At 32.4% G+C, this 72,089-nt stretch overlaps 5 protein-coding genes and 1 long non-coding RNA gene across 8 annotated transcripts in view; 4 read left to right on the top strand and 2 right to left on the bottom strand.

The window, feature by feature from the left end:
• Window positions 1-20,392: 20,392 nt before the first annotated feature.
• LOC124366188 (cyclin-dependent kinase inhibitor 1C-like) lies at window positions 20,393-21,907 on the bottom strand. Its single transcript, XM_046822550.1, has 2 exons — window positions 21,755-21,907; window positions 20,393-20,824 (listed from the first exon to the last, which is right to left on the bottom strand). The coding sequence occupies exons 1-2, from the start codon at window positions 21,768-21,770 to the stop codon at window positions 20,484-20,486; spliced, it is 357 nt and encodes a 118-aa protein (XP_046678506.1). The 5' UTR covers window positions 21,771-21,907; the 3' UTR covers window positions 20,393-20,483.
• A 60-nt stretch (window positions 21,908-21,967) lies between these two features.
• Window positions 21,968-39,579, top strand: LOC124366190. Its single transcript, XR_006922790.1, has 2 exons — window positions 21,968-22,100; window positions 38,725-39,579. It is a non-coding gene; the product is annotated as an uncharacterized LOC124366190 (long non-coding RNA).
• Window positions 34,880-35,959, bottom strand: LOC124366187 (shematrin-like protein 1). Its single transcript, XM_046822549.1, has 2 exons — window positions 35,805-35,959; window positions 34,880-35,311 (listed from the first exon to the last, which is right to left on the bottom strand). Exons 1-2 carry the CDS (start codon window positions 35,821-35,823, stop codon window positions 34,965-34,967), a joined length of 366 nt encoding a protein of 121 aa, XP_046678505.1. The 5' UTR covers window positions 35,824-35,959; the 3' UTR covers window positions 34,880-34,964.
• A 4,486-nt stretch (window positions 39,580-44,065) lies between the features above and the next one.
• On the top strand, window positions 44,066-48,340 carry LOC124366588. Of its 2 annotated transcripts, none has more exons than XM_046823181.1 (4): window positions 44,066-44,363; window positions 44,710-44,768; window positions 47,109-47,181; window positions 48,074-48,340. In XM_046823181.1, exons 1-4 carry the CDS (start codon window positions 44,327-44,329, stop codon window positions 48,280-48,282), a joined length of 378 nt encoding a protein of 125 aa, XP_046679137.1. In that variant the 5' UTR covers window positions 44,066-44,326; the 3' UTR covers window positions 48,283-48,340. The 2 variants fall into 2 exon arrangements, with proteins under 2 accessions (XP_046679137.1, XP_046679138.1); XM_046823182.1 differs by having other exon boundaries at window positions 44,149-44,363; window positions 48,077-48,340.
• A 2,755-nt stretch (window positions 48,341-51,095) lies between these two features.
• On the top strand, window positions 51,096-56,319 carry LOC124366586 (keratin-associated protein 19-1-like). Of its 2 annotated transcripts, none has more exons than XM_046823180.1 (2): window positions 51,096-51,229; window positions 55,948-56,319. In XM_046823180.1, exons 1-2 carry the CDS (start codon window positions 51,205-51,207, stop codon window positions 56,235-56,237), a joined length of 315 nt encoding a protein of 104 aa, XP_046679136.1. In that variant the 5' UTR covers window positions 51,096-51,204; the 3' UTR covers window positions 56,238-56,319. The 2 variants fall into 2 exon arrangements, with proteins under 2 accessions (XP_046679136.1, XP_046679135.1); XM_046823179.1 differs by lacking the exon at window positions 51,096-51,229 and adding an exon at window positions 51,717-53,855.
• Window positions 56,320-72,020: 15,701 nt separating this feature from the next.
• LOC124366185 (chorion class high-cysteine HCA protein 12-like) overlaps window positions 72,021-72,089 on the top strand; it is an 8,104-nt gene continuing 8,035 nt past the window's right edge. Inside the window, exon 1 of the mRNA XM_046822548.1 lies at window positions 72,021-72,089. This exon is cut by the window's right edge and continues 65 nt beyond it. The gene's annotated coding sequence lies outside the window, so the exon portion shown is untranslated.

Raw genomic sequence — 72,089 nt, 5'->3', positions numbered from 1 at the left:
ATCAGAACATGTCTTGTGTACTGCAGTTACGTCAGATCTGACAGGGCTATTGTTCTCAAGTTGGATACGGCTTGGCCAATGAGAGAACTCCGCAAATTTCCATCAGAGTTGGGGGGAAAAGGAGCTATAAAAACTGCCAGCACATAATTTTCGACCTTCTTATGGTAATTATCGTGATTTTAGTTGATGACAGTGCACCGTGTTTCTAATTTGTTTTTGCACGAGGGATTTTGAGGTAAGCACCAAATTTATTGTACATTATATTGAAATAGTCTTCCAGATCTGATATTAAATTAATTTTGTTGTCTTGTTTATAGGAAAATTTGAATTTATAGAAATTACAGAGCAATCTGCATAACTGATTCTTGTTGAACAATAGAGCACAACAGAATCAAACAAGTTACATTTGGTTCAAACTTGCAAGAAAAGTTAATTAATTTAAAACTTTGTTATTAACTTTCATTGTATTTTGGAAATTTATTAATTTATAAATATTTAATTTGAACTGTTTTTTTGTGAATTATTAATTGGAAATTAATTGAACTTTAATAATTGTTTGAGAGAGTTGTATCTGAATTGCAAACACTTGAAAGTTAAGGTACAACAAGTGGAAAGGGAAGTTTGATTTTTTTATTTTTGAATTTTGAGTGAACTTAGAAGTGAACATTTTTATTTTAGATATTTCAAAGTGGTATTTGATTTTTATTTGAAAACTTTATTATTTTATTTCAGAAGAGAGCTCTGATTTTTAGTTTGATATATTAAACTGATATTTTTATTTCTTGCCAAAGGACCTTTTAATATTACTAAACGGTTTGTCAATTATTTGTGGAAAATAGAGTGATGAAGATTCTGAAACATTGAAATTTTTAATTTTCCAGTTTGAAATAAATTCATTATTTTTATTTACAACTGCGAGTTTTATTTTAAATAAACCAGATAATATTTAATAGTTAAAAATTTAGTAATGGATTTTAGTGAATTTCACTCGGAGCTTACTAATCAAAAAATATTATATATCGTCTTGGATGTATCATTAATAATTTAAATCTTAATATTTTGGAATATTAATATCTACTGTCCAAGTTGTTATACCAAGGAACTTACATTTAAGCTTTTCCTTGACTATTCAAAACTGAGTTGTGTGATGGCACAGATAAATTAAGTCAGCGTTTGGTGTGTTAAATATTAAGCATTCAAGGTGATGGATAACTATTTATAACAACTTAAATAAATTAAATTAAATTAAAAACTAATAAATTATATATTTGGGTTATTGTCTCCCTTTTAGGGTAAGGAAGGTTTGGATAAGTGTATGGAATAACTCGCAAACCATTAGTGTTATTTATATAATTTATTGATAAATGATATAAACTGAAATATTAAAAATAAAACAATTATCAGAGATGCAGGTGTTGCACAGGTTCATACCATCTATCCCAAATTAAAATCGGGGTTGTTTAGGAAAATGTTAATTTTGAGTACCAGTTAAGTTCCTTTACTCATTTCTTCTTATATTCCTTTTCTATGTTTTCCATAAATTAAATTCTATTTATTTTTTCATAGAGCAAGACAGCAATTAAAATCTATTGTGTTACTTTTTATAGTCCCAATATCCAGGTAGTAAATCTAGCTAGCTTTTATGTATCCTTTTTATTTCGTGCCTACATTGGGTTTAATGAATTTTGATATAAGATCATAAAATATTCACCATTTTTAAACGATGTTACTTATATATTTTTATCCGGCAGTTATTTTGTAGGGTCAATATTCTTGCAAAATTGCAATACTTAAATCTTAGAGCAAACCGTTATTTCAGAGCTATGTATTTTTCAATGATAATGTAAACAGAGAGAAATACTGTTCAATATGTAGAGTTTAATCTAAGTCAGTTAGTGAGGTTTAAACATGTTATTTCTTAATGTCCTGTATCTGTTATCACAATATACGAATACACGTAAAAAATATGATATTTTTTAATTGCCAAATGTGATATTTCTCTATGATTGTACAGGGAAAATAAAAACAAAGTTTTACCAAAACCTTATCTTTATTTTGTTGTTGTTTAAAATATTTCAGAGTTAAAGTTACAAAATTACAAATACAAAATTTTGTTCTAAATGCTCTACTGCTCATAAATTTTCTTAGTAAAAATAAAATAGATTTCAAAACCATCTTATCTCAACTTACCAACATAAACCTTAAGCATGTTTCTCAAAGACCAGTACAATATTAAAATGGAGTAAAATTCTTTACAAGTATTTTTACTTTATTTTGAGGTCTGGATAGGCTCATGTGTATAATGAGAGAAATACCATTTAAAAATAGGGATTGGGACCCTACACCCCTTTCGCACCATTACGTCTGAAATCAGCGGTCTTTTAAATATTGTCATAAATCTCATTGAGGACAAATCGCTTAAGGCGATCGGCGGATTTAATATAATGTCAGAGACAAGTTGCTTTATCATCTGGAAAATGTTGACCTTGATACGTAACTCGATATCGACTCAGTTTCAGTCACAATAGCGGCTTGCCACTGCGCAAATGTGCTGCGCAGTTCTGTATTGTCACCAGTAATAAAACTAATAGTCCTAGATTTCAACAAAAGTTATTCAAAATATTCCCCACAAGTTAAATTTAGCCTGCGATTGGCCTAAATAAGAAGACTAGAAGATGTAACAACTTCGTCGACTTACGTTTTCTGCCAATGTAAACACTAGTTCATAAAGTCCACTAAGCCATTTTTAGTGCAACACGTTAGTAGAAACGGTTTCAGAATCATGTACAACATATCTAAACTTTAGGAAAATACCAAACTACCCATCAATTGCCTTCAACGGGAAAGATACTACTTTCATCTTTGTTGACACTCTTTTGTCGTATTCTTAAAGTATAACAATTTGAACATACTTATATAAAATGTCAAATTATGAGGAGTTTTGGAAATATGACGTTTTTTGTACTGTTTTAATAAAATTTCAGACTTATTTTCTTATATATGTATATAAGTGGTAATTCTATCTATTTAAACCAAAAATGTTGTTATCCCTCACATTCAACAATTGGTTGGTATAAAATTAATCTAATTCAATTAAGTGAGAGCAACATATGGTAGGTATAATCCTTCATACAAACTGAAATACTTAAAACACCGGCACAGGTCCCTATTGCTAGGAACCAGGTATACTCGTACTTACTCATAAATCACGCAACAGCTTATTTTAATATAGCGTAATTTAATCTCAATACTGATTCATTAAGAAAATTTACTTATCCTCTGGTACTTGAAACCTGTTCTTTCATTTACTGGTCGGTATGCTAATAAAATTAGACTATTGCCATTCATATACATTTAATGGATATTAAAATATCATCACAGCTTTTAGGACCTAGGTCACTTGTTAGTTTGGTTGTTTAAAACACAGGTGTAAAAGAAACGGACAAGTGCAAAATATATATATTCTCAACGGATTGAGATATCCATGTACAACCTTCACCATACTTATTAAAATACTTCTTAATGGCAAAAAGTTTCCCTCCCTTTTAAAATGGGGAACGGGTGGGGGTAAATGTAAATTTTCTAATTGCAACCCCTATCTTATGACATATCCCTTTAATGGCGTATTTAATAGAAACACAATGACATGAATACAAAATCTCTTCAACTTTTCTACTAAAAGTTGTGGGGAAATAACCCTTTACATCTCAGAGTGTACATTAAGTCCTGATATGCCTGGATATTTTCAAATAGCAAGCTTATGACATGTTATTTTACATGTCTATTTAATAGAAACACATGACACTAAAAAAGCACCTCTACGCCGTTTCTAGTAAATTTTATGGGTAAACAATAGCAAAATAAAGATCTGAGGGATAATACATGTGTCTTGCGCATTTCAACACAATGTATGTGTGATGTGTTTTGGCAAAACTTTGAGGTGCCCAGCTTATCCCTTTACGTAATAGTAATGTTAATGTTTTTGGTAATGTTAATAGTTGGTGTGCATAGTTTTGGTTCTTTGGTTCTCGCATGGTTTGGTTTTCGTGTCTTTTTCTAGGTGGCAGTACAATGTAAGGGTTTATTTGCCCATAACTTTTGTTTCGACTGAACAGACCTTTAAAATGACATTCACAAGATAGGGATTGGAATTTGAATATTTAAAGTAACCCCCTTCAGTACCCCTGTTTGAAAAGGAGGGGAAATTGTTTTATCCTTCAAAATTTTCAAAAAAGTATTCTAATGAGTATGGTGAAGGTTGTACACCGTGATCTTCATAATGTACGGGTATAAATAATTTGTGGAATATACTCTCATCAAACAGCAATACAATACTAAGGTATCTGGATACAATACTTTCCGGCCTACATGTAATCTTCACCACCCCCAGTTGCTTGCAAAACAGCAGTACACAACCCAGTACACTTACACAGTGTTTTTCCTTGTCTTCACCGTCTGCCCAACAACTTACCTAGTCATCTGGACTTCTTCAGTATCAGATGATATACCTTTTAAGTAGAGACTTTTAGCCTCTTCCGATGTATAAGATCCGCTGCTTCACTAGTCTTAGTCTTCCATTCTACTGTCGTAGTTGATCACTTTTGTCGTTCTTGTTATCCCATTGTTACTGTTCTATTTATGATCTAACTAAATAACTTTTTCCCTATATTGTTATTATTTCATATTTATTATATGTATTTAGATACATATTTGGGATGTATTTATAGATTTTAATTTGTTAGTATTTATTATTTTTTCTAGATGTTAGCAGTTAGTTGTTAATGATTACACCCTTTATCTTTTTGCTATCTTAGTGTTTAATTGATAAAATTGTTTTTTATTATTTTTAATTCATATTATTAATCTGTTATAATTTATGTGATGTTAGTAATTAGTTTTTATTAAAAATGTATATTTGTTTGTTCAGTCATTTATTATGGTTGAGCATTGATAGTGCTTATTGATATAATTTAATTTGTATTTATTTATCAATATATTTTTTCCAGTTTTGATATGTAATGGTTTTTACGTTGAACTAAATAAATAACTTCTGATGTATAGCACTTCCTGAGAAAATATATTTATTTTCGATTCATTCTATCAGACGTGTACATTTTAATCATTGAAGAAGTGCTGGTTTGCCTATTTTTGAAGAGGTATTACAGTTACTTTTTAGGGGTATTACTAAACAAAAATACTGTCAAACAGCTGCCTGAATAACAATATGATACCACACTTGTTAACGACTTTTTAGGTGTTACAGTATTAACAGCGTCACTTTTAAATATTTGTTTTTTATTATACATTTTACATATTTTATTCATTATAAATCATCACAGGTTACGTTGTCTTGAGATTCTTTAAGGTTTATTTTGTGCCATATATGTGGTATGAAAATTAATTTTAAGTATTATTAAGTATTTTAAGTGATGAGCAAAAATTTTAGGTTGGCATTATGTCGAGTAGTTCGGGAATTAACCGTAGAGAGCGTTTCTGCCGGGATAGCTGAAAGTGGGTCGTAATAATGTCTCTACTACTCCGCAACCAGGATAACCACCGAAGAACCCGCCCCTATAGAGGCCTCCCAGGTGATTGGGGTTGGCCGCTGGAGAAGGTACGGGGACTGGCTGGGGTCTCGGCTGGGGATTGGGCATAGGGTAACTGATCACTGCCGAACAGGCAATCAACACACCTGTAACCATGCATTTTATTTAGTTTATGACAGATTTGATTTCTAAAACTAGAATACAGCTGTACGCTACTTATAATGAAAAGTTAGGAGTACGCTATGCCACATGACGCTCATTTTATTAGGCTTCATGAGTTTCCACGCAACACATTATGAAATTACATATGATCATGCTCAGTTTGCTTCCAAATTTTGTATTCTGTGATTTTCTCGTTACCATTATGGTTATTCACGAGGCAAATGTAAAACATTACTCCAGTGCTCAGCCGAAACCCAGGTAGTGAAATGCACTGATATCGAACTCTAAGTTGCTTATAAAAAACTTCAAGTTCAAGTCTATAGGTAACTTCGAGTGGGAGGCTTTGCTAAAGCTTAAACAATTTTTTTGAAATTTTGCAAAGTGTGATCCTGTTAGTTTAATGATATGAGGGATAAAAAGGCGCAGTTTTGCAGTTTTCAATAAAGTTCGTAAAGATTTTTGAAAATATTTACATAAAATAAAGTTGGAAATAGTGCTTATTTTTTAACAAATGTACTATTATTAATACTGTTACATTGAAAATAACAGCTTCTAAGTAATAAGCAGTAAACATGGATGTATTTAAATTCAGAAGAATATTACTTTGTGAAGCAACTAAAAATAATAAATTTTTTATTCATGCTATCACAACTACTATTCATCTAGAGTATTTACTAAGAAGTAAATGCTCTCAATGATTAGTAACCAAACCTTGATACAAATTATAGGGAAATTTATTCTATAAAATAATTTAGCAAAACGTTTATATCTTCTTTTATTATTTTCTGTTCGTTCCAAATCGTTGGTACCAATCCCGATAGTTACGAAAAACGAACAGCATATATTAAAATACACTACAATAACACTCACCAAACGCAATAGCAAGCATGTTGAAGAGTGAAACCAATACGACGAGACGGTAGTTATCAATGATCTTTCCTGGAAGTTATATACAACCTATAAATAGGTGGCAGTATCACGAAGACAGCAGCAATTATCTTCTGCTTGTTTAGTTCCTTCGTATATTTGTGCCATTATTAAAGGTAAGTAGTGACCTTGAGTGAAACTTTTTCCAGCCCATAGTGTCCACGTATTTGCCGTACTAGAAAGTTATGCATTCACTTGAAAATCCATTTATAGGCAATATAAATATTTTAAAACAAATAAATTTTGAAAAGAAACTAAAAGAGTATGGAATTTACATTTATATATTTACCAACCCTTTTTACTGGGGTTTTATTACACCATATGTTTTAAGTAGTATATGTGGCATATAATTGTGCGCGAGATCGGAGGGTTCCAAATTTGTACAGTTATGAAAAAATATCAAGAGTGTATGCGGTGGCAATGCCGATTCTATATGTTTAGAAACCCACGCAGTTCCCCGCGCCTTGCTTTGCCACCACCTTCACTGACCAATGTCGCGGGAACAGCTACTCGCCTCCTATTGTACTTAGTTATTATTAATGTTAAATATGTATGGGTACAAAAAATCCCTAATAGCCTAAATATAATATATTTTTAGAGGGTTTTACACTAATATGGGTATCCTCTATATAGTCCGTTCCAACCACAGTACCCTCCGAAACCGCTTGGGCTGACAACAACTTCTTCGTAGCATCCTGGAATAACGATAGGTTCATCACAGTCTATAATACGTGGAGAACAAAGCTGTGGAGTGGGGGCGGCTATTGGGGCGGGTGATGGATGAGGCCTTGGCTGGGGGCGAGCCAGCGGGTGGCAGTTCACCGCTGAACAGGCAATCAGAAAACCTGCAATCACGTCAAATTATATTTCGTTTTATTAATTTTGTACATTTTTCCACAATTTAAACTTTTACTGCAGTAACACTTTTTAACTATAATTTATCTTAGTGTAATAAAAGGCTATTTTTTTTATGATCGTGGTGTCTGTGGACGCCTAGAAGATCACACAAGGTAGTGAAGATGTTTAAGATCTCGCAAATTAACTTTTAACCTAATCTTGCTGCACTTTTCGTAAACTGATTTTAACACGTAATAAAAGTTTGTTAGGAACTAAAAGCAACGATTCAATTAATTTGTCTGTATTTGGTTGAAGTACCATAGACGTACTTGCACTACTGTTATATTTTGTATAACAACTGCAACTGGATAACCAACTTTCAGGTAAAGGCCATAGGAAGGTGATGATATTGAATGGAAAGGTCTCACGAACATTACATCTGAATCCTAACAATTGCAATTTTAATATGTGGTTTTTTCCACGAAGAGACGAAGTCGGACAAGATATGGTGTTATAGCAAGGAATAGGTAATGAGTCATAGTCACTTGCAATGCTTCACTGATGTTATGTTTAGGTAGAAGAGGTTGACCTCTTTCGGAGGAGTAGCTTGAAAGCTAGCTCCCCTTATAGGATGAGACCACCACACTTCTGGCAATGTGTTCAAAGCAGTCTACTTTGGAGTCTCTCCTGTCTTGATAGATATAGTTTTAGCGGTGCCTCTAGAGGTGCAAGATGGTGATGCTAAGGAAATTTAATAGTTATCAACCACCTTTCGATGAGAATGAATGAACTTTCGCACCCTTAGGTTGAAAATTGGTTAAGCTACAGATAACTTCCATGAACAAAAATCTTCAATTTTAATCAGGAAACGATGCTGATGAGAATTACAACAAGCGCCACCACCTGGACAGTGAGACTGTAAACAATTAATTTGATGTTTCAATGGAAACAAAAAATTGGTACTAGGTCTGGCCGCGTGTAGTGGTACAGTATTTCGTCAAATTATAAAGATTGATTGCAAATTTGGTACAGCCATTCATCCTGAAACCCACGTATTTACCTCGTCGTGTATATTGGACAGCGAATTGGTTGTACATGTCACTGGACAACGAGATAGATTCAAAGTTTTTGAAAAGATAAAACGGGGAAGTGACTTTCAAATGATCAAGTTTCTTATATTTCATTTTAATTCCCGAGTTATTAGGCTGCTAAGGTTTGGGAATATTCCGAGTACTATTGAGGAATCGCGAGCACAGCAATGTCAACCATAATTTCCTTTTCTGAAGAGCTCTAGAAAAAGAAAAAAGAACATGGAATCAGTAGAATCTATTTCCATGAAAGAGCTTTTTATTTGGAGACTTTGGATTAGTGCCTTTATATGCAGAGAGAGAAAGAGAATGAAAAAGAGACAGATATGAAATAAAACTTTCGCCTACAACTTACAAAGAATTTGATGGAATAGGAGTAGTAAATACGCATTATTTTATTAAGCTATTTATGATTTATTCATAACCTATTAGGTATATATTCAGTTTCATTCAATTTTATGTCTTGTCGCCCGTTTTCATTAAATTTTAGTTTTACATTTTTTTAAGGGGGTTCGGTATGCCCTATCCTTCCCATGTTAATTTGGCCAATTTTATGTACCTTTTTCTCAGAAACCTTTAAAGCTATCATCATCAAACTTTAGGACACTACTATTTAGACCTTTTTTAACATTTAGAGCGGAAGACATTATAAAAATCTATTTTAAATTTTTATTAAAAAAATTATAATTATAAATTATTTTACAAAAAATTAATAAATCTTTTATTTACAACAAATTAAATAAAAACTTCTTTTTTTTAACTTTGTTTTGCCTCTATTTTTTAACTATTTAAGACGAAATTTTTATTTAATAAGAAAATAATAAACTAACAACAAATTTAGCTATATACTATTTTATTTTAGAAGATCATTATATATCTAGTTGTTATATAATTAAAAAAAATACATTGGAACTGTCAACTAACGTATTTTCAATAAAAACGTGTTTTAAACTTTAAACAGGACCCAAAAATACTAATTTTAAAAGCATAGTTATTTAACACAGCAAAAAAGTCATGTCTAGTTTTAAATTTCATGAGCTGAGAGCAATATAAGTAAGCTTCGTAGTCGTTACATTCATTTAAATTTGATTTCCCGGAGTAAACAAAACATTTTCAAATGAGTGTGATTCGACCTCTTATCAAAGCCGGCGTTAGTGAACCGAACGTGAATTCCACCCCGTAAGAACAATGTTGAATTTTTTAACTGTACAACCATTTTAAATCTTTTATTGATACGTATCCAAGCACTTTTTTAGTATTTCTTTTAACTTAACGCTTTTTACTCGTATTGCATTAAGAATTTTCCTTCCTTAGCCTTAATGCTCTTACTTTTTGCAACTTTAAACTTGAGTTCTAGCAACCACTAGATAATTATATCACATAGAATATGTTAGATAAAACTTGTGGTTTAAACTAAACTTGAAGCTTTTTTACTCATAGATATCAAGCTTATTATATATTTTTTTAATTCTATTCAACGTTATCAACAAAAATAAAAAAATATTTTAAAATAATTTCTAAATGGATTAACTAGGTATATCATTTTAAAGAGAATTATTATCAAAATTTGATTGGATTGGTAACACATTATTTATTCAAAATTTAATTTAATAGCTTTATGCCTGTACCCTCATCTTTCAAATGAGTAAAGTTCACCACATTCCTCTTTATATATTTTATTTAACTGATTTAGGTTCTACCTTTGACAGGGCTTGTACAATGCCATTTGGAAATATTAATACTGTGGGATTCTTATGACATTAGATTGATTAAAATGTAACGTCTAGCAACTAGGACAGCTTCATTCATAGGATAAGTTTTTTCTTAGCCTTTTTCCATGTTGGCTAACATAAAAATACAAACCTGGTACAACAGCAATATGTGTATACAGCTTGGTTGAGGTTTGTTAGGCAGACTTAAGCAACAAAACCTTTCAAGATGGCGTTCTTTCACATTTGTGCAATATTTGTACCTCGGGTATTTCTTAAGATAAGTCAAAATTGACACTTTTTTAACATTTTGAAGCAATTCAGACAACATAAATTCTTTGAGGTAGTAAAAGTTTCAAAATGGTACCCATTTAAAGTCAAAAAAGTATTGCCGTTGTAATAGAATAATATGTTTACTTACAAACATATCTGTGGATTAATTGAATCTGAATCAAGTCTATGTTATTACAAAGAAATTAATTTGTTTATGAACAATTTTACCATTCTATCAGTTTTGTGCAAATCAAAAAACTAAACTAATAACGCATGTTGACATTTTGAGATGACGGTCTCGTGTAAAATCTACTTTTGTTTCGATTGAGCTGGAAAGTATATTTAGAATATGTATGTTTTAGCTGCAATCCAAGCACCCTTTATACTCAATTTTTAAATGTTTTAAATGAGCAGCTGATTAAATTTTAAAAATTTAATAATTGTGCGCCAGCTGTCAGTTATCGAGAGTTTGGATTATTACAGTTATTCAATAATTTTCAACGAGTTTTTTGTTGTAATTTTCGAGATGTATACCGCGATACATCAGAAATATGACTGAAAAAGTTACTTCATATAGACAGAAGTCATTGCGTTGGATACTTCCTGAAGGCCATTCAATAAAATTGATACGTTTATTTTCAGTATAACAATTGCATATTAATTTGTAAAACATTTTCCTCTGTTAAGAATCGAATATTTATTTAAAATTATTCAAATTATTTTTACAATGTATACATTTTTATTTAAATCTAGGTTCAATGTAAAGAAAATATAAAATGAAATATCTATAAATTTGCAATTTTGCAAACGACTGTTATGTTTGTAGTTGTTTTTATTTTAAAAGATTTTCGGGAGGTGAAACTTTCAAATTTCTTTAAAAAAAGTACTAATATGGCAGCCTTAAAGAATCATCATAGCACTATACAGATTTACATAAACAACTATGAATTGCGTGTTTAATTTCAATATCATAGCCATACATTAAATCTTCATTTCATACAATTGTCCTGAGTAATTACGTTATCCAAGTCCTTCATCCAGTAATCGTCCTCAGTAGAATTGAATGAGAAATCGAGATAATGAAGCTGCCATAAAAGCTTAGTTGATACGTACCAAATGCAATAGCTATCATTTTGCAGAATGAAACGTAGACTACCCTGTGGTAAATGATCTCCACACTATATGACGATTCTCTATCCATGTTACTGTTATCTTCTGATTGTTTTCTTTGTACAGTTACAGCGTTACTATCGGTAAACTGTGTCCTTGAATAAACCTTTTCAAACTGAATTTTATTAACATGTGATGTATCAAAAAAGCTTAAGTTATTTGTCTAATAACTAACATACCTCAAAGCAAAGCTTTTTGTTAAATATTCCGATTTTGCTCTATAAATTATGTAACTGAAAAATTATGTAATTACTCATACTATTAAACAGTGTTTATAAGAAGAGTTTAAAACTGAATTTAAATTATATCAAAAATAGGAAACTAAAAACCCTTTTTAAAATTTTATTTTACTAAAACGTGTTTTGGCACCATATTCTGTTTACGCACTTTAATCACCTCTAAATCTAATGTACAAACAAATAAGTAAATATAAAATCTCGAACATTTAAACAGATGGACATTTTAATTTTTGTTTTTATTGGGTTTTCTTGTAGTCCATATTGATATTTAGAAAATTTCAATTACCTTTACTATAATTTGATACATATGTAAGTCTTCTTTTGTTCTCATTTTCTTCCAGTATCTCATTTCCATGTTTCCACGTTCTTTTGAATACTTTTGTAACTAGTCAGTTGGCAAACGAAATTTGATTTTAATGTTATTATTTGTTTTCCAATCCTTTTACATTGTCTTTGAAACTTTTACTAAAATTTCTACCAGTATATCCTACATAATAGATGTGACAGTCATTAAAGTTGTACTTTCCAGATTTGTTATATAACTCTTGTGTATGATTTTAATTATATTATGTCTTCTTCGGTAACTGATGGAAACTTTTGAATTTTAAAAGATTTCTTGAACAGCTTTGCTTAATTTAGTATTAAAAAGTACAAGTATATATTATTTTCTGATTTTATTTACAGTTAGAATTGGGTTGTTCAGGTTGGTTTTATTTATGTTTCTTATTTCCTCTTTTTTAACTGCAATTCTGTTCTATTCCATTCTGCTAATTTTTTCAAAGATAGTTAGAGGGTGATGGTATTAGAAGGCCTGTTCAGATTGTTTTCTATAAATTTCCAATGAGCTATTTGTAGCTATTATAGAAATGTTATGTCAAGTGTTAATTTTGTTTTTATTGGATTTTTTTGTATTGTTTAAATTTTTGGTGATATAGAACTGAGAAATATTCAAATCAATTCTGCTTGACCTCACATCTCTGTTGAAAAGACAAAAGATATCATCAACATATCTAAACCATTAAATAGTTATGTATTTGAATAGATTATGATGACTAATTATTTTCTAAATATTGCATATATATATATATATATATATATTTATTTATTTGTGTGTGTGTGTGTGTGTGTGTGTGTGTGTGTGTGTGTTTGTGTGTGTGTTCCGTCCAATTTGTACAAAAGCAGAAAATAACTTCGATCAAAAAGTCTTTGCTTTCAACCAATGTAATTTACTTCAGAGCAAAGACATTTTAGGTGTTATAAGCTTAGTTTTCTTTGTTGTCCAAATGAAGAAAATATATTTACATTTGTATGATTGAGATTTCATACATCTATGGCATTATTTTAGGTATCTTACTTTTAAGTAGACCTTATTCCATTTGAAAAAATAGGTTTTAAAAAGAATCCGCTTGAAAATTGAAGGCATTTTAATTTATTTATTAATATACTATATCAAGAAAGCCAACCAGTTTCGAGTACCTTATGTGCAAAAATTCACAGCTTTTTCACCAACGTGGATTTCATGACAGGGTTTCAGTAGTATTTTCAATGTAGCAATGCTGCGGTGTGCAAAACGAGGGTAGTATATGACTAATCCGTCAGTTAATGGTAGGTTGACAATTGAAAAATGGTACCTACTGAAAAATGATAAGAGAGTCTTTGATTGAAGAAAATTTACAGAAAAAATAATTAGATTGATTTCTCAAACACAACTGTGAAACGGATAATGAATTAAATTTCAAAATGTGTGAAAGATATCGTCTTTACCGTTTTGGAACAAAATGAATATTTATCTATATGGCTTGATGAAAGCACAGACGTGGCTGGCCAGGCCAATTTTTTTAACTTGCTGACTAACCGAATAATGATAATATTTACAAATGTCTTGGCAAATTTAAAACAAAAACTTAAGTATACCGGACCCGGTGTCTAGGCTTGACAACAAATGGTGAGTCCGGAGTTCAATTTTAAGGAGTTAAACCGTCAGAAGTTGTAAGGCTTGACAACTCCTTAGCTAGTCAGGAGTTCATACTGGTTTAGTCGCCAACGTGAAATCAGTTTCCCTTTAGTTTAATAGACAAGCTGTAGTATACATAGATAAGCTCTTGAATTAACATGAATCGGTTAGTCTCTAAAAAGTACTCTTTGAAGTTGCAGTGAAAGTTTTCAACTTTATAAAGGTAAGGCCTAAAAGTTTCTGACTTTTTATGCAATGAAATTGGCAGTAACAACAAACAATTTCCACTTCACTTTTAAAATCGTTGGTTGTCGAGAGGTAAAGTGCTGGCAAGACTGCCTGAACTGCAAGATGAACTCAGGGTCCTTATGGATGGAGATTGTCATTGAAACCTTTCAAGTCTACTTAAAAGGAAACTGTCAGTTTTCGTTCAAGTGCAACGAAAACTCTTTTTTGTGTACGTGACCATAAAGCATTACTGAAAGAGTCATTTGGACTTTCAGTCCTTCTATGCAGGTATTTCTTGAGTAGTCTTGTTTGAAAAATTTCTACAGACATGCTTTATTTTTTCAAAACTGTCAAAGAGAGTTAAAAACAATACATCCGACATAAAATTTCGACATAAAACAGTCAATGTTTCAAAAATTATTAGTTTAAGAATCAATCATTAAAAATCAACAATGTGCCAAATGACGTAGTAAAATGTACTTCAGTAGCTTACGAAAATTTAAATATATACGGATTGTATATTAAACAATTTATAAAACAATAAAGAAGAGAAAAAAAATTAAAATAACGATTTTGTTTTGTCGGACCCCTCCCCCCCCCCACTTAAACAGTGAGATCGATTAAAACCGGTTGAATGGTTGCCATATCTGATAGATATTTTTAGTGCTCTGAATGTTCTGATCATAATCCTGCAGGGAAAAGAGATCCATAAGTTATTACTAAATGATAAATATACATAGAATTTTATGGACCCAAAACGTGGAATAAAACTGCTTTGGTGCATTTACACCTCTGCATGACTTTCTAGAGACCAACGAATTCAGAATTGATTTATTAGCAACTATTATAAATGATCACCTTCATTCTTTTGTATCACACCAACAGTAAGGTAGTTTAAATCACACATTCAAATTGTTAAAATTATATAGTAATCTTATTAACACAAATAAATTGTATTACATCAAATTAAATTTGAGCAACCAAATGTGTTTACTTATTGACTAGTGTACCAGATTATATTTTCACCATTCACGTGAATTCATTTGCTTCCTGAACCGAGAATATTCATTTTTCTATTTATTTTATCGGCTGATTTATGAAAATTTCAGATGAAATCCAGTGGCTCTGATCCTTTTTGATGAAGAGAGTTTATAAATAAAGGGAAATTGTCATCGAATAAATAGAATTTGTTGGTGGAACTTTATGAAACCAGACTCTTAAATCCGTTCGCAAAATAATATGTTTGAAATTATTCCGGATAACCGTGTGACAACACTACCCAGTAGCTGCCAAACTTGCAGTTAGACATTTTTGATGGGGTTTTCTACCCCTTCCTTATATGAACTTGATACTTCAACTATATTTTTTTAATAACTGCAGGAACCGACTGAACGCCTAAAATTACTTTGGACTAAAACTAACAATTTTCAATCCTGATATTTATTCTCTAGTGCAGAACAAACCATGCCGAAATCACATTAGTTTGTTACTTTTGTGTGTATGGATTTCTTTTTTTGGATTTTCTCATAGAGTATATTTTATAATATAAGTTTAATTAAAGATTTGTATTCATTATAAGTTTATTTTTCATTAATTCTTCCAAAAACTTTACTATATTACAACCAAATACATCAACATGGTTTATATTTATAAACACCGTGCATACATGGACGCAGAAACCTGTAAAGTATATTCTGAAGTGGGCAGCACAAAAATTTGTACTAGTCCTCTCCAAGAAAACATTCCTATAAACATAAGTTGAGAAATGTGTCGTTTAGCCGTAGACTTTTCCTTTCTGTGTATGCAACTCTAGTCAGTTCAATCTGTAATTAATATTTAGGAGTATATTTAAAAAGGGAAATACGAGTATCTATACCATTCCGTGTGCAGTTTACTTGATATATTTATTTGGACTTTATCAACTTCCTCAAACAGATATGAACACCTAATATAACTAGAAAGAACACTTGAACTGTTAAATGGTAGAAACATCATACCCGTATTGTATTATCAATTAGGCAGAGCTTCAGTCAGATTTAAGTTAAATAAATCTTGCACTTAAAACAAAGAACACCAGTCTGTCTAAAACTCTAGACATCTGGTAGGGAACTGGTTGGGAACCTTGCATAGATAAGGGTTTTCTTTGGGCCGAAAGGAAATTTCATTTAGTCCTTGATTTAAATCTATTAGTTGGGTGGCAACTTTCAAAGGATGGTAGGCCTCAGGATCCGTAGGATTCTAGAAACCGGATATTCTCAGGTGCCAGGAATTATCAGACCGTATTATCAGCTTAACACCGGGAAAGGCAAAAGTCCAGGGGCTGAGACATCCTTAAATGGCAGAAGCTTCTGAAGACCGTCTCTGGGTCGGACTGAAAAGTCAAACTTTCATCTCTAATGATAACACGGCTCTGGGTTGATTTTTCCGGAATGGGACATGGACCTTAAAAAAAATTGTTTTGTCTTTTTGGGGTATTTATTGCTTATGGTAGCTTAGTTTATTACGAGTATTTTGATATTTAACACATATATTTTTATAAATAATAGGTTATTTGTACGAACTAATTTATAAACTCTTGCATAAAAATCTTCAGGTAAATTTGTCAGTAACGCGCTCGGTACCGTAAACCGTCCTGCATTTGTTATAGTACACACATCTTGATTCATTAGATTTGTTTGGCTTTGGTTTTCATGCTGTTGGACTAGCTAAATTGCAGTATGAACACAGATTTTTTCACAGCTGTTTGAAATAAACAAACATCAGTGAATTTATTTAGTAAAAAGTGTTTGTTTACTGTTTGCATTTGGTAAGGTTATTTAGTCAAGTTTTATACTGTTGTGTTTTATTCAGTTGTTTCATAATACTTATTGACAATGACTAGAAGTAGTAAACTGTTCAAGAAGAGGAAATTTACTGGTAACCAGCATAAAAAGGTCAGTGAAGATCTACAAAGTTCTGCTAAGCCTAGGCCTAGTGAAAACCAAGCTAGTACAGCTCACTCAGTCTCATTTACAAAGTTGTCCTCTAATCTAGGTGAGCCTAGTTACTCCAATACTCATCCTTGTACAAATTTAATCATTGATTTGAAGATACTAAATGAAATTCTAAGAACCTTTAGTTTATGCAGAAAATGTGGTAATGGAAATCTTTCGATAAAAGAAATTCCAAGCAAACGAATGGGCTTCCCGACAAAAATATCTATTATTTGTGACAGTTGCAATGCTAAAAGTGACTTTATGACTAGTCAAAAGACCCAATCTGGCCAATATGACATCAATCTTAGAGCTGTGTATGCACTTAGGTCAATTGGTAAGGGTCATGCTGACGCTTTGATGTTGTGCACGATTCTCGATATCCCTGGACCCCCTGCTAAATTTATGAAGTACAACAGGGCAATTTTTCCTGTTATTAAAAAGGTGGCTGAGGAATCAATGATTGAAGCTATGGAAGAAGTTGCAGATAAAACAGAAAGTAAGGATTTGACTGTAGCTATAGACGGAACGTGGCAGAAGCGGGGTTTTAGTAGCCTAAACGGAGTTGTTACTTGCACATCCGTTGAAACTGGTAAGGTTTTAGATTTACATGTTCTATCAAAATATTGCCATGGGTGCCAGCTAGCTAAAACTGATGAAATGAAAGAAAACCACAAGACAGTATGTGAATTAAACTACGAAGGAAGTTCAGGAGGAATGGAGGTTGAAGGTGCCAAAGCGATTTTCTGTCGTTCGATGTCAAACAGGGGTGTTCGCTACCTAACTTATTTAGGTGATGGTGACTCAAAGGGACATGCAGCAGTCAATGAAATTAAACCCTATGGAGCTGATGTAGAAATAGTGAAGGAAGAATGTATTGGACATATACAGAAACGTATGGGCACCCGTCTGCGTAAACTGTGTAAGACAAAAAAAAAAAAAAAACTCAGTGACGGTAAGCCTATTAGAAGCAAAGGTTGCCTAACAGACTCTGAGATTTACAGTCTTCAAGTCTACTATGGAAAGGCAATAAGGGAAAATTGCCAGGAAGTAGCCAAAATGAGACAAGCTGTTTGGACAATTTTCTATCACAAAATGTCTACAAACGATGAACCAATGCATGCTCTATGTCCGAAGGGTGGACAATCTTGGTGTGGTTATAATAGAGCCAAAGTGACAAAAGAAATATTTGATCATAAACATTCTCTTCCTAAAGCAGTGCTAGCTGAAATAAAGCCTATTTTCAAGGACCTCACAAACAACACAATCTTAGAAAAATGTTGTTTGGGAAAGACCCAAAATCCAAATGAGTCTTTTAATGCAATTATTTGGAAAAGATTGCCTAAGACAATTTTTGTTGGGATCACAACCCTGAAAGTAGGAGTATATGATGGTGTAATTTCTTTCAATAAAGGGGCACTAGGAAAATTTAGTGTGTTAAAAGCATTAGGCCTAAAAACAAACAAATGTTGTGAAGCGCGCCTACGTCAGATAGACAGAGTGCGGATTCAAGAAGCGGAGAAAAAGGTTCTTGATGTGGAAAAAATCAAGAGAAAACATAAGAGACAGGAGAAAAGGAAAAGATATGGTAAAGGAAACCACACAGACTATGGAGCTGAGATGTTTTAGTATGTGAGTAAGCATTTTTTGTAAATACAGTGAATGGTTGATCTTTTATTGCGTTTTCTGAAAATAAGTATTTTAACTCACAAAATCCCCGTTTTCTCGGAAACCATTAGAGATAGACACTTCAAATTTTTACCAAAGATAACTATCACTATTTTACACCTATAGAGGCAGAATTATAATGTTTAATCAAATAGGTTATCCATGAAAAAATATTTTGTGAGTAAAAACAGGGTTTCTTAAAACAATATTTTAAAAAAATTATATTTTGTTCCCCAAAGAGATTAAAGTTTTAATTCTGCCTCCATATCTTCATAAATACCCCCCAAGTAAGCTGTAAAAATTTCAATGTTCTACCATTAATAGTTTCAGAGGGCATGAAAACAGCAAAATTAACATGGGCGGTATAGAGTGTTCCATGTCCCCTTACAGATCGACTGACACATTTTTTTCCGTGTTTATCGCTGTTTTGGTGTGAGATGTTTGGAGCCCAATTTTGCACAAATCTTTCTCATACCAAGATCTTTAGTGAATATTAGATGAAACGTTTCTCGATTAATGTTCAGTTCTTCTGCAATCATTTTCACGGATAATTTTCGATCAGATCGTACGAGATCACGTACACTAGTCAAGTTAACGTCCGTCCGTGAGGTTGACAGTTGTTTACTGCGGTCTTCATCTTCAACATTTGTTCTGCCTCCACTAAACATTTTATGCCAACGAAATACTTGAGCTCTTGACATAAACTCCTCTCCAAAAGCCTTCTAAAGCTTACCGTAAGTGTTCGTTGGGTTTTCACCCAATAGAACGGAAAAATAAATAGCATACCGTTGCGCAATATTATGCGTTTCCATTTCCGTAACGTGAGACACAAACACATGTTAACTTATTACAGCACAACTCACGACTGAGCAGTTGCACTGATGTGCTGCTTGGAATAAAAATAGCTCATAGATCAAGGTCAAAGATATTGTGCCTACGCAAGCCAGCAGGGTTGCAACATATTAAAAAGAAAATCAGTCTCATTACTTTATTGTCACACTTCGTAGGTCAAAAGCTTCTAGAGGCGAGAAACATTCAGTAGCTTTAAAAACACTTTTGGAAATTATAGAGCTTGAGTAGACTATAATCTACTACACTTTGTCTCAGCGTACGATGCATACGATAGATACGTAAGGCTGACGTGCCTATGCCTGCGAGCTAGCCATGTTTTCAAGAAAATGTTTTAAAAATAGATAACTTGAAAACACTATGAGTAGGCTCGATTATGATTACTACCTTCCACCAACTAATAGGTTAAAGAAGCCCAAGTATTTTGAGTTTTATTTCAGTTGCGTGCAAAATCTGCTACCTTCTTAGTTTTCCAAAGATAATGATTGATAAAGAAAGCCATTATGATCACTATTTCGAGTAGAATGGTTGTTAGTAACCCAGTTATAATTCCAAACCTTTTATTATTTAACCAAAACCACTTTAAAACTTTCGAGCCAATTTTCAAATCCAATTTTGTGATGTCTGAAGTTAACCTACTTCATACTTCCTGGTTGAAATTCTTTAAAAAATAATTTCACCAGAATGACGCGAAGATCTAATAACTATTAACCATAACCAGAATCTTACCCTATACAAACTACGATATAAAGGTAGCTAAAACAAAATAGTTCGTTGATTTAATGAAATTTATTGGGTAAAGTTCTAGTAGTAAAATAAATTATAGATGAAAATAATGTAGAACTAAATATTAATGAACGGTTAATAGTATTTTAGATATGGGACTTGATAAGGGTTTGTGTAGCAAGGTTCTGCAAGTTTCGCAATAGGGGGGACAAGAGCAGTGTCCACTATGGGCGTTCCTGCGTAACGTGGGTACGGATCGCATCCATAGAGCAGATCTGGGTCAGGTCCCGCGGCAGGCTGTGCTTCGGGGTCGGGTGCTGGTGCTGGTCCTGGGCCTGGTGCTGGTGCTGGCGCAGGAGCTGGTGCTGCATTTGGAGCTGGACGGGGTATTGGGGAGGGCGCTGGAGCTGGCTTGGCATAGGGCCCGGCCCTGGGGCCTGGCAAACCAGACACTACCGAGCAGACAATTAGGAGTCCTGAAAATTAAGAAAAATATCGCATTATTTTTTTGTTTTACGACATTTAACTCTGGTTGAAATAAGTTTAACAAGTCTCACGATTAGAAGCGCTAAAATATAGATAACCTCGTCGTATATATATATATATATATATATATATATATATATATATATATATATATATACTTTTATTTAAGATTCCCAACATATGTGAATGTATGTGTGATTTTACCTCTTATAAGTTATAGAATGTACACATTGTTAAAAAAAATTTTTTAAACTAGATAGCTCGTTTTTTTTTTTTGTTTTTTTTTTTTTTTGAGCATGCACATTCCGTTTACGATGTTACTGTTACCAGTCATTCTACCTGTAGCCATATGTTGTAAACATAAGAGTTGTAACCATTTTTCGACACTAACCTAAAGGAAAATGTATTTTGTATAATAAAAATGTTTCCATTCAATTCCTAAATTTCTAAGCAAACATGTGAAATTTACTTTTACTATATTGATGTCAACATATATATATATATACTGTATATATATATATATATATATATATATATATATATATATTTGTATAAACAGTATTTGTAAATATATTAGAAGAGTTTGTTAGTTAGTCGTAACTAATGAAAATCTTATTTTTTTTCATTGTCTTGTAAGGTTTCAAGATTATGGAATTTCTAAATGTTTGAAAGTGTTCCGATTACAATTTTCGCCCCAATATAGAAATATGTATTTTTGAAATCTATTTTGTACAGTTACATTTATTGTTAACAATATACAATTTTATACACTCGTATCTCAATAATGAATTTGTTTTTTCATTCTATTGAACACCATTATATTTACCATTTTTATTACAGATACTGTACACTAAAAGCAATATTAATACATTCATATGATTTATTTATTAAGAACTAACCGATATAAATTTTCTCCTTACCTACAAAAGCAATCATTATGGTAAGACGTCCCAGTGACCACTTAGAGCACAGTATAGCGTTATATAGCTATACCGCAACCCCTGTTAATTTATATTGTGCTACACAATAAATATCTCATATTGATATCAATATATTTATCATGTGTTTGTTCACTAACAAAGTGAAGTCTTGAAATGCACGTGGATGAACCACGGGCGATCAGTGTGTTGATACATGACTGGATGACCTTGAAGAGATGTGGCATAGGTCGAGAGACGGACAGTTTTCTATGTGTTTCTACTTAGCTGAGTATGACGTCATAACACGATATGATGAGCCCACCTGTTCCCGAGTAGATCCCGCTAGGTAACATGTACATCTCGATGATGGTTTACTTGGATCGATAACATAACTATAATTTTTAATTTTCATGGTAAAATTAATAAGGCTTTGCTTACTTAATTTTTGGGTACTTTCTTAAATCCATCAAAATATTATGAAATAACTATTTGACAACATCCTTTTTTAATACAGGCTTTCATTAGTGTTTAAAATCCCTCAAAAAGATTAGGGATACATATTTTTGTTCCTAAAATGAGAATGAATTTTTAGCTCAATTTATAATCTACCTATTACAGTGATTAAACATAAACGTATATACTCGTATATCTACGTATCATCAAGATTTTTCAAGACAAGGGTGAAAGCCCTAAGATAAAATTAGTTATATTACAATTACTCTTACCTTATGGTTGAAAGGATTTTACCCAAAATATACATAAATGTTCTTCACAGCAATGAATGGAAGGAGTGTCCACAACCGGATTTAGAGCCAAGGTGTTCAAGCTCCCAAATAACGTTCGTTTTATATACACAATCCTAGATAAAGCTTGATGATGGATTTATTTTGACTGTAATATGCATGAATTTTCTATGAGGCAACCAAGCATGGCTTTACAGCATTGTTTTAAACAAAAAATCTGACTCCTAGAACCAAAGCCCTTTGCTTTCAATTTTTTTGAGTTTTATGTGATCGGATGGGTTTTAACCACAATTTATATGAACGAGTTGTGTCATAATTGTTAACACATCTATATTATGTTTATAAATATATTAAGCAGAACTCTAAAAATCTGGAGAACTAATGACTGCCTAATGCCTGGAGGTCCTGGAGGCTGAGAGCTTCCAAAGGCCGAGACCTTCAGAATGAGATACCAGAGGCTCGAACCTGCCTGAGATCAGGAGCTGCAAGAGACAAGGGGCTTCCTAAATCCACGATTTTCCAGAGACCTGAAGTATCTACAGGCTGAGAGCTCATAAGAGAAAGGAGGATCCCAAGTTTGGAACCTGCTAGAGGCCGGAAGGTTTAGAGGTATAGAATTCCCAGAGGCTGGGAGCTATCAGAAGGCGATACCTGCCAAAGGATCAAACCTGCCACGAACCAGGAGTTACTAAAGACCGGTAGCTGCTTTAGGTGGCGATCTGAAGACCAAAAGCTCAAAAAGACCAGGAATTTAAAGTGTCTGTAGCCGAGGGAGAGGGGTGTTTAAAGAGTGTTTTAAAAAGGTCGAGAGTTTGGCGGAACTGGAAGCTTCCAGAGATTGAAAATACTTATAGTTTCATAGACCAAGATCTCCCAGAGGTTGAGGGCTCCTAAAGCCTGAGAGCTCACAGAAACTGTAAACACTCATAGTTCAAATTCTTCACCATACCACCATATAATGTTTTTGGTGAATAGTTAGTAGTATTTTAGCTTTAAAGGAGGCAGGTTTTTAGTGACGTAAGTTTAAATGCGCCACTCTGTTTACTGTAACATAAAAGATTGTTAGTAAGTGAAATAATACTATGAAATTGATTTTTAAGTATATCGAAGTTTAGATATTATGTAATTATGGTGGTTGCTATTTAATTCAAGCAACATAAGTTAGCTAAGATTTTAAATAAACTTTTAAAGGTGAAAACAATAATTTAATTAAAATCAGTTATTTTGTATACTAATTGTTCAAAACCCATAGACACAAAATATTTATATTCCACTAGGATTCCATTTTCTTACTTTTTAATTTTTTTTATAGTTTAACATCTTAATTGGTTGTTAGTGATGTGCCGCTTCCGAACATTCTTTGGGTTGTCCGGATTTAAGTGACAATCAGTCTTAGCTGTAACTAGTATATGTAATATTGAAAACTGTAAACCAGACTCAAGGGAATACTTTAAGGACAGTGGTGTCCTTACTTTTTAAGATTGTTTAACTGCATTTCAACAAACAACGTTTTACAAAATTACTTCATAGCACATAAAAAGGTACCATTTAATCACATTTTCTTTATATTCTTTTCAAACTTTTTACTAATTTACTACTACTTATCGAGGTATTACTTCGTTTGGTGGCGCCATAACCAATTACCATGAATTGAATACATTTAATATATTTAATTCTCTTACATTATGCCCTTTACCATATAATTGTGAATATACGATAATAGTTTTATTTTTGCTTCAATTCACACAACCATGTTCAGTTTAAATTTCGGATGTTCCGAACTAGTGTTCAAACTAGTCTCAGTCTTGTTCCAAGTGCCATGGAATTGTGAATATACGATAATAGTTTTATTTTTGCTTCAATTCACACAACCATGTTCAGTTTAAATTTCGGATGTTCCGAACTAGTGTTCAAACTAGTCTCAGTCTTGTTCCAAGTGCCATGGAATTCATATCAAGACTCTTTTCTCTACAAGATGGTAACTACCTGGGTGTTTACTTTCTTAACTCATTACAAATTATAACTTTGACTGCTTATGTATTCGATTTCAAAGAATAAACATTCAAACTTTTATATAATCAGTCCAATCTATCACATTGGTTTTAGCACAATTGCTACAAATTTTTATGCTTTATTTACGAGATTCTTACTGAACCAATGTAATTTTTCAATTGATTATACTAAACATGTGGGAAATCTTCTAAACCCATTTATAAACCTTTTTCACCTCCCTGGAAATCAAACCCATGACCTCATGATTAGAGGTTGACATCCTTACCCCTAGACTTACGAGGAAGACTTCAATTTAACAGCCCCTAAAACCAAACACATTCATGAATGAAAAAGGTACCAAATACAGTACAATCATCGAATACGGTACTGAAAATGCAGTAGTTTTTTTAAAGTTTGCATTCGTAAAAAGCACTTCTTATAACGTACCGTTAAGAAAGAATAGGATCACGCTCTTGAAATCATTAAAATATCTGAGTAGTTAGGAACACAAATATAAGGCTTATATTTTGATTTGTTTCAACCATCATAATTTATATGTTTATTTAGTAATAAATAAACAAGGAAACCAGCGATGTTGTATTATGGAGCCCTATGATACTTTTTAATTGGAAGAAGTCATATCTAAGTTGCATATTATTTCAGTGTTTATTGACAGGTGAAACAAAATTCCAGCTGGCTTTTATTTCAGGGCTTGTGCTAGTGTCGGCATTTTTGGTACGAACGAAATATGGCATATACCATGGTCCATTTTCCTTGTTCCCACGATCGAAACAATATATACTTACGTAGGTCTGAGAAGCTCACTTTATTTTAAAAATTACTAATTTTGGCCCCTTTAGTTTACTTCAGGTCTAAGGTATTTCCGATACCAAAGTATCCTTAAATTTTTTGCGCTGATCAAGGAATATATACATACTTAGGCTTTAGAAAGTCTACTTTGGTCAAAAAGTGTCTACTTCTTTTTTAATATACTGTATGATCACAATTTCTAAAGAAATTTATCATAATAATGTTCAGTATTCATCTCTAAAATATAAACATAACAATTCATGAATTTCAAAAGAATGTATCTGTTTTTTTTTTTTTGTGAAGTTCCACTTTTATAACATCGGAAAACCAAAACTTTATACGATGTATATAGCTCTTTCTAGGGTCTGCGAAAACTTTAAAATCCCTATGGGTGATTTATTTTCATACAAAATATTTAATATGTTAGGAGCACATTACTGTCAATTTTTATCTTTTTTAGGGCATTGGGTGATTGAAAATAAAATATAGTTCTTCTACGGTTTGAATCGGTATTTCAATCCATGTTGTTTAATCTTCGTAAAAACTTTACAATAGTTAAGAGCGTATGACACATAACTAGAAACACCTATGTACGCTAATAACCAGCAACATGTTTACTTATGTTTTTCAGATACACTGGTGGGCCGATATGACTCTATGAACTACATTCAAAATCATGAATTATGACTATATAAACTTTCCGAAAATTTAATGTTTTCACTGTCTAAGTTTCAGTTGATAACTATTCGTTGGGAACCTGTCAAAGAATATATAACGTCCATACAAGGTCCATATTCATTGCTGGCACTCATACTGACCTTTGCTAACCATTTATTATAATATGTCCTATATTCTTTGTACATTACGTCACGATTAGTTAGAGTAGCCTAAACAATTGAACTATGCAGACATTAGAAATAATTATTATCCCGCTGTGCTAACACTCCCATAGGATGTGAAGTACATCGCGAAACAGTTCAATACCATAAAACCAACAGGTGTTAATTGCTTACATTTAACCATTGAAATTCAACACATTTTACTTTAACAAATACAGTACTGTCATGATTATTGGGGTATCCGGTAGATTTTCAAAAGTAATATACGAAATCAGCCTATCGCAATCGCACAATGGTAACACTTAATGAAATTTATTGCATAACTTTCTTGCTTGTAATGCAAATTGTAGAAACGATAACTGTCGCAAAAAAGCTCATATAATTTAAATATGGTACAAAAATGTATCTTGTAAATGTCTCGCCAAAGCTCGTTGGCCAGTTTAGTACGCCATTACCTTTGAATAATTTTTCAAATATACACGATTCCATTATTTATAAACCTATTTAAAATACACATTTCTGGAATTCTTATAAGATTGTCAAAACATTTTTTACAAGCAATATTTCTGTATCTGCAATGGTTTCCTATATAATGGTTATGTTTAAATTCTATAGAAGTGTTTCTCTCACCAATAATTGGTAATAGGAAAGCTTAAACAAGTTCAAACTTGGTAAAAAATTTATATTTTAGATATTTCAATTAAGTTTGATTGCTAAATTAGTACGCCGTTTCTTTCTATTGTATCGGACGTTTGAATATTTTTATAAATTTACAACTTCTTCATTTATGAACCCAAAGAACAAATAAACTGATTTTAAACTTTTCTTAAAATGTTTTTGGATTAAAATGTGTTTTTAGATACTAAGTATATGAGAATCTCATTAAAAGAAATTAATAATAATCCAGCTGTCGCAAAACCCAACTATTTCTTCTAACTGAATCGGAAGGTCGGTTAAACTAAAATACGTTATTCTCATATACGCCTAATTGTCCGAAATGCCATGCAGTTTCAGTATATGACCACCACTATAGCCATTTCCTCACCATTCTTGAGATAATTTACAAAAAATAAAATAACTACAAGGTTGAAAATCTACTTAACCTCGATAACTACTCGATAGTAAAGGGTTGTAAATTTTTCAAGTTCATTTCATATGGATATTTGAAAATTTAACACTTCCCCTCTCCCAAAATCTACTCTCTAAATGAAACTTGAAAAGTAAAACCTGTTTGGACATTTATTTTTAAATTTATTATTATATATATATATATATATATATATATATATATATATATATATATATATATATATATATATAGTCTATGTATATAGACTAGGTATCGTAATATAAACAGGTGTTTAAATCTATCCTTGTTAGACTTTTTGGCGAGTTTTATTCTTTATCACGCCAAATTACAATTCAAAATAACTCTGTTTCTCCGTTACCTCACTTTCGCTGTAATATTAAAAAATATTTAACTTATTTTCTATAAATAACTTAAGCAACATTAAGCTTAAGTGTAAACATTAACCTCATACTCGTGTTTTATGCTGTATTTAAACCTGCAACAACTTTGCTTCAACTTGCAAACAGTGCAGTTTTTATATGATTTATTTCAACTGACAGGAATAAGGTTTTAATTAATTTTTTAGTTATAAGATATAAACTTCAATCTGTTGCCAGATTCCCTGTAGGAAATGAGTTTATGAACATTTTAACATTTGAATAAAAATGTTTGGATTATAGACATCTAAAATAAAGCCCATGGTAACTAATACCAATTTTCCTGTTGATTTTGTTGACCTACATAATACAAATAGGTAAAGTGTTACGAGTAGAAATGTCTTAATTAGCTATAGACTCGAGATTTTCCATGCGGTCTCAGTGAAGCCTATCGCTTCAGGGGATAAAAAATACCCGATTATGTATGTCTGTCTGTTCCCACGATCCTCCAGAACCGATTCTTCTATAGACGTTAAAGAATGTTCTTGAAGCTGCATTTTTATACAAGCAACATCAGATTCAATTATAGTGCATATCATTCCATGTTATTTAGTTGAACGTTAGCAAATATTTTTTGCATTGGTGTTACTGGTAACCAAGATGATAAACAGAATATTGCAGAGTAAATAGATTTTGAAAAAAACTGAGTTCATTCGTATGACGTTTTAACATGTGACATAGTAACACTTGTAGCTTACTATGTACTATATACTATGTATTGTACTATAAATCTGAAAGTTTGCATGCAAACTCAGTGAAACCTGTTCCGCGGCACGTAATGGGGCGTACTCCTACATTCTATCAAGTTTGTCTCTACAATGCTTTTGGTCATCAAAAAGTAGATTCATGGTTATACGGCACACTCTTCTAGCAGACAGTTACCAAGCTTTAAATAAATAGGTTTACCCATTTTAGCCTTACTTTATGATCATTAACAATTGTGGCACAGAGGTGGAGTTAGGAAATTGTTAATTTTCATTTTTTGTGATATTTTGTTCAATAATCATTTCATATTTAAAATTGTCATAATGCAGAGTGTTATAACTAATAAAATAAAGGTAACTTTTATAGGTCTTATGAATACCAAATATTTTAACTATTATTTTTTAAACCGTTAAAGAGGATATCTAGATTAAATAAGGACAATAAAATATATCTATGTATATTTTCAGAAGTATGTCTTTAATCAAAGAATATTAAAGAATTTTTTATAATTTTTGGATTTTGAAACAATTAATGTGAAAATAACAACGAATACCGTTTAAAAGTCAATCACACGACACATTTACTCAGTTTAACACATACATGCAAAGAAATGCCCAAAACCTTTTGCTGTATGTGTAATATAATCAAATAATAAGAATTGTGAAATATTACTTTTAGAGTATTTAGACTTGGGTTGTCAGAATGGACAGGGTAAAAATGTGAGTCTTAAAATAAAATAAACTAAAGTTTTTAATTCCTTTCACTTAGGCTACTTACAATTTCCTTTAGTTCATTAATATTTTTATTAAATTCTAATAACCTACATATTTACTTCTCCAACAGTTTGCTTGCAACTGCCCAGCTTTCTTATGCACTAGGTTATGCAGAAATATACTATTTCCAACACCAGTTCCCTTCCTTATATTAAGCAGCGATTTTAAGAATATTTATCTTAAATTAAGAATATTAATATTTTTCTTTGTAACAATTCTCCCTTCCTGTCCTTTGATTACAGATAGGCTCAATACAAAGCTGACTTTATACCTTATTTTCGATTTCATCTCTCCCTCATATGGGCTATATTCTTCCTCAAACCTGATACTTAATTTCCTACATATTTTTAAATGACTTGCTCAACAATCAAATCAAGTAACAGCTCACCTTCTTTGGACTGACATACATATACATTCAATTGTGGCTAAATATTTGGTTCTAATATGCAGATCAAATTTACAGTTTTATTTTAAACAAATCAGGAGCTGGATACGATAAATAAAGACAATTCCGTTCAGTTAATTTTACTAAACAAATTCCATTTAAAATATGAGATTGGCTCAGCTACTCTACCAACCCACGTGGCCAAACACCCCCGTATGATTATCTGTTGTAGTAATTTAACATTTATTTGTTTATCTTCAACATATAATTAACTAATTTTTATTATTTTTAGATATTTTTTTATTATTATTTTTTGTTAAAAACTAAAATTGAATTAAATACAGGACTGGGTGCAACAAATGCGTTAAAATCTTTAGTCGTACTAATAATCATTATTTTTATAGGTTGTACTTTACAAAGTTAATAAACAGTAAATTACCCGTGTAGGTTAAGTGTATAAAATTTAACATTATGCTTCATACGAAAATGAAAAATATTTTAAACAAATGCCACACAACTAATAATTAAAATTCGATCTAAAGTCTATTCCTGTCATATTCCCTCAAAATTTAGTTAAACGAGTTTACCCAACAATCTTCTTGATATATTTATCAACTGTCAGAATATATATATATATATATATATATATATATATATATATAAACATTAAAATCACAAAAAGTACTTGCTCTGTGGTGTAATGGTAGCACGTTCACCCGGCAAGTGAGAGATACGGGTTCGACTCCCGGCGGAGCTAGTACTTTTTGTGATTCAATGTTTATTGAAATTAAATATGGCTATTGCCATTTATACAGTTTAACGTAAATAAAAGTCGTTTGACAGGTATTTGGTCTTCCGATCATATGTTAGTTTACTTATTTAAACGCATATGTGACAGATACGGCCAAATACAAAATAATTGAATCGGAAAAAGTAAGCGCTCTGTGGTGTAATGGTAGCACATTCACCTGGCAAGTGAGAGATCCGGGTTCGACTCCCGGTAAGTACAATTACAAATATATAAATTTTATATAAGTGCATACATCAATAAATTGTATATCTTTACATTACTCATGTATACATGAATGGGTAACACCAAGCGTTTCCTTTATCTAACATGAGCAAGTATAAAGAAAGGCTTATGTGTCAAATACAATATATTTCTATGACCCCAATGTTCCATGCAGAATACGTTATAAAACACTATATCGATTTTATAATTACTTGTAATTGTATAGTTTTAAATATTAAAAGTATAACTTATTGGTTATATTAAAACAAAATTAATACGCCTCTGACAGTAGAAATGGTAAATTTATTAATATTAATAACTTTTTCAAACTTAAGCTCTGAATATGTCTTGAGAAAAAATAACTTACAATGGTTTTTTTCTAAATCCTCTCTATTGTAAATTCTATTGACTAATAAATCCAAAATGTTTTGGTTTATAAAAATAAAATAATTTTATTTCCTACAAAATTCCTTCTAGCAAATTTAGACTTGTTTAGAAAGAATGTTTGAATGGTTATATTAATCATCAGTTTAATGACGATATGTATTTTCTTTCTTAAATATGCAATATATTCAGCACTCCTACTTATGATTCGATTTTCTGTTTAATCCCATTTATTTGGTTGAGTAAATACTTACCTTAACTTACTTTTAATATAAAAGACACTTTATATTGTGCTTACTGTTTAGGTTTCTTAATCCCAAATTACTCTTTAGACCTTGTTTCTTGTTTACCTACAGCAAGGTCCAGAATTATTGGACTTGGCCACGTACATTTTTTGTATATTTTGAAATTTAATTATTTAATTTTACAGTCACTAAATAATGATAGTCCCTAATGAAACACTAGACGTTAGTTTTAAGAAATACATATTTGAATGAGTGACGATGGCCGTGTATTCTTGTTGAATCTAAGGTAGACCAATCCTCTAATACTCATTTATGAATAGCCAGCGTCTAAGTAAACATATCGCATCTAGAGTTTAAAGTAAGCTTAACTTAGGTAACGGTCACAAAAAAGACTTCAATCCTGCCTTCTCTAGTATTATCAATGCTGATTGAGTATGGCATACCATTCATAAATATAATAAGATATTGGCCAAATTATACATTATCACTTGAATTCTCCCAAATTACTAACCTCAAGTAGTTTCATAAACTTCTATTCCAGGAGAGCTGACTAATAATGGCAATATCGATTTTAGCAATACTTTTAGTTACGATAAAAATTACTAAAAAACCCTCTCATCCTACTCTGATTTAAAATATACCAGTAAAACAATTTCATATGGATGCACAGCCTTAGCAATAATGGCTTAGTTTGTTACATCATTATACTATCAGATTACTTCCAAATCATCCTACACAATACAACCTAAAATGGTATTATGAATTTGCTTTGACTAGGCCGTTTTATACTTACAGGAGATTAGAGATGTACTGTAGTGAAAATTACTATGATTTCGAGATGAAGATTTTTCAAAATGATATTTCAGGGATTTTTGTTTCTTGTTTTATGTCCTCACTTGCTCGCGTGTCTTGTAGACTTAGTCATAATTCACTGCACGATGTTTAAGGACATTTTGTCTTACACGAGACGGTGCCTCGTTATGCTCCTACTTTCTCACGGTCTTGTAGACATCCATCATTCACCGAACGATGTTTAAGGACATTTTGACTTACAGGAGACGGTGACTCGTTATGCTCCTACTTGCTCTCGGGTCTTGTAGACATCCATCATTCACCGAACTATGTTTAAGGACCTTTTGCCTTACAGGAGACGGTGACTCGTTATCCTCCTACTTTCTCACGGTCTTGTAGACATCCATCATTCACCGAACGAAGTTTAACGACATTTTGTCTTACAGGAGACGGTTACTCGTTATGCTCCTACTTGCTCTCGGGTCTTGTAGACATCCATCATTCACCGAACTATGTTTAAGGACATTTTGCCTTACAGGAGACGGTGACTCGTTATGCTCCTACTTGCTCTCGGGTCTTGTAGACATCCATCATTCACCGAACTATGTTTGAGGACATTTTGTCTTGCAGGAGACGGTGCTTCGTTATGCTCCTACTTGCTCTCGGGTCTTGTAGACATCCATCATTCACCGAACTATGTTTGAGGACATTTTGTCTTGCAGGAGACGGTGCCTCGTTATGCTCCTACTTGCTCTCGGGTCTTTTAGACATCCATCATTCACCGAACTATGTTTAAGGACATTTTCTCTTGCAGGAGACGGTGCCTCGTTATGCTCCTACTTGCTCTCGGGTCTTGTAGACATCCATCATTCACCGAACTATGTTTAAGGACATTTTGTCTTACAGGAGACGGTGACTCGTTATGCTCCTACTTTCTCACGGGTCTTGTAGACAGCCATCATTCACCGAACTATGTTTGAGGACATTTTGTCTTACAGGAGACGGTGCCTCGTTATGCTCCTACTTTCTCACGGGTCTTGTAGACAGCCATCATTCACCGAACTATGTTTGAGGACATTTTGTCTTACAGGAGACGGTGACTCGTTATGCTCCTACTTGCTCTCGGGTCTTGTAGACAGCCATTATTCACCGAACTATGTTTGAGGAAATTTTTTCTTACAGGAGACGGTGCCTCGTTATGCTCCTACTTTCTCACGGGTCTTGTAGACATCCATCATTCACCGAACTATGTTTGAGGACATTTTGTCTTGCAGGAGACGGTGCCTCGTTATGCTCCTACTTGCTCTCGGGTCTTGTAGACATCCATCATTCACCGAACTATGTTTAAGGACATTTTCTCTTGCAGGAGACGGTGACTCGTTATGCTCCTACTTTCTCACGGGTCTTGTAGACATCCATCATTCACCGAACTATGTTTAAGGACATTTTGTCTTACAGGAGACGGTGACTCGTTATGCTCCTACTTTCTCTCGGGTCTTGTAGACAGCCATCATTCACCGAACTATGTTTGAGGACATTTTGTCTTACAGGAGACGGTGCCTCGTTATGCTCCTACTTTCTCACGGGTCTTGTAGACAGCCATCATTCACCGAACTATGTTTGAGGACATTTTGTCTTACAGGAGACGGTGACTCGTTATGCTCCTACTTGCTCTCGGGTCTTGTAGACAGCCATTATTCACCGAACTATGTTTGAGGAAATTTTTTCTTACAGGAGACGGTGCCTCGTTATGCTCCTACTTTCTCACGGGTCTTGTAGACATCCATCATTCACCGAACTATGTTTGAGGACATTTTGTCTTGCAGGAGACGGTGCCTCGTTATGCTCCTACTTGCTCTCGGGTCTTGTAGACAGCCATCATTCACCGAACTATGTTTAAGGACATTTTGTGTTACAGGAGACGGAGACTCGTTATGCTGTTACTTTCTCCCGGTTCTTGTAGACCGCCATCATTCACCGAACGATGTTTAAGGACATTTTGTCTTACAGGAGACGGTGACTCGTTATGCTCCTACTTCCTCTCGGGTCTTGTAGACATCCATCATTCACCGAACTATGTTTAAGGGCATTTTGTTTTACAGGACACGGTGACTCGTTATGCTCTTACTTTCTCCCGGGTCTTGTAGACAGCCATCATTCACCGAACGATGTTTAATGACATCTCGCCTTATAGGAAACAGTGAAACGTTACATTCGTATTTTCCCTAGGGTCTTGTACGCTAAGCCATGGTAAAGACTTTTCGCTGTCCATTCAAAGGCGCTCAGTGATTTCCCAGTTAAAAACTATCTGTCCTTGGTGCAAGGTGGTAAATTGTGGATCATAGACTTCCACCAATGATCCTAGGAATAGTTTTAGTGTGCTCTGTATAGATATTATACAGGCAAGTGATAATATATATAAATATTTCAGATGTCTATCACTGTTTTTTACACTACAACTAAAAATTGTACACACTCACACAATTTAATTGTCAAATACGAATTTCTCGTGCCTGTCAGTTTAAAATTTGTTTTGGTTCCTTTCCTACTTCATTCGTTATCCCAAAGCTCTGACCACAGTACAAATTTTAAAGTATGTTTGATATTAAGTAATAAATTTAAACTATGGTACATTGTGTTACCGATATATGGATTACAACACACGGCTACGTAACAATGCTTATTCAAATACTTATTGCTTCGATTTTGATAATTGAATTATGTGTACTTTTCCGCGCTAAATTTTAAAATGCAAGTCGCTTTTTCTACCATAATCAACAAAATTTAAAAATGGTTAAATACTGAGTCTTCTAGTAAGATCTCCTTTTAATTTAAATCATGTACACACTACTAAATAATCAGGTCCAGCCAACTGCTATCAGGATCTCATCTATACTAAACACTTTGTAAGTGGAAATATAAATAATGTTCACCAGACAAACATAGTTATTTTTTTATTCAGTATTCGTAAAAAAATCACATATAGTAATGAGCTGACAATGTACATATATCTATTAATGGTGGTTAATATAACGGAAATCCTAAACCGTTGAAGCCTAAACCACCACAGCCTAGACCACCGAAACCCAGACCGTTGTAACCTAGACCACCGTAACCCAAATTACCGTAACCCAATGGGCCATAACCAGCGCCCAAACCGTAACCTCCAAATCCGACAACTTCCTCCACGATGACGGGCTCAGCGATTGTAGGGATGGGAGCGACTAAAGCAGTGTCGACTATGGGTGGGTATCCATACTCCACAATCCCGGGATATCCTCCATATCCAAACCGGTCGTATCCAGCTAAGTAAGATGGGTCAGGGCCCGGCCTGGGGAGTCCAGACACAGCTGAGCAGGCTACCAGAAGTCCTAAAAGATCAACACATTTAATTTTACAAATACTTTTTTAGTTTTACTAATATTTATTTTACTACAACTCCATTCTAGATAAGTACATACTTTTTTGTTCCGATTTAAAAAATTAAGCACTCTACACTATAGCTTGTATTAATTTCACTCAAATAGCAAACATTATTTATTTTAAAAACTTAATATTAATGTGAATACATGCCTGATGAGCAGTATTCACTGCGATATAAAAAATGTTTTACTAAACTTCATCTTGAAATAATGTACCTTCTAGAATTCACTTTCGAAAACTTCCTTACATACAAAGTAAAAGTTATTTCTTATTGTATACTCCATGTCCTTTTTTATTTATATAAAGCTAGTTTATGATAAAATATAGACTAAAACATTATCCCTAAGCGTTATTGTAATATTTATTCCCATTTTTAAAACTGAAAAATGTGTTTTTCGTCAGAACTAGGCGTTAGATTAGTGGAAAAAATGTGATTCTTACCCAATGCAAGTGCAATCATCGTGCTAGAGAGAGATACCGACTGTTCTCTGGGAGCTCAATAAACCTTATATAATAATTCCTGTTAATTTATAGGACTCTCTCCGATAGCATGCCTTTCCCATGTGTTTGTTCACATACTTTTCGTAGCTATAAAGGTGTGATATCAGCAATAATTTATACGCTTCTAGTTTGCCATGCGTTCAAGCTCAAAGAAAGTTGTGTCAACTAATGCTGTAATATGTGACCTAAATATTTTATATCTACAAACACACAGCATTGTTAGTTTAAATTTTTTATAAAAGCGAGTTTTTCATTCAGTTAAAAAGCCAAGTAATCTATCTACTATGACTCTGATTTAAATATTTTCCAGATAAATGCCATATCTTATGGTGCTCACTCCAAAAGGCACTTAAATTGTTCGACGTGACGGTGCTTAAGATTACACATTTTAAACTCCTTTTATTATTCAAATTAAATTAACTTAGATTAAGTTTCAGTTTTCAATTTTACTATGTCCATTATATCTTCATGGGATTGTATTAAATTCCAGAAATTAAAATAGTTTCTCTAGTAGGTGGTAGCTTTAAAATGTAATTCCACAGGGACCGACATAAAATTAACAAAATATTGAAACTAAAATGCTACCATTGAATAATAGGAATCATAGGAAATTAATCCGTTTTTCTAGAATTGCTTGTAAAAAGCTCATACGTACATTCCATTGGTCTTATATTTAACGTGAATTATTGAAACAATTGGATGCTATTCAATGATTCCTGAAAGACCATTTGTTCAGGCGAAGCTATTGGCATGGATACGTAATGGCAAATGCAGTAGAATGGATAACAAGCCTAAAACAAAATTACTACTGCTGGAAACCTCATCCGCCTATATAACTTATTGATTTTTAGACCTTACTGCTATCACAACTAGATTCTAGAAATCTTGTAACCGATATTACTTGGATATTTACAACGTTATCCTTTGGCATTGATCCATTTACTCAATTCTGTTTTCCGATCCAAGCTCTTGTAGAATACTGGTTGAATAGCAACCACATTACTAATCTCCATATATTAATTTATCAAAAAATCAACGAGCCTTTCCTATATCCGTGTCGTTTTCTTTCAATTTCCTTCATGGACGGACACCATGCGCCAATTTTGCATAGTTCCTAGAGACTATGACGTGTTACATAGACTTATCTTTGACCAAGGAAGAACTCTTTTTGTATCATAAAGTAAAAGGGTGACTTAATTATTCACTAAAAAGGCCACGGGACCTGTGTCTAGTTGCATGCAATGCACCCAGTGCAGTATACAGTCAGATTCTTCAATAGACCGATGCCAGATGTAAGGTTTTAATTGGTGAAAATTACCTACGTAGTCTTTTTATGTCCACAAAAATACTCTATATTTTCACTTCGAGGTTCTATTCAGCATGGGCAAACCTACCTTGTCTAGTATCCATTGTAAATAATAATGAACGCTTTCTTACAAATAATGATGTTGTGACGCAAAAACCTTCCATTAAGCATCATAATCCACTACTCTGAGCTTAAGGAGTTTGGTTGATACATCTAATTATACCGTGATTAAATAAAAAATTATTATGAATATTTTAAATCTCTAGATGTGTTTAGTGTTTATTTCTCATTAAAACCTTAATCACAGTTGTGCGCTTGGCTAAGTAACGTTAACCGCGTTGAGAATAATAAGGAGATCTGTTCAGGCCTTTAGGAGACGATGGCTGTGGTTTTTTTATAATATTTGCCTTAGGGTTTTTAATACGCGTTAATGCGCAGTTCATACTAGGACTTTTCAGACTGGCTTTGAACGTTTTGCTTGGCATATTCCAAAGTTTTTTAAAAAACTTTATCCTCGGTAATGCAGTACAACAGATGCCCGGTTCTCATGTGGATTAATTAGAAAATTGTTTGGGTTTAGAACTTACTTACTCGTGATTGTGCAGATAATTTAATACTAATTGATTACTGCAGAACTGGAGAGCAGAGTATTTCAAAGTTTGACCAACTTTTTTTAAATCAAAGGAAATCTTAATTTTACTGCTTCAAATTTCTTTTTTGAATCAATTTCCACTTTAAAAAAATATGGACTACAATGAAAAGCTGTTTATTCACTCAAGAAACAATGCTAATAATTTCCTAATAGTCCATAGTTGGGGTAAGAGGGCAAGATGGCGGTCGGGCTCGATTGATATTTATGTTGCTTCTCAAATTGAGAAACGGTCGGCAGAAATTTTTAACTCCTTTAACAAGTTAAATAGTTATTTCTTTATTTGATCACCTTTAATTATTTTGATTTTTGAAATCTTGGCATGTGAAAATTTCAGTAGCCCTCCTTCTTTCCAACCATACTGCTCCTTCTAGCAAGGAACGATATAAAAATAAAATTTACAGTTAATTCGTAAAATATCTGGATACACGTATTATTCCTGTTGTTAATGAACAAGAGATTCATTTAGGAATAATTTAGGTATAATTTAAGAATCTCTAACAACCTTCAGGTCCCTGCACATCACACAGTTTTTTTCCAAAACAAATCTCCGTTACAATGCGATTAATCTGTTTAACAAACTCCTTACGCACCTCAAAACAGAGTCAAATCATTTAAAATTAAGAAAAGGGCTTAAGTTAGTTCTCCTTGATACATATTTTTACAGCGTCCGTGAATTCCTGACTGACGGCTAATTAGACAACCTTGCAGTTTTAAAATATCTTGAGAGTTCAAGTCGTTTTAGTTATTTTATTGACGATTGACAATGCATGTAACTGTGTTACTTTGGTTGAATAAACGAGTTATTGAGTTATTATTATTGAGTTATTTAGGTTGAAATTAAATTTTATTTATAGCTCTGCAGGAAAATGCATTATATATAATACTTTTAAATTTTGTTGCAGGATGAAAATGAAGAGATCATTCCGCTGCCGTAATTTAAATAATAGAAGATTACAATAGAAGACAGCCAAATGTTTAACCTGTCGTTGGAAATAAAAGCTCTCTTAAAACCTATGAGTTGCTATAAGGAAGATACAACCCACATGGAAGAAAGTTTTTCATTGCATTGCTGTGTATTTAATTAATACGGCTACTAAAAAGTCTACTGGTGTTGGCATCAATTTTTAGTTGGAAGATTTATTACATACTGCTTTAAGATAACTGTCCTAAAGATGTAAAAGATAAAAACAATCTTTTGGTCACTTCATAAAGGATTACAGGCACTTGATTAAAAAATAGTAGGGCATAAATAGGCAGTTGTCTATAAAATAAAGTCCAAAGTCCAATATAAAGTCCAATAAAGTCCAAAATAAAGACTACTGAAGATAACAATATTTTACAGCCCAATATAGTTTGTATAGTACTTTCTATGTTTGATTCTGTGCATGCCTCAAGCATGATATAAAGATATGTAGCTTTATAAATTAACACGTTTTACATCCATTTATGACTTGTGGAAATTATATTTTTGAATTAAAAGTAATATAATAAAGCAACATGTATTTGCTAACGTTTTTCTTGTAGGAATACAATTTTGTAAGTAAAAAATTTTTTTTTTGTCAGCTTTCATTTACATGATATTTATTCCTTATTAAACAATAAAAAATATTGTTATATTTTTCTACTTTCTGCGACCAATATTATCTTTAAAACACAAAAACGTTATTTCAACTAAAAATGTATAGCTTAACCTTAACCTACAACTTTTAACCAAAAGTGCTAGTGGATATTATTTAAATAATAAATCCCACTAAATAGTTGCGTAGCATTTATTACCCTACCTTGTTTGAGCCTACAGTGGAATGCAAACTAAGTTTGTCTGATCCATACTTGTGTGTGCATGCATAAAATGTTTAGCTTTCAGTTTGATAGTTTTTAACAAAAACTTTGGTAGAACAACTTAGGTCCTAGATCTCTCATGTACAGTATAAATCACGTTTAATTTTTAGCTAATAATACACAAGAATCGTGACCATGAAATAATAATTACAAACAACAATATTGCAATTCATAGAACAAATAGTAATTGAGTTGACTTGGTCTTTTGGTTACTTACCCCATAAGCGGTCTGTGTACAAGGGCTCATACAGAACAGAAATTTGTACATCCCCAGGCAGACTAAAGAGATTTTTTGTCAGTCCACTGAGTGTTAAGCTTCAATACTGCTCAGCCAAATTCAATAATTGGACATGCACTGTTACATAAATCATTCTTGTATACAGAAAGGAAGTTTCATGAAACATTTTTAATTAAGAAGTCTTTGTTGATATATCTTGTCGCATGATATACTCCAATGTTTTTTTTTTTTTTCATTAAGTTATGTTTCATATGTTTAAATAATAATGTTCCACTGAGCTAGAAAGGGTACGTACTGAAATAGTCGTGATTTGAGTCAATTGTGAACTCAAATCAAATTTTGCCACATTTAACATTGACTTACCACTCTATTATATAGTCCTTTTTACTCTATGAATAAAAACATAACATTTTGAATCTTATATGACTGTACTCTGTTGCTTCATAAATATATTTATCCTCCTATTTTCTCTTTGCCATTATGGTTACCAATAAGACCAATGTAAAAATATTCGCTAACGCTCAGCTAAATCCCATGGAGCTACATACACCATAACTGCACTCAGTGTTTCCTATCTAGAAGTGAAGTTTCATGCAAAATTTCAAGTTGCTATATCAGATTGTTTTGTGGTATCATCCGGATAACATACAGGTATACAAGCTTTGCTACCGTTGTCTATAAACAACATAGAGTATGATGGTGGTGTATATAGCCCCATAGGTATTGGTTGGGAGTTAACGAGCATGTATGCATTTTTCTTATGGGTAACCATTATGAGAAAGAGAGAATTGCTAATAAATACATTTCTGAACAAAATGAGTACTTGAGTATGATATTTTAACATTTGCCACAGTAACACATGAACCTAAATTAAATGAGCTACAGACTTGAAATTTGGCATACAACCTAAGCGAGGCCTATTACGCAACACATGGTGTGGCAGATGGTCGCTGTCGTTAAAGATATCCTCGTATGCAGATATCGGGTTGTCAAGATGAGTTGACGATGCAGAGCTCGTATTTCAGATTGACCATTGAATTGGGCGAAAGGATTTTCGCGTTCTACTTTGTACCTTGAGAATGGAGCGTCCACTCTCCGATAAGAAGTTGCTGAGAAAACATGAAATCATGAAGTTGCCTGGCACTTCCTTATCAACAAGAAAATTGGAAACTAGAAAATCCAGTGTTTGGTTCATTCATAATACGGCACCATATTCAAAACCAAACCTAAATCAACAAATTTGCAAGTAATTATCTTGTTTTCTCTGCAGTAAGCATATACTATATCCAGTCTGATACCACAAAATACTGCAATACTCTTCAAAAAATGTAAATAAGGATTGATATAATTATTTCATAGTCTTTGTATTTAGGTCACACTTAGATGAATATATAAGGAATATGTCAGAAACCAGCCCTTGTAGGTTTATTGCATAGTTAAACCATTATCAATCGTAAAGTGTTACAAAAGGCTATTATCAGTTAGTGAGTGCGGTTGATAACGGCTAAACTGGCTATTTCCAGTAATTTGTTTTAAGACCATTATCAGTTGATGAGTACGACCGAAGGCTATTATTTTTAGTGAGAGTGGCTGCAGACCTTTAGCAGTTAGGAAGTTTGGTTGAAGGCAATTATCAGTTAGTAACTATGGCTGAAGGCCATTATCAGTTATTAAGTATGACTGAAAACTATTATCATTTTAGTGAGTGTAACTGCAGACCATTATCAGTTACTGAGTGCGGTTAAAGGCCTTATCAATTAGTGTGTATGAATGAAGGCCATTATCAGATATTAAGTATGAGTGAAAGCTATCATAATTTAATGAGTGTGGCTGCAGACCTTTATCAGTTAGTGAGTTTATAAGTATTATACGTTAGAGCGTGTGACTGAAGGCCATTATCAGTATTGCGAGTGATTGAAGGCCATTTTCAATAAGTGAGTGTGATTGAAAGCCATTATCAATTAGTGAGTGTGACTGAAAGCCATTATCAATTTGAGAGTGCGGTTAAAGGACATTATCAGTTAATGTATAGGAATGAAAGACATTGTCAGTTATTGAGTGTGACTGAAAGCAATTACAAGTTAATGAGTTTGACTGAACGCAATTACCATTTAGTGAGCGTAGCAAACCTTTATCAGCGTGTTAGATGCAACCATTATAAATTATTGAGTGCGTTTAAAACCTTTATCAGTTAGTGAGTGTGACTGAAAGCTATTATCATTTAGTGAGTATAGCTGCAGAGCTTTATCTCTGTGTTTGTGTGTGTGTACGCGCGAGGGGGTGAAGGCCGTTATCAGTTATTGAGTGCGTTTGAAAGCCATTATCAGTTATCGAGAGAAATTGAAAGTCATAATCCGTTAGTGTGTGTGGCTGTAGGCCATTACCAGTTAGTGATTGCGGCTTCAGCCTATTATCGGTTAGAGTGTACGCCTGAAGGCCATTGTCAGTTAGTGAGTGTGACTAAAGGCCGTTATCAATTAGTTTAGAGCGCCGAAAGCGTTTACTAGTTAGTGAGTGCTGTTGATAGCCATTATAAGTTAATGAGTGTAAATTAACGCCATTATCAGCTAGTGATTGTGGATACTGGCCATTATTAATTAATAAGTGTGACCAAAAGCCGTTATCAATTATTTAGTGCGTTTGAAAGCCATTATCAGTTATTGAGAGGTAATAAAAGCTATTATCGGTTAGTGAGTGTGGCTGCAAGCCTTCAACAAATATTGAATGCGTTTGAAGGTCATTGTCAGTTAGTGAGAGAGACCGAAGATCTTTATCAGTTATTGAGTAATCTTAAGGTCATTTCCAGCTTAGTTATTATGACTGAATGTCATTTTCATTTAGTGAATGGTGCTGAAGGACATTATCAGTTAGTGAGAGAGGCCGAAGGTCTGTATCAGTTAGTGAGTAATCTTAAGGTCATTACCAGCTTAGTTATTATGACTGAAGGTCATTATCATTTAGTGAATGGTGCTGAAGGCCATTATCAGTTTTGAGCATCGTTGAAAGCCTTTATCAGTTAGCGAGTGCGTGTAAAGGCCTTTTAAGCTAGGCAGTTCCTATGAGTAGGGATTGCAGCTGAAGGCCATTGTTAATAAGGAACTGATAAAATTGTTTTGCATACATCACTCTTACCTGCGCCCATTAATAAATTGTGAAACAACACATAAATTTAGTTCACAATAAATATCAGAAAGTTTTGCTAATATATATTATAATGTACCCGACAGATCCTTCTTTAAATTTACGTTTTGTATATGTCTGTCAGTCCGTGTGATAATAATGACAGAAAGTAGAGACTTGAAACCTTTTAAATTGACTCCTTTTGTTTGAAGGAAGAGCTATATGGATTTTGAATTCATAAGATAAATATAAAGATAAAAATATAATATTTTAGATTCTTCTTTAAATTATTATAGCATGTTTAGAGTAAACAAACTCAGTACAATCATATGCTATTGTTTAGTGAGTTACTAACACATGTGATGAAGCTACTCCACTGGATTGGTGACTAAGTCTTTAGTTAATATATCCTGTCAAATTCTTCAATAATGCATTAAAACTGAATATTAATTTAAAGGGTAATTTAAAAAATACCCTATTTTGCTATAACTCTTTACAGAAACGTTCTACAGAATTGAAACATGGTACATGGGTTCCTATTGGTCTAAAAGAGAGTGCTATTAATTTTAGGTGAAGCAATAAAAGGGTTCTTCGTTTGTTTGTCTGCCCGTTTGTGTGATAACTACTTCATTACTTCCTGTCGGATCATTAGATAGTGAATTATATCGGTTTATTTTTAGCGTGATCGTCTATAATCTTAGCTAATTGTAATAGTCAAATGCTAAAGAAATAAATAAAAGAGATAAGTTTCATTTACTTTCCGTTCAGGGAAAGGAAATATCAGGACGTTATTACTCGTATTATGACAAGTTTAAAGAGAACCCTGTTTTATTTTTTTAAGTTTTTAACACTTTTCCTTTAATTCTTATAAATTTAAACGAGTTTCATTCTAATGAATTTTATTATAAGTTTGTATGAATAAAAAACATATTTTCCTGTTATAAATGTTAATAAAAATGTTTTAACTTAATATCTTCAACTACATATTGGATTTTGTTTCCTTACTGCTTAAATATACTTAATTCATTACTTAGGAACTCCATAAAATCCTTGATTCAAGCTTTTTTTAAACGTGTACTTTGAACCACAAATTAATATATTATTATATACTATCATTATATATATATATATATACATACATATAAACTTTACTTTGTGATAAATTTGAAAACCCCCTTGGAACATCTAAGAATTTTTGTACTTTATATAACGCACCTGTTGAAAGTTTATTTATCTCAATACCGAGATACCGAGAGAGTAGATAAGGTTATTTACAATTTACCTTTATTTCTCAAGAATAGGCCACAATGAACACCATGAAAACATCTTTACTATTATTTTCGGGTATGTTTCAGCCAATGGTTGTTATCTTTTGGATTTATTGGTATTTTGTTTGCATGTGTGAGATGTAAAATGTATGAAGGATTTCAGAAGATAAATATTAAAAACTCTAAACTAAATAACTTAGTTGTCGAATGACACAGGAAATTAATTAACAACAAGCTTAGTTCATTAAGGCATCAATTTGTATTCATATACAATAGATAAACCAGTATATAATCTATTAAAAACAGAGTAAACTTATTTTTACAACGTTTTATTTCAACGCATTATATTATCTTTTCTTAGATACGATATTTTTCAACGTTCTTACATTTATGGAATATACTAAGAAATTTTTATTGTGCAGTGGTGTTGGCCGTTATCATCTCATTAGTGGAATCTAGGTGTGGGACTTCTGGATGTGCTGTAAGTTGTCTCTTCTAAGAACTTAAGATCATTTATCCAAGAACAATATGTTTAATTTATTATATTGTTTAAATTACTACTTAAATTTATTATAATGTTCATCCTACTGTAAATAAGAAAGCTGGACACATATGTCTCTAATTTCTTTAGGTAATGTCATTTGACTTTGATATTTTGTAATTAAAGTCTCTGAAACCTGTGTTATTGGTAAATAGTCTTTCGTCGTCTCAGAAACCTAGATTCAAATCCCTAATTTGTCTTGAGATTTTCGTCGCTACAACCATTAACGGTCATTAAACACAAATTTTCCATGCCAGATCTCCAAATTTTCATTTATAATAATTGTTTTAATACACCAAATTCATAAAAGTTTAATTAATCTGCATGAAACTTTACATTGCGTATGCTCTCCTTGTATACTTGGTATGAAAAACTTTTGATAATTTTACTACTAAAAAAAAATTATGGTTGCCTGTAAAGTCGGTTTTACGGGCGAAGATTTTACGTGACAACGTCTTTTTCTCGGTAGAATATTTATTGATATGAATATTATTAAATTGCACAATAGTAACAAGGAATTGAATGAAAAAAAGAATTGCACAAATTTTAACTATAGAAATATATTTTGTTTACTAAAACATTGTACATAATTTGAAATTAATTAAAATTTGTTATTGTAAATGGTAAAGTTGAATAAAACATTTACTAAAATTGGAATTTGAAATTCTTGCTAAACACAGTTAAATTCTAACTCCGCGCGTGGTGATTGGTCGGTTTAGTTCGTTTGTTTGGTCGCACTGTTATGACAGGTTAGAGGTTATAATTTGTTATTTTAAATGTTTGACTAGCAATACGCGCTGTTTCTTCTCAATCGACTGAATTACGATTGATTGCAGAGTGATTTAAACTAATAATTTACTTAACACTATCAACATTTGTCAATAGTATGACATAACCTATAAACTCAGTTTCTCAACTTTTGTGTCAATCTAACAATTAATCAATCAATCATAGATTACGGTAATGAAATATCAGTGTACAATTATTTACCTTTATTGTTGTAGTTGTTGTAAATGACGAATCTAAGCACTCCACATTTTCACGAATAAACATAGTTATCTGCTTTATCCCGTGCGGCGGACCCACAGTTATCTGCTTTATCCCGTGCGGATCCCGTGCGGCGGACCCACTGGACGGGCATCGTAACGTTACCGGGCGTTACACTTTTTCATGAGTGACTCCGAGCCGCAACCTAATTTAAGACGTTGTCACGTCAATAGATTCAGTTTATGAATTATTTTTGTTTAAAGAAGGTTTGTGTATTGTATCCTCGAATAAGGAAATGTGCAGCTTTTTAAATACCCCTCCCGGCTCAGTTGGAAGAAAGGTTGATTTTTACATGTAGCCGTCATCTCTAAATGTCAAACTCAATACTCTATATCAAATAATTTTTAATATTTTTAATTTGAACAACACTGATGGTGAAACAACTCTCAATTTTAATAAGTTAATGTAATCGTAACACTTTCAAATCAACAAACTTCATCATCTTGGATTCTTACAAGACAAAACGTTTTATTAGCAACATCTCCTTGTAACATCGTGACTAAATTTAGTTATAATTAATTATAAATTGTTCTAGTTAACACATTTACTGACAACGGATTAATTAAATACTCGTGTAAATTTAAACGGCCATCATCTTGTAACCTCAAGAGCTATCGGAGCAAGAATAATATTCATTTGAAATTGCTTGACAACCAGCTGGAAGCGAAAAAAGTATGTATCGCTAGTAGAATATTATTAGTAACCAATTTTTTAACGTAAATAAACACTATATTTACATTTTTAGGGATTAATTAATTGTAAACGATATTCTTATATACAACTACTATGCACAGATCACTTTCCTATTCTAGGTACATTTCAACTATTTCTCCATACCAGTATATTCTATTATTTGCTTATTCTCTCTTTTATTTTCTTAAAATTACATTTCTCATATGTCACGAGTTCTACGTGACCGTAATTCTTCCACTAATTTATCTTAAGTGGGCTTTTTAAAATATACTTTGCATATAATAGTGAGGATAGATAAGATAACAGACTACAGTTTTAATGTGAGATTTACCTCCTATATTGTAATAAGCCAGGTTTAAACATCGTGGTATAGTATCACGGAAGCCTTAAGGGAAATTAAATTAAATCCATTGAGTGGCTGATTTTGTATGCAAGACACCTCGGTGATAGATTTGCTGCACTGCAGTACGATTTCCAATTCATATGTGGATGGACATATTTCATTCACGACTAAACCTTTATACCTATCATATGTTTCAGTGCAGTAACGAGCCTAATGGCAATTGCTGCCCTGGATACAGGTGTGGACAACATCAGAGATGCGTCGAACCAGGTAATATACGAGTGCATTATAAAAATATAAAGGATACATTTTTTTTATTCAAAATTTATCAAATATAATTTAAATTGCACATTTAATTTTTCTTGTAACATATACTGTATTATATACCTTAAGTAAGTAACATAAGTTTAACGAATTAAAATACATTCAACCTTTCCCACATTTCAATTCTTCACAGCTTGACTCTCTTCAATAAGGGATACATGGTGAAACTAGTTGCTCCAATTCAAAATTCTGTAGTTTTAGGCAAGCGGGATTTATTATGTCAGTTACCTTCATTTAAAAGGTATCCATTTTTTTTATTTTCAAGATTACAAAATGTGTTATGGTTTTAATACCGTTCTGAAACAAATGAAAATTTTTAAAAAAAGTCTACATTAAGTGTTTTTTTTCCCACTGATTGGAAAACAGCAACCCATTTATGTTATTCCCTATAAAAAAAATTCGATAAAATTATTTGAAATGGATTTTTTAACTAGATGTGAGACTTTGGGCATCCATTTCTTGGGGTGTGTTACATTGGAAGAAGTTAATGTTTTATTTTGGGTAATATCGTTCAAATCAAAAATAAAAACCAAATTTGTGGATTAATGTTCATATAATTTGACATGGCTTGTAAATATATCCATAATATTTCTGCTTTTCGTATTTACTTTTTTAAATAAACCATTATTTTTAGACCAGAATATAGAAAAACTATATTTTTTTTTTTAAGAAATAGACAATGATATTGATGATAGTGATTCATCTTTCTGGGATTCTGCCATCCAGCTCTTTTCCTGTTGTCACTGTTCATTGATCTCCAAGTTGCAAGGAATCTTTTTACTCAACATCTTCTTCTTCACTTCTCTCTGATAACAATGTAATTCTGTCTCTATGTCAGCAGTGGTTGAGAGGGCAGAGTTTCTGTACCCCTTCCAGTACGACTGTGGCTACGGGTACAACGACTGTGGCGTGCCCCAATATGGACCACAATTTCCCCAAATTGGTTTCCCCAACTACGGGTACTATGGCGGATTGGCTGCACTGGGGAACAATTATGTGGGCCGAGGCTTTGGAGGATACCGCACCCCCTTCGTCAACTACTTATGATTCTAGTTATTATGGATTTATTGTTAAATTATTTGTTAATAAAGTATACATTTCTATATTTTTCTTTTTCTTCTTCAGCATTGGCCCGGTACCAAAGAGGAGGAGACTATTAACAATTTGACCTGTTTCTATGCAACTATGTTTATGTATCTTCATAGATTTTCTTTTCCGAAACTAATAAACCTATTTTTAGGAATATATTTTTTTAATGAAAGAGGACTGCCTCACATTGATTACTATTTACGTTTTTTATTGTCGGATAAGAATCAGACCAGGAAATAACTTTAAAAAGCTCTCATATGAAACCATATAGAGAATCCAGACAAGCGGTTTGCGGAGATACCTTTATCTTACAAACACCACACGTTATCTCAAAAAATCCACGAAATATCAGTCTTCGTGATTGGCTGTGGAATGAGGTCCTTATAGCAGAAAAAATTTAAAAATATCCGGGGGCAACGGTATAATATTGAGTGCGGAGATTTGATTGTTCCCGATCACTATAATATCTGAGAAGTTTGCTAGTGACATCAATGATACAAAAATGTTCCTGTAATGAGTCTTTTGAAATTTGATGTGGAGCAGCGAAAGGGAATAAATTGTGAAATCATGATAACACATTGTTGTTCATGGGAAAGGTTAGGAAGCAAACAAGACAAAGATTTCAATTTTCCAAAACCTTATAAGCTATATCAAATGTGCTAAGGGAAATTCCTAGTCTACACCAGGGTTCCAGAAAACGCTTCTGTAGAAGTCCTTTAAAACATGACATGGAGCAACGAAATGGTCTAATACGCTGATAAAAACAAATACATTTCTGCCAAGAAAGGCCCAAAAATGAGGGCTGCACTACTATTACTGTACGCTCTGTTATTAAATCATCATCTTATTGAAAATTTTTCCGAGCGTTTCTCTATATTCAATCAGGAAATTCCGATGTTATGGTCCAGTAAAGAGACAGTATTCATGTTTATCGTATTTACATCTTAATTTAAATATATTGGAGTGTCTTAAATAACTATTTGGTGGAGGAAGTCGAGTCCAACATTTTAGCTTATATCTTGAAACTATGTTTAACCTGTGGCATAAGCACTTTACAGTTCACAGACGGGTTCGAACCCAGATAGAAGTCAAACTTTACCTTCAGAAGAGTCTGCATAACTTCTCTTGGAATTTCTCATTACGCGTGGTCATGACAAGTTGACACGTTTGAAATGACAATACCTAAAATTATCAAAATTTCAAGTATAAGACACAATGTAGTTTCGGTATCCATCTATCGTATACTGTTTTTCACGTAATGCAAGTTTGCGTGGTAGTCGCTTCATGCTGTACGCGAATGAATGGTGGTCGCTTTACTCGCTTCGGGCTTGGTAGTTTTGGTAGTTTCGCTTTACAAGCAAATACACTGGTAGTTCCACCAGGTGGCTACTATTCAATGGATCTTCACCTGGCATGACTATGAACCTTACAGACTCATGTGTTATTAATACTCAGGTAGTGATTAGAGTTCCTGTACTGAGTGGACCACATGAAATGAATCTTGATAAGTACTCAAATAACCAGTTTTTGACACTAGATCTCTAAAGTACCAGTGCCGAGGCAAAAACTAGAAATTCAAATTCTGTCTTATCCTTGTAGTCTGCAATCTGGTTTTGAAGCACTTGAATTAAAGCTATACAAATTAATTATGTTTCTACCTGAAATTCTAACGAAGAAGAGACAACGGTTGTTCTTGAGACCATGACATTTGTACTCTCTTAGAGTTTAAAACAACATAACTAACTAACTAAGGATTTATATGTTTCGTACAATACACTAACTTGTACTGGTAGAGTTCAACATTGATGGTAATAAAACAAATAAATTACACATTTTAAAGCACTTATATGGTGCTCCTATTTTCAGTAAGAATTAGTGATACAACTAATGTACGACATGAATTGGTGGAAAATATATTCTTTCTAAATAAGGTCGTAACTTTTATTGGCTATCGGAAGATTCTAAAACATTCGTCTGTTTTACATGCCCTTTTTTGCAGTCATGTGTATCGTTTTCTTGTAAATGTTTCCAGAAAACCATGAACCATGAGAAGAACCGCTCTCCACAGTGAGGCCGAAATATTTTAAGGATTTAATTGTATGAATATATGTCGACTTTTGTGAACCGGAAAACATGCTAGTTACAACATCGGCTGCATAAACCCAAGATCTAAGATTTCCTGTTTCAAGTTGCATTATAAATCAAAATAATAGTTGTTCATTCTAATCCAGTATTATTCTTTAAAATCTTTTTTTAATTCAAACTATAAAAATAAGTCGATTAACATTTATATTTACATTTATCAGTATTCTTTCCGACCAGAATTCCTTCTAATTTAATTTTGACAGTTGTGAGATTATAGAGCAAAACAATAGAATATCTGTGTATAAATAAATCCCCTGTCTCAGTTTCAAATTTTTGGAATAACACATATTCCATGGAATTGTTTTTGGGATTCCTCTGCAATTAGTTACTGATTGTATTTTGAAGTAGACACATACAAGTACAGTGGGTCTGACACACAGAAACACTCACTTTCTTAATCAGCTAAATTGTTTACTTCGCTTACGAAAAGTATTCCTACACCGCAGCTCGTTAATGTTTAATATTATACGAATAAAGCATAATCATATTAATTGGATGGAGAAATTAAATTAAATCAAAATCTTCCAGTAAGAAACCTTCAAAATGTTACATTTCCTACAATATCACCCGATAGTTAGCATATTTCAACCTTCTAACGAATAAATGAAAAGAACTAGAACTCTAGAAGTACACCACAAGGAGAAGTACAGGCTAGTGCGATAACAGTGTCAATAGGCGGCCTATGTAAACAGTTGATAAGGAGCCTATTGTGCTTTGTGGTCAGAACTTTACAGGATGAGGAATACTATGATATTTAGTGGTGAGTCGGTTCTCGATTGATTATAGTAAATCTACTCTGTGCTTAGTCAGTCCGTAGATAGACATGTTGATCGCGATTGTTTAATTCACATTTAATATTATTAATTCACTTATATAAATTATTCTTATATTTAATATAAGTAATTTAATACTTTTTTTATTGTTGGTTATTAAACTTTAATTTAAATACACGTGTAAACCCCATAAAACCTAAATACGACTATAACTATATTTAACTTTAATATATCCAAGGTTGTGAAATATTTTAAAATAGCGCAACAGCGTAGTTAGAGTATATTGTATTTCGATTGTTTGTCAAAATCATATTATAAATACTGTGAGGGCTGTTAAGTCCATATGTATAACATAATTTAGTAAACGCTTCTAGACTTACTCATTCGAAAGTTTTAACTAAATTGTTTTTTGTATATTTAATTTATAGCTAATTTTATATACATAATTTCTAAGCAAGTTTATTTTATTACATGTTATTAAAACAATTCTTGTTTAAAATTTCATTTTAAAAACTGTATTTTTAGGTACCGTAATGATTAGCGAGGAAAGAAGGTCAGAATTAGTGACCATAAAAAATAAACTCAAAAGGATGAACCGTATATTAAAAAAAGGTTTGTCGAATTATTTTATATTAACACGGTCATTTTGAACATTTAAGAATATGGCTATTTCTTTCACCTCGCCTTTCACTTGTAATATTTTATTTACTACGTTCCTTATTAGATATATTATAATTTATATTCAGTAAATAAACACTTTTTTCAATTAAGTTCTCAACTTTCATTAATTATGTGTTCGTGGTTTATAAAAATTTGCTTATAGAATGTTCGTTTGCATTATATGTGTATTCCTATTTATTTAATTAGGCATTAAAATCCTAATTGCCAGTGTCTACACGCATTTTTTCCAGAAAGAACATTTAGATTATGGTATCAAATAATTATGATGTATCCAAGAAAAATAATGTTGAAGTTTTCGATGTGCTCGTCCTAAAAAAATATAATTCACAAAGTGTGTTAAAAATCTAAAATGCAGGCATAAATTAAACAGCGTAATTATATCCATAAAAAGGCCACGAAACACATAATATGATATGTAAAATTTGCTTTTAAGAGCAATACCTAACAAAGATTAGACTAATTGAAATTGAAATGCTTGTCTTCCATATGGACATGGACATATTCAGACTACGAATTGGATGTTTCAACAATTGTTCAAGTAAATTTGAACAACTTCTCTTGTAATTTCTTAAAATATATTGATTGATATACTTGTTACACATCTTTATTGGTAATGCCCCATTGCTCATACTTCATGGGCTTATCCATTGGTCAATCGATACTGAAGCTTGAAGCTTCCGAAAGAAGCACCATCGGAAATCTTTCTACAAACTGTCTGGAATAATCTTTAAAATATAGCCTATTTATTACATCTGTAATCTAAGTTTACATATTTAAATCTGCTTTTGAAGCACTTGATGTATAAAATCTCAAAGCTTCCAATGGCATCCAAACTGATTCCAAGAGTGATCCCACCAGAAACTTTTAATACGATATAGCCATTTTCGAGACTGATTAGTAGCAGGGAGAAAATCATTATTTTAGTTCCTTATATAATGTATTGTATATTTTATTTTATGTACAGAATGTTTTGGAATTTTTTAACCTAAATTAAAAAACGTAACCCGTGTTTTAGTACCGTTTAGAAAAAGTGGAATTTAGTTAAACTCGCTTTCATTGCTATTCGACTACTCATAAAAAATAAATCCTGAACAAATGCTAATTTGAGATTTCATTGTTTTAACACAATTTTTTCTTATGTGAACAATCTGAACTGCACCATAACCCCCCTGTATTATGTACTGTATACATTGGATCTTTGTCCAAGAACCACAGGTATCTCATAAGAGACTCTTTGAGTAAACCCCTCGAGGCCCTTAATTCTTAGCTGTAAAAGCTGTAAGATCAGTCTTTATGAATCTGTATATTAACACCATACTTGAATAATAAACAGAACTGTATGGGTTACATACAGATAAATACATTTAAAAAAAAACAAATCAATTCGAGTACAACTGTTGTCATTTTAATTACAACATCTTTTAAGCACAAATATCAATTTAAACCCATGACTACCTATATAATATTTTATGCAATCTATAAACATAACATAAGCTTGCAATCATACGCTAAAACATACTGAAAACTTTAGCAATAGTGTTCAAAAAATAAATAAAGAAACATAACACTTTTCACTGTAAATAACACGGCCAACAGCCGCGCCAACAGACAAATTCCATTACTGATGGAGCTGTTAGAAAAGGAAAAACTATTCACATGCCAATACATCCAAAAAATTCACATAGGCATAAAATATATTATGCACAGCTGTCCAAAAAATATATACTCATATGATAATAAATGAGAAATAAAGAAAAATCTTCTCTATTGTAAAATAAAATTCTGATGTTTAATATTACAGTTTTGAGATAAAGTATTTGCTTCTAAATTTACATTGTGGGGATATAAACGATGAGTATTATAACGAAACAAATTGTGACTCAATGACCATCTCAATGGGACAAAACAAGGCTGCGGCGTTCCTAAAGACAGGTATTAATTCCATATTAGTAATCCTAGTAATCCTTATTATCATTAAGAGCAACAACACATTACCATCTGAACTTAGATAGGTTCAATTTCACATCAACCTCATCAACTACGGGTTTATAAAGCGTAATAGATGCATTAAGAAGGGAGGAGGCTTGTTGCATCTTCCTCATACAATCCAGAAACAACGCCCAAATGACGCATCAATGGATGACGTCACACCTATCAAGAAACTTCAAAAAGTGCCTCTTTGCACATCATTTCCAATCGATCTAATCCAAATCAATTAATCAGACTGCTATATTCAAGGAGCAAAATGTGTTTGATGTTGATTATAAACTTTATAAAATATTAAGTGTCCAAAAATCGTTTTTTAAATGTGTTCTATCAGTACAACATGTATTGCTGTATGAGGGGACCAAACAACACTATTACATTCAAGTTCCAGTCGTAATAAGGCATTAAATAACCTAACAGACGTGCAATTACTGTTGAATAATCTGTGTGTACGCCTGATGAAGCCTAACATTTTGTAATTACTGCTTACAATGTTCTCTACATGGCCTTTCAATTGGAGTAGCGCGTTGTCCACACGCTCAGATCACAAAATATGTCGACGAAAGGTATCGATATCTGAACGGAAGAGGCTTTTTTGTGTTTAATTGGCGTATCAGAATATTTATTAACATTTAACTCAAAATTGTTGGATAATACCATTGAAACACAGATTTCATTTCAGTTTGCAATATTAAACAACCTCCCATTGTATTCACGGTACTATATACCTATTTTCATATCGTCTGCATACATTATAACTTGGCTACTGAAGTATAAATGAAGATCGTTTATGAACAAAATTAAATAATAAGAGTCCTAAATTAATAACTTGTGTAATACCAGATCCTGCAATAAAAAATTAGATTTATATCCATAATTTTATATGTATCGGCGTCTATTTTTAAGATACGAAGAGATAAATTGTATTTATCTTTGTCAGCAATATATCATGATATAACTAGTCAAAACTTTATAAAAATCCATAAACGTTGTATCGACATTACATCATGACAGTTAGACAATCATACGAGACATGTACAATGGTCTGAGTTTAAAATTTAAAGTCATGAGGGTAGTCCTATCAAAACTTTACTGGTCAAGTGTATTATTATTGTGAAGATATCGAAGAGAACACAGGAATCAGATTTAGACGATCCTGAACATTGCATCTGTAATAGTATTTTGGATTATAGGAATCAGAGATTAACATGACCACAGGATGGGTAGAATTCTGTGCTATGTTTCAAATACATGTATACTTCTTACTTGTTATTTATTATGTGTATTTAGGTTCTCAGTGTGGTTTTAAAAACGCATTTTAGTGACAAAAATCTATTTGTGAGTTGGCACAATCCGTGTATATTTTGGCAAGTTATAACTTTTGTCAACAAAAATAGCAATAACTATCAGTTTACTTAATATATTGAATGCATTAATGTGAGATACAGGGTTTTCATAAAAATTGTTTCAGTACTTTGGGCTTTTGGCCCACACATAAAAATGAGTATGAAAGTTCATATGAAGGTATGTCTGAACCGTTTAGTTTCCTTCTATCTGTCTGAATGTGTTTTTTATAACTATAACGGTTTTTATGTTATTTGACTTTAAATATGTTAAACAGAAGCCATTTTGAAACGGTTAAAAGGAATTTGTTATTTTCTAAAAGACTACCAAAGTTTAATGCAATTCTAAAGTTTCATAACTTTATTTTAACTGGTTCAAAAGTATATTTTTTAATGAAAAATACATACAGACAGATAGACGGAAACTAAAGGGTTTTGGAAATACCTTCCTATGAACTTTGCTGCTCATTTGTAGGCACAGAAAAAAATTCAAAAGTATTTTAACACTTACTGAACAGCTTGTATAAAGATATTTAAGGAACGTCCAAAAAGAATGTTTCGTTTTACTGATTTTGACATTTTTTTATTCTAATACATTTTGGATTTTGGTACTTAAATGAAAAACCACACAAAATACTTTTTAATTTGCAAGAGGAATGTAAATATGCGTAATAATTAACATGGTTTGATTACAGGACTGTTGGTGGTTCTGGTGTGCTTTACTGGGGAAATCAATTCTTACTACCTCTTCCCAGGAGCATACCCCTTCACAGACTGTTATGGCAACATAGGGTGTAGTTATTCTAATGGTTATCCTTACGGGGGCTACGGGATTGGCGAAGGCTTCCCGTACTACCCATTAGGTTACGGAGGATACGGTAACCACAGGAGCTACTCCTTCAATACTGCGGTACCTAGCGGAGTCTTCGGCCGAGATGGCTGTGGATGTGATGGATACGGCAAATACGGCTGCAACTGTGGATAAATTTGCCGTGTTTTTTATGACTTGTTATAAATTTTTGTTACTGGAACATTAGTTAAGTTTTAATTATAACTATTATTTTTAAGTATTCTTTTATGATTTCCCATTATAGTCTTAAGTTCTTGTGAAACATTTATAACCAGCTCTAATGGTGATCTTTTACGTTTTTTTACGACCTCAGTATTAATATTGTATATTCAGCGTGCCAAAACAACTATCATTACTCTAACAAAAATGACATGATCCCTGCTGTTTGTAAATACTCGTATCTGGCAAAACAACTATCTGTGTTACAGTGACACCTGAGACCTGTAGAGTCACTTACATAGAGTTAAAGTTAGAGTTAGTACCTGTCACTTTGACTAGTTGTGTATAGTCTTAAGTTCTTGTGAAACATTTATAACCAGCTCTAATGGTGATCTTTTACGTTTTTTTACGACCTCAGTATTAATATTGTATATTCAGCGTGCCAAAAACAACTATCATTACTCTAACAAAAATGACATGATCCCTGCTGTTTGTAAATACTCGTATCTGGCAAAACAACTATCTGTGTTACAGTGACACCTGAGACCTGTAGAGTCACTTACATAGAGTTAAAGTTAGAGTTACTACCTGTCACTTTGACTAGTTGTGTATAGTCTTAAGTTCTTGTGAAACATTTATAACCAGCTCTAATGGTGATCTTTTACGTTTTTTTACGACCTCAGTATTAATATTGTATATTCAGCGTGCCAAAACAACTATCATTACTCTAACAAAAATGACATGATCCCTGCTGTTTGTAAATACTCGTATCTGGCAAAACAACTATCTGTGTTACAGTGACACCTGAGACCTGTAGAGTCACTTACATAGAGTTAAAGTTAGAGTTAGTACCTGTCACTTTGACTAGTTGTGTATAGTCTTAAGTTCTTGTGAAACATTTATAACCAGCTCTAATGGTGATCTTTTACGTTTTTTTACGACCTCAGTATTAATATTGTATATTCAGCGTGCCAAAACAACTATCATTACTCTAACAAAAATGACATGATCCCTGCTGTTTGTAAATACTCGTATCTGGCAAAACAACTATCTGTGTTACAGTGACACCTGAGACCTGTAGAGTCACTTACATAGAGTTAAAGTTAGAGTTACTACCTGTCACTTTGACTAGTTGTGTATAGTCTTAAGTTCTTGTGAAACATTTATAACCAGCTCTAATGGTGATCTTTTACGTTTTTTTACGACCTCAGTATTAATATTGTATATTCAGCGTGCCAAAACAACTATCATTACTCTAACAAAAATGACATGATCCCTGCTGTTTGTAAATACTCGTATCTGGCAAAACAACTATCTGTGTTACAGTGACACCTGAGACCTGTAGAGTCACTTACATAGAGTTAAAGTTAGAGTTAGTACCTGTCACTTTGACTAGTTGTGTATAGTCTTAAGTTCTTGTGAAACATTTATAACCAGCTCTAATGGTGATCTTTTACGTTTTTTTTACGACCTCAGTATTAATATTGTATATTCAGCGTGCCAAAACAACTATCATTACTCTAACAAAAATGACATGATCCCTGCTGTTTGTAAATACTCGTATCTGGCAAAACAACTATCTGTGTTACAGTGACACCTGAGACCTGTAGAGTCACTTACCTAGAGTTAAAGTTAGAGTTACAGTAGTACCTGTCACTTTGACTAGTTGTGTATAGTCAAAAACCAACTGTTGCACTTCAGTGGTGCTGTTCTAGGGACAAGCATAAAGCATAGGGCTGGTGGACGGAGGAGCTGGAGGGATTGGCATTGCCTTGGCGTCAAGGTCTCCACAACCTGAGGGAATTCTTGAGTACTTCTCATGAAGTTGACTTTTAAACGAACAAAAATTTAACAGTTTAGAAGGCTTCATCTCCCAAACAAAGAAGAGAGGGCTTCTTATATTTCGTAGGACTCACTCCTCAGTTCCATATGTTTACATCCCTCTGTCATGAACTTAGAAGGTACGCTTAGGTGAGACATCTTGTACCGTACTTTTCCCCGCTTTCCTGTCTATTTGGTGGTTGTACTTCATATAAATCTGGCTGTTAAAATCGGCCTCACGACACAAATCTTTTGGATGCTCTCCGTTTATGGGCTCTAGAATGCAAAACCACCATAATCCGAAAATGCATATACAGGGTGTTTCAAGAGGAGTCTGCCGTACTCTACAAGCTTATTCATCTCATCAAAATAATGAAAAAGGTTCGCATAAACATGCTTTGATGGTATGTTATACAGGATCAAAGATTACATCTGAATTTCAGCTCCCTCAGTGACATTAATTCATACTATATTAATTAAGCTTTTTAATTAGTTAATGTTTGTGTAAAATTGTATAAAACCGCTCTAGAACTCTATGACCAATAGATTATGAGAAAATCTGGGTAAATAAAAAAACTTTTAGGGTTGGCAATGTTCTTTTTTGCGTTTGGACTACAATAACTCCATCAAATTGCCAATAAAAGAGAAAATTTTTCAATAATATTTGTAGAAAATGTGATTTAAAAAAAATATATAAATAAATTTAATAAAAAGATAATATTTTTCTTTTAACTGCAATTATATGAAGGCACGCACAAAACTAAAACTTATTAAATCACGCGTTGTGAACAAAGTAATTAATTTAAAATAAATCTTTGACCCTGTTTAACTCTCCAATGAAGCATTCCAGGATCCTTGTTTACATGAACTGTTTTCATTATTTTGATGAGAAGAATAAGCTTGTGCAGTATGGCAGATACCTCCTGAAACACCCTTTATATATACAGAGTATCCCGACAAACTGCTCTCATCAAAATAATGAAAAATATCTCATAAACATGTGTCCGGAAACGCTTTGTTGGCTGGCAAAAGATTTCACCTGATTTTCTAGGAAAGGGCAGAAATAGAGCGAAATTGATTTTTATGGCGTAAATTTAGCTGTTAAATTTTTCGGAGTTTATGAAAAATTAACTAAAAAATAGAATAAGGCCACTCATATATAAGATATCGGAATAAACATAAAAAATATCTAAAAACATGTTTTGTTTGGATTTGAAGTACATTAACTTCATTAAACGGGTAATAAACAATTATTTGAATATAAAATTTAATACAATTTGATTATAAATATAATTATGTAAAATACGCCAATATTTTAATAAACACGAAGTATAAAAATTATGAACGTTCATTTGATAAACAGATATTGCATTTTCTGTCCTATTTTTCGTATGTGTTCACTTAAGGTGACATTATTTTTTTAATTTTTTGTTTGTTTACCATTTGCCTACTTCATTATTCTCTTAGGAATTAAATTGTCTACAAATTTTTATTACAAATTTTTATTTTATTACCCATTTACTGAAGTATCGAGACCAAACTTTTCATTTTTTGTCTGATATCTCAAATATGTATAGTCTTACAGGTCTAGCACGTATTTTATTCAGTTTTACAGGTCATTTTACATACAATCCGATAAATATAACACCTAACCTTACGTCATAAAAACATCAGTTTCGCTTTCTTTCCATCCTTTCCCAGAAAATCTGGCAATATCTTTCGCTAGCCGTAGTTCCCTTTTAAAGTGTATTCGAAATATGTTTATATAAACATTTTTCATTATTTTGATTTTAGAAAACCACCTAAGAAGCTTCTAGGGTCGCTCGAGGGACAGCCTGTATACAGCCTCTCTAGCAATATTTTCAGGTATTATTCCTGGACCAAAATCAAACCAAAATGTTGTGTGCAAATTTCTAAAGCTCAATAATAACCCCCAAATAGCCGCCGTTTTGATTTTTCACTTAAGTATTTTTAATTTGAGTTCGGCTTGTGTATTTAAGTTAAATTTGTTATATAGCTATATAACCTAAAGGCCTAATTACAGAAAAAAATCCATTTTATACTCTTTCTTTCAAAATGGCGGCTTCCTAAACATTTTAAGCGTAAATATCTTAAAAATTCCGTATAACAAAAAATGTTCACTTATTATATTTTATTTAGGAATATAATTCAAAGTTCAACGATACCAAGCTTAAGAAAATCGGTTGATAAATAAGAGATAAAATACACATTAAAAATCCACTCTGACCATGTGACAGCTGTTGTGAGCCACAATAATCAGCTGTTTGAATTTAAAATAAAAATATGTGTAATCTACAGCCGCAAAGGATATTGTAAACCTAAAAGTTACGCTACATATTCTTCTACCCAACCTACAAACATTTAGTCCATTAAACGTTTCATAGAAACAAATGGATTTCTTACACGCCAAAATTATTGCTCAGATAACAAGTGTCAATTTTCCTTATACATTATGCGTTCATAAACACATTTGAAAATAGGATCAACATAAATTTATGACATAGTTGCTCAATATAATGGCATCGTATCTTTTTACTTATTTATTTATGTCTAAATTGCAATATCATGTTTACCTCAAATACATCGTAATAAATAAATAAGTTTTCATCTAAAAATATTATACAAACACTAAATTCAACGAACTAAGCAGTTTTATGGAAGTGATCAGCTGGGACTAAGGTGTTTTCCTAGTAGTTACGACAGAGCAAGCAATATTATTTCTGCCAGTGATATTTAGGAGTTTTTTTTTTATTTATTTATTTATTTTTTTTTTTTTTTTTTTTGCTTGCATGCTGCCCGCCGGCCCGGCCATTGGTGGTGGTTCGGAAGTCACCTTTAAGCCGTTGGTCCCTAGGTTAAGTGTTAGAGAGGGCTTCTTAGCCTTAACTTTGTCTGGTAAAATAAGACATTCTTTACTTTTTTTTATTTTAAATTTTAAATTATATTTTCTCGTTGAGATAATTACAAAGGTTATGAGTTTCAAATTTCAATATTTTTAACACTTCCGCAGTTCATAACATTTTTATACGACATAATTTGCTTGAAATCTAAAAAATTAATGAAATATATGTTATTAATGATAAAACGTCATACAAATGTTAAGTGATTCTTTAAAGATGATCAGTTTTAGACAAAATTAGCTTATCATTTCAACTTTTTGGAACTTTGGTTGACGGTGTTTTTTACAATAATGGCAATTGATGCTATCATGATTGCCTGTAATTAGTCTCATAATAATTTCCACTGTTCTTTCTTCTTCATCTCTCATTCCCATTTTGATACATTTTAGTAATACATATCAGGCAATAAGATAACTAAATATTTATGCACTTTCACAAACTTTATTTCCTTTTCTCTAATTATGCCAGGTCATCCAGTACTGAACTCGGAATTATTATTTTCCAAACACTAACTATATAAAAGAGTCAAACAGTACAACATGTGACATATGACTTTTTGAAACCCGCTTCTGGGTATTAAGGCTATCTTAACAAACCAACCAAATAATTATATTGCAGTCCAAATTCAATACAAATACATCACAAATTCAAGATTAGCTACATTTTGTCAATAGTCCACCAACACTTTCAAAAAAAAAGAGAAATACCCTAATAATTATTATTTGAAAAGTATATTTACTACCCCTCCAAATTATCCTTCAAAGAACTTTTCTTTGTTGTTTCAGCCGAAATATTTTATTTCTCTATAATTAATATTAGCAAAAATCACAATTATATACGTTAATTATGAAGAATACACACATTTAAATGTGAACCGAGTATTGCCTGTTTCTTAGTAATTTGTAAGATTTAAATACTTATTTATTTTACATATTAGTATTTGAATAGTCAGATGTAGTATTTGACTATTCATTTGCTAATAGTAACGTCCTGGAATAATGACAAGCATCTCTACCATGCCAACAAACAGGTACATTACATTTTATTTAAAGGCTTAAATTTATCACACATTTTGTTTATATTATTTACTTCAACTTATAATTAATTTCTTCCTGTTCATTATGCTGTAACTTCCACCTTAAATATGAAACTATAAATTTTTACAAACACAAAATTAAGCTCCTTTCAATGAAATATCAACGTTAAAAATGTTTATCTTTTATATATATATATATGTGTGTGTGTGTGTGTGTGTGTGTGTGTGTGTGTGTGTGTGTGTGTGTGTGTGTGTGTGTGTGTGTGTGTGTGTGTGTGTGTGTGTGTGTGTGTGTGTGTGTGTCATATTAATAAGAAGAAAGTTGCAGATAGGAATTTAAACAGTATTATTAAAAATATTTATTTTGATCAGTTTATAAACTAAAAGTCACAGAATTTTTCAATAAACGTCTTATTGTCTTACAAATGTACACTAATTCAATGACGCAGTCTAAAATTAAGTGTTTCGTGTTCTTCCCGAGGAACATTTCAGCGACTCAGGTTAAGAACAGTGCAGACACCTTGATCAAAATGTGAATAATTCCCAAAAGGTGAAAAATGAAAAAAGTATAAATCACAAAAATGGAAGCAAGATAGACTGTCCACAATATCCTAAGTGTCTCCAGTCGTCTGAAGCTTAGAGAAGTAAAAGTAAACATCACTGGAAAACTCAAGGGAAAATCATTACAAAATTAAACTCAAGATATTTAAAAAAAATCAATTTCATAAAACTTTTATATTTTATAACAAAGAAAAACACATTAAAACACTATTTAGGGTAAGAATCACAGCCACCACCAGAAGGAAAATATAGTATAAGATACACAATCTGAGACGTGGTACTTCCAGATAACACTTTACTGCCATGAATAATAGTGTACACCACTGCTCTTGTGTGAATAAAGGCTCTATGAAAAAACTCACACAACCTTCTCTTATTAGCTTTCTCTTACGTAATAGAAAACAAGGTCCATCTTGCGTGTTCTCCGTGATATCTGATTATGTATCTTTAATATTGTATTATTAAAATATCTGCTCGGTTTGCTTTTTTTTAGAAGATATACACTTGAATACACTTTCCGCAACAGTAGATCGGCCGCACAAGGCTTGGACAACATTACTTTGCATAATTGGCAACCCAAGGTTACTGGATATCCGTGGTGTGCAATTTTATTCTATAGAGGTTTAAAACATCTTAGGTGTATGCATTGTCACTTCTAAGTTCACTTGTTTAACTAATAAAGACGTTATAACGCCGTAGACAACATAAATCAGGATTTACTTTAAATGCGTTTTAGTACCTAACAGACATGCACTTAAATAATGGTTATACTATTAAAATATTAGTTTCAAAAACATATGGAGTATCAGAAGTGAAAATTAAATACTGGTTACAATAATATGTATTCAAGATATACAAAAATTTTTGTACATTTCGTTTCATTGTAGTTCTGCGATGGAAAAACAGTTTCGGAATTCATTGCATTCTGTATGTTTTAGTAGTATTTTGGTTATTGGCTTAATTTAAAAGTATCTACTCGTTTATCTGGATACATATTCTTGCACAACAAACAGCCTGGCACCTTCAACCGCTAAACGGTTTTTCATAAAATATCAGTTTAAAAATGTATAAAATTAATTATAAATAAATCTAAATATAATATTTAAAATCTAAGCTGGTTTAAAGTAAAATAATTGTTTATAAAACTGTCATTTCATAAGTCAATTTAACACTGACACAGTCATAATTATTAACACTATTCCAACTGTCACGATCAGAAATATTACCACTGATTCTATCACTTAACAAGTTCACTTCTGGACCTGAACTCACTCGCTGCATCGCTACAGCTCCTTATAAGCTTATTGGCGCTTTGAAGAAATTCGAATTTGAGGACTTACTAGAAAGATCGTGAAGGGTCACTGTGCCCACCCAAAATTCATGTAAAGAGGGGCGGAACGTGCTGAACCACGTAAAATGAAAAAAGTAACTGACCCAATCCAGGGAGTGCTATCTTTCCAACGACTCTATTCATCTATTATCCTCTTTGCTATTGTCAGTGATCTGAAGTGTTCGGTTATATCCCTTTGTATCGAATCATAACCCTTGATTTTAACCTGTTCATCTGGAATGTTCTCCCACATTCTCGTAACAATATTTACACGAATTATGTAAGGGATAGTTGCACCAAATTGGAACCGTGACGGCAATCGAGTGACTAGAGCAGGGCAAATCTGCCTTAACACGACAAATGTTCCAGAATCGTAAGGGCTGTCCAGGCAACAATCTTTCATCAATGCATAATTAACTGATTAATCCAAAAGGTTTTCTACGTCAGGAGTGTCTTCATTATATTAATTTAATATCCAAGAACGATCGTTATAAAATATTACTAATGAGTCCTCCTCCGTATACTAATGAGTCTCGGCTCTCTAACCGAGAGATCACGGGTTCCAATCCCGGAGAAATCCAATCACGTACTTTGTACTTTAATCAAATAAAAAGAAAAAAACAGTGCACTTTAAGCCGGCATAGCTGACGTTGAGGCTTAAATGAGATTAAAACAGAAATTTTACTAATTTGAGCAGTTTTCAGCTGTCTGTCAGTGAGAACAACTGTTTTACAAGCAACTTGTTATTTATTGTTTGTTTCAAAATTAGTTTTAGAGCTTTTTAACTGAAAATTAAAGATCTTTTTCATAATTAGTAAATAATGTTAATTAAATTTATTGAATAAAATTGTTGTATTAAAATAAAAAGTAGTTTAACAGTAACTTTGAAGAATAAAATATAAAGAAACCGAATATTCTCTACAGCTCTTTCTTCATTTTTAAAACATAACGCTTCTATATTCAATACTCACCCCAGACCATCTTTATACCTTCCAGGTAACACCCTACACTGTACCCTACACTGGTTACAGCAAAATCCGATGTGTCACTTATATCTGTAAAATCGTAGATATCCAGGAAACGAATCTACGTCTACTGCGGTGGATTATTGTTCGAGTAGGTGGAGCTCCCTAAGTGTTAAGGGCTGTTACTACTCTGGAAATGAGGGAGTGCTGTCCTCTTCCAAAGTGACGTGACTGAAATATATTTTGCCCCAAACTTATCCATCCTGAATTCCTTTCATTCCGGAAGCAATTGAAAGGTCCTTTTAAGTTCAATGAGAGGTTTATCAGCTTCTTGTCCTAAGTACGAGTAAACATGAAAATGGTCAATACTCACAATGCACGTTCTCGGCACAGTATAAATTTCATACGAATAATCATTTTTTCATCCATTGAACTTAAACCAATTTTAGTTTTAAACATAAGAACTAATTTCAAAGTGCGAGCATTCAAACATTCAAATTCGTCATGAGCTTCAGGGACCAAATCAAACATGAATTTATATCACATTTACATGAATTAATATATGTGAGAGAAAATGAAGTAGGGAGACGACCATTCTCTTATTATCAAGAAGCAGTTGATTCTCACGCGAGGAAGTGAACAAAGATCAATCATGCAAATCCAAATGCTGAATGAAATAATTCCTGCATATAAGAAAATTGAAAAAGACTTGCTTTAATGTAAAAAGCTTAAAGGAAAGAATACAATAAATCTCATTTAATTTTTACATGCCGATTTTAAACTCGATTATAAGTACATATTTTATCATAGTGGTAATAAATACAACTAGTTTCTAAATACTTGTTTACATGCCCAACAATATAATGGCTACAAACTCCGAGACGAAAGGCAATAAGTCAGTATCATTAATGTGCTGGTTGCATTTAAAGGAACTCCTCTTTGGGTGAGACCCCTTTTTAAACCTAAATTAGGTACCATATCACTTACCTGAATTAGGTCCCAATATCGTGAACGAATCTTTAGTAATCAGATATAGCATAAGTTCCGGTCTTTATAGCCCTGAATAGTTTCGTCTCACATATTGTCTACGATAGACGTTTTATGAACAATAATAATAATACTTGAATATAATGAGAAAATTCTAGGCCCATATTCCTAACAGCGTGATGAATTACGTTACCTAGTCTTTGAATGCGGTTTCTTTGGATAAAAAATTACCTAGCAATCATGCCTGATGTCGTCAGTTGTTAGTTGAAAACTACAACGGGCACAAAATATGATAATGGAAATACTGATGTTGTCTGAATTAGAAAAAAAATATTATTGGAAGGACTCTCTTAGGGTCATGATTACCCTACCAAAATTGCTATTTGTTTTTTAGGTATATACCTGACTCCTGCAGTACCAGGAACTTAGATGATCACTTTGTTCCTGCATAACTATTAATTACATTACCTTCTAGGAGTTATTATTAGTGACTTATTAAAACAGCTGACAGTTAAGGAACAATTTTTTTCAAGAACTCTTAGTTCAAAATATGCAAGGTAAAGATACAAGATAGCAGTACACTACCCCACGTGTCGCGTAATAGTCCGGTCAATTTAGAACAAAAATAGGGGTAACCTTGCAGTAATTCCCAGAAAGCTGAAAATTTGCATATATTATCAGGGACACCATTATTATTAAATTTTGAAAAGTCCCCATCGATCCCATCTCTGAAAAATGTTTTATACAAGGTCAAACTTCGCAAAAATGGGTTTTTTGAATTTTTTTGTGAAACGGTTAGTTAGATGATAAAATATGTTTGACAAGAATTTTATATCATGCAATTATCTAAAAAAATTTGTCTTACCATTTTTTTTATATTGACCGATAATTCTGAGGATTTGATTTTTTTTAGTACGGAGTCCCTAATTTTAAGGGACCATTTGCCCTTTAACAAAATCTGCCTGCCATTCCATTATTCATGTGGCCATTCCGTCTACCTGCTTTTCTGAGGTCACACCTAAATCACCGTTAGTCTTGAAAATTCCTTCGTAGTAAAAACATGTAATTTAAAAATTTGCCTGCTAAAGTTTGAACTGTATTCACTTTTTGTTGAAAATATGTCGCAATTCTGTTTTATTTTCACTTAACCTCAAGTAAATGTGTTACTGTTGATTGCAGCATAAAGGCGTTAATTAACGCGAGTAGTCAAAGGGAGGATCGATTTACTGATTACTTGAAAAACGTAAATTTTTTGACGATTCATGTGCAGTGTCGCCAACAATATACGCCAACATGAAGAGGAATTAGCTAGTACCTCTCAAAAGAGTCCTCCTCGTACTTACGTGTAAGTGAGTGAACATTTTGTTTATTTTGCGGCGATGAGTTGAATGAGGAATACGAAAAGAATCGAGCACAGAAATCTCGTCGTAAAATTTGAAACGTTACAACTCTCTTTCATTTAAAGAATCAGTTATTAAAACAGCTCAGTCTCGTTCTGATGACACCGGATACACTATGGTTGCTTGCATCGGGTTTGAACACGACTTAGTTGCTGCTGAAGCTAAGTACCATAATGATTGCTTTGTTTCATTTTTAAACCAACCAGTGGAGGTCAAGTCCGTCATCCTCAAGGTGAATAATTGAATCTCACCATGGAGGAAATATTTTCATATATTGAAAGTAGTGATGAGTTTACGTTTTAGGAATTAAAAATATCTTTACAAAAAATGTAAGTGCTGATAACAGAAAAGTAAAATAACGATTAAAGTTAAACTGTGGTAATAGAGTCTTTATTACCGAGAAACAGGGACAATTAACAGTTGTATGGTTTCTTGGTAATTATTATGATATTATATGATATAATCAATCAAACTTGTATTGAAAACAAAAAAAATAACAAGCTTTCGAAGACATCAACTCTTCACCACAAACTCTAATCTCCAACAGAATTTGCTTTCTTCTGTCTGTGTATTGAGCTAAAAAAATTACTTCCATAGACAAATTACGTTACTCATCTTTTACAAAACATACACGTAATAAAAAACGTATGTAATTAGCTTGCCTTCCTCTAACCGCGGTTTCTGCTCACCAACATTTTTAGCGTGTATATTACCAGATTCAGCTGTGGCTTGGTAATCAAGTAGACCAAAAACAATGGGGTTGGAAGCATGTCAATAATTTACTGGAACCAACCCACACGCTTTTTCCACCTGCACCAGAAAACCTCCTTCATTCTATTTTTGGCAACTGCAATAAGAGATGTACCTAAAGATGCGGCTGCAAAAAAGTAGGCTTATTTTGTTCACTAGCGTGTACCACTTTGTCACGGAAAATCGTGTTCAAATGTTGAATCTCCAACAGAAGAAGATTTTCACATCAACGATGAAACAACTGATGTATCGCTGTTAGTACAATTTACGTCAAATCAAGAAAATGAGGAAGAAGATGAATATATATATGAAGAGAAGAAGATTGAGGCGAATAAGAAGAAATAATTAATGACGATGATGATGATGATGAATAACATATGTTTACAACCAAGAATAACGGAACTGGTCACTCGAGCTGACCTATCGACAACTTTCACTCTGACAAGAGTGCGACTACTGAAAAGAAGAACAACAACCAAAAATGTATTACATTTTACTAGAATAGACCGTGGAATAGGCTTATCGCGAGAACCACATTAAAAAAAACCACATTCTCTCATAGGTGGCATAGAAACGTGTACATATTATAGACAACACAGCGTAAGAAGGTTCTGTAATTCTTTTTTCTCAAAAATGGTTAGTGTTATGAAAAAAATTTAGGGACAATTTTTGTAGATAATTGCTTGATCTACAAATTATATTTGTCATATTGTATCATAAAACTAACCGTTTCACAGAAAAATTAAAAAAACCAATTTTGTGAAATTTGACATTGAATAAAATGTTTTGCAGACATGGGATCGATGGGGACTTTTCACAATTTCATAAAAATGGTGTCCCTAACATCTATGCAAATTTTCAGCTTTCTGGGAATTTTTGCAAGGGTTAATGTCTAAATTGACTGGACTATAACAAGATTTGCTCAATACGTTTTCGAGATTTCCTGCAGACGTCAATCAGACAGGCAACAACACAGAAGAGTTTTACAATTTCCAGGCAGACAGAAAAGAAAATCTTATAGTCCACTAACAAATACACACTTAACTGACACTCGTTCAAATCCTATGGATAACAATATACATGCACCTTCGTCGAACTAATTCTACTCCATTAAGTTTCATACAAAATTTAAAGCCTAAAGATGAAATTGAGCTCTAGATGTACTACTAAAGTTATGCTATTTAAAGGCTCAACCACATGATCAAAATCAAACACGATATTGCCTACATAAAATGTACAACGGAAAATTGAAGGATACAGTAGAATGTATTAAAAATCTAACCAATCAATCCAAAAATATCATGTCTTAAAATATGGATTGTGCTCAGTCTGTTTACAAATGTATGTATTATATGATTGCATCATTTCAATCATGGTTACAATTATATAATTAACCATGTTATTAGTGTTGGTCAAAATCACTTTTTAAGAATTATGTCAAGGAAAAAAATCCGTGCAAGTTATTTCCTTTGTTTATTGAGTATAACATTTTGCCCATTCAGCATATTTATATCTATAAAGTTCTTAGATTATTTTACCAGAGAAGCGGTAATACTGGAACTACTGATCTGTTATACTTAACGCTTAATATAAATCGTACAATATTTAAAACTCCAAAAGTATATAAATCGTTGTTTAAATGTTCATTTCGTCATAGTGGTCCTACGTTTTTTAATAAGCTACCCTTGTCAATCAAAAAATCAGTAGGTCTAAGAACTTTACCAGTGAGGTAAAAGATGGTTGTTTTCTTTAAGTACTTTGTAATAATTTTAAAATGATTATTAGAAAAATAAACTTTAAAACTTTATTATTGTTAAAATAGTGTTGATATTTTTTTATTAATTGTATGCTTTGTTAAATATAATAATGCAATTGTAGCTGTATAGTTTAATTTGATTGTAGCGTGCTACAAAGAACAGACGTCACAGTGCGCAGCTCTGTGGCATTCAATTTCAAATCTGGAATCTAGGTTTTTTTGTTATTTTTTTGTTAATCTGGCCACAATAATAAATTGTAAAAGTCGCCAGTTCTTATTCCATAGTTTTTGTTCTTTTTATTGTAAAAAAATCCTGGAGTAAATAGTTATTTCATTTATATAGTAATGCGATAATATACGCAAGAGCTCAACCAAATCCAATGGATTGATAAGCACCATCAGTTAACTCGATGTTCCTTGTGTAGAAATGAGGCTTCACACAAAACTACCATTCTACTGGAATTCTCGTTTTTATGATAATCATGAGGACAGAAATATATATATATATATGAAATCTATTCCAACTCCTTCCTCTTTTCCCCCACATCAGACAAAATGCTTAGCTATGCCTGAATATCACTAAAAGCAGAAACTAACTAAACTTATTCAGGCAAACACGAAGAGAGTCGATCTTTCCATATCGAATATACTGAAATGACGTTTAATTATGACTGTAGTGATAAGCGTTAACTTTATGGATTGTACGCAGCAGCATTCTTGGATCGTGCGAGATTTAGATGTAGACGAACAGAACATAAGTCAGACATAGAATTCTAAGGATTTCCCTTAGAGGCCATCCAAGTTACAGAAATAGTGACATTTGAATTCTTCCTGATTTCAAAACTAAGCGTTAAATTGAAAAGTGCATTGGCCCACCACTTCTCCCACAGGTAAATATAAAACAGCTCATCAAACCAAGGAGGGTGAAAGCCAAAGTGGATTCGACCTGTTCATCTTCGATGTAAAATTAAAATTAATTATAACACCCTAAAGCATAGATGTTTATAACGTACTGTATGAATGTAGTATCCGATCAAGATGGAATGTATCCAATCACATTTTTAGTCCAAAGTTGACCTTAAAGTTTATGCCCAGGTAACGTCTTCCCCTATAAACAGAAAGATGGTAGCTTCTCTTACTGGAAACACAGGAAATGTAAATATCTCTGTTCTCTTATTTGCTGATCGGTTGAAGAGACAAAATACACCGCAGCAAACGGATGAAATTCAGATCAATGAGACCGCAGTTAAGAGATTTTAGTTTCGATAGTGTAGCAATTTAGAACATTTAGAGTAATTTAGAGAAATTCGGAGGTGTTTTAAATTTTATCTTAGATTAGGATCATTGGTTGGTGGTGATCTTCGATATTTCTAGAATTCAGTGGATAGTAAATGACTTAACTAGATATTATTGAGATAAATTACGCGAAAAAGCACACCATACGGAATAATCATTTATCTTCTTTTTATTCCTCCAAATAGCTTTGCATATGTGCATAACTCTATTTATTTTTGGTTTTGAAGAAAACAAATAAAAAGCCTTTTGCTATCTCAATCATAGTAAATCATTCTATACCTGTTATCTTGGTAATAATAACATAGAAGGTCACTGCGCAGAATGCGGAAATTCGTAACACACATTTGTTTATTATTATATAACTTTTCCACTTTCCATTATCTCTTGTTTGGTTACATGGTAAATTTTAAAAACTGTATTTGTGACCTATGTTTACATATAATGACGCTGGTCTCATTTTATCTATATTATCCTAAAGTACCAATAAATGGTTATAATCCTAAATAAGTTAGTAATGCTTGGGGTTTTAGTGTATTAGATCCGTCCAGTTTTAAGATCTAGTATATATTTTGATAACTTTATTTCAGATCATGTCATAATAGAAATGTGGAATTAATATGTTAAACTATATCTACATGAGTGTATGTAAATATAAATTTAAAAAATGTAATATATTTTAATTCTTATATTCATGCGGAAATCAGAAACGTATCTATTATTATTACACTAAACTAAGTTAAAAAAACAGTTCATTTAATTCGAGTGTCTCAATATCGTTTAGACACATTATAATGTAAACAAAGCATTTGAACGCTCAGCAGGAACACGAAATGTTTCGAACCAGTATTTTTAATTTAATAAGTAATTGGAAAAGGCAGTTCCTTATATTATCAGGTATAGGTTAGATACGCTGTTATCAGGGTGCAAACAACAGAAGGGCAATATAAGTACTGATAACGTTGATATAAAAGGTTATTGTTAAAAAGACCTTGAGTCGCGAAGTTA

Source organism: Homalodisca vitripennis, chromosome 7, assembly GCF_021130785.1.
Source record: "Homalodisca vitripennis isolate AUS2020 chromosome 7, UT_GWSS_2.1, whole genome shotgun sequence".
NCBI lineage: Eukaryota > Metazoa > Arthropoda > Insecta > Hemiptera > Cicadellidae > Homalodisca > Homalodisca vitripennis.
The sequence above is the reverse complement of the archived record's forward strand: the minus strand, read 5'-3'. Positions and strand labels throughout refer to the sequence as shown.

Coding starts and splice junctions, on each gene's coding strand:
- LOC124366588 (XM_046823181.1), top strand. CDS start 44,327: ATGAACACCATGAAAACATCTTTACTATTATTTTCGG. Junction 44,769..47,108: donor GTGGGACTTCTGGATGTGCT/GTAAGTTGTCTC, acceptor CATATGTTTCAG/TGCAGTAACGAGCCTAATGG. Junction 47,182..48,073: donor TCAGAGATGCGTCGAACCAG/GTAATATACGAG, acceptor TCTCTATGTCAG/CAGTGGTTGAGAGGGCAGAG.
- LOC124366586 (XM_046823179.1), top strand. CDS start 53,807: ATGACCATCTCAATGGGACAAAACAAGGCTGCGGCGTTCCTAAAGACA. Junction 53,856..55,947: donor TGCGGCGTTCCTAAAGACAG/GTATTAATTCCA, acceptor GTTTGATTACAG/GACTGTTGGTGGTTCTGGTG.